Genomic DNA, 69,015 nt, shown 5'->3' on the forward strand with positions numbered 1-69,015 from the left:
TCACAATTCTCCTTTAATATTCAGATTCATTTCATATTCACTGAACAGAAATTAGAAATAGGTGTAACTTTTGGAAAGTTTGATAATCTTTGACAGAAATCACCTACTTTAATGTTACACTGACCTAATTTTACTGGGCATGATTATCTACCTTGAAGCCTGTGGGAGTTTTACTGGTGAAAGTATTGGGAGATATAAACTGTGTTGGAAAATTAAAAGCAAAACCAAAGAACAACATTCAAGCAAGGTGGGAAATGTTTTTCACATCAAAATATGAAATGCACACACACAAAATACAGTTACAATATTGAAATCTCAAATACTTCCAGTTGGAAAACTCCCTGTCAACTCTATAAATGTTGGAGCTGCCAGGCACCCTCCCTCTCTCACAGAGGAGACAATCTCTGCACACACCTCTGAGGAGGAAAGGAAGAGACATGATCAGGAAATCAGCTGGGAAACAAGTAATATCAGTCTAAATATCAGCAAATACAAAGTTCATTTTACAATCGTAGACAAGAATTTGTACCCTCCATGACAAGAGTCACAGAGACAGCAGCACCTCAGTCCTCAGTTGTGTTTCTTGGGTGCACATTCTTTCTTAGTCTTTTTCTTTCATGCCAGTTCAGCAGTAAAACAGCATCTTGTTTCAACTTTGATGCTCCATGGGCATTACCAGGTCCTTTATTCCTGCAGTACAATGAGACGTGCTTTTCCCCTAAAGCTTTTAGTGAATGCTGCAAAGCTTTCTATTATTGCTGAGTATTTTAGCAACACCAAAAAAAAACAATTAAGAGGAAAATAGGAATAATTAAATGTCTTCTGCCATCTTGGATTGATTTACAGTTATAATTTGGCTGAGCAGTGTTCACAGTAAAGTCTCTCACAGCCTACGTACAGTTGTGGAGAAAAGAAGGAGGGGCAGGAGGTCGGAAGGCTCGACCCTTCCTGAGCTCTGGCAGTGCTGTGGGATTGCCTGTGTTGCTGCAGTAACCGTGTCCTCCTTGGGAAAATGCTGCTGCTTGCATTGGAAGGAGGCTCCACTGCCTTGGCTCATGTCCCTGGAAAAGCAGTGAAACCAGTGACAGGGATGTCCCCAGTGCTGGCTCTGTCACACTGACACCTCGTCTTTTCTTTGCTTGGGGTGACCCCTGACACCGCTGGGCTTGGGAAGGGTTTCTGTGGGACAGAGGGAGCCTTATCCCCTGCATGCTAATTCTGGGACAGAGAATGCTCTGAGCAGAGCACGCTGCCTCTTCAGCTGCCTGTGAACAGGCCAGGGAAACAGGAGAGTTTCAGAAGAATGTAATTTACACTGCTACTCCCTAGCTGGCAGTCAATACCGATGGGACATGCAGTCAATTCCTCTGGGGATTAACCAGCAACTGGGCACTTCTCCTGGAGCCACTCCAGCCCTCCCCTCTCTGGGAGGCACAGAGGGGACAGATGTGCTGGGAATGGCCCTGGGGTGCCCAGAGGCAGCAGGGCCTGGGCTCCAGCCAGCAGCCAGGGTCACCTGCACAGCAGGACATGGCCAGGACCATCCTACAGGACACTGTGCTTGAGACGTGAAGCATTTGGGTCATAAACAAAGCCAGGTCTCACTGCTGGATTTGCTCTTTGATTGCACAGAGGCAAAGTGTGCTTTTGATGTGGATGTAGGGAGAAGAGGAAGAATCCTCCATTTTCCTCGGTAGATTTTCAGGCAATAAAAATGTTCCCCACTGAACATATCTGTGCACACCTGCCTCATGCTGGTTGTGATAAACAGGGGCTCTGGGTATCACGGAGTGTTTGCCTGCGGGCAGGTATGGACATGCTTCTGGTTTGGTGCTGATTCCTGCCACCAGCTTTCAGGTCCTGTGGCTGGGAAATGGGAGCTCTCCCTCACAGATGCTCAAGGTTCCACATGTGGGTTACCTGGAGTGCTGTGGAATGGGTGGGAGGCTGCCCTGCAGGTTCCTGCGCCCATGCCAAGGGTGCAGCACTGCAGGCTGTGTGCTGGGCAGGGAGCTGCCCCAGGGAAGGACTCGCTGGCCTGCCTGGGCCCTGAGTTTGGGATTTCAGTGAATCCCTGCCTTTGTCAGAAGGCTTAATAACCACGTGTACATTTCTTTCTTCTCTTAAATTACAGAGTTGATTTTACTTTTCTTATGATGGCAATCTTATTGTAAGGTTTTGTTTCTCTTTCACTGTGCATGAAAGCCACTGAGGTGGCTGTTCAGGAATCAAAATTATTCCTGTAATTGTAGCACAGTGAATAAGTATGTGCAAGAGAATAATCTTGTAAAAGCTGATTACCTCAGTCATTAATAATTAGGATTTATGAGTTAAGTAATATGCTGCAACTATATCCAATACCTTGGCAATTGCACGTGGAAAGTTGAGAGATAATTTTAGAAATAATTCATTGGGAAATCCCAAGTGACAACTAAACCAGCATCTTAGGTTCTGCCTGTGGCTTCTCCCTTCAGCTCTGACTGTTTGAAGATGGAGTGGCAATTTGCAGTCTTGTCTCATTTGTGGACATACACATTTGTTCATTTTAATTTCTTTCTGCATTGCTTAATTGGATTCTTAGCAAGATTTTTTTGTTTTACTGGGCTCTTCTGGCAGAAGAATTAATAATACATCTGAAGTTTAAGTGGATGTACACAGAGTTGTCTGATCCTTATATTTTACTCTATATTTTTTCTGATTGTTAACAGACTCAGTATAAATTAAATTTTCATATATTTAAAAAGACAAGAAAGCTCTTTCAATCTACTCCAATTTTGTATCTTATTCAGTGATATATGAAATCTGGCAAATTCAAGTCTTGCAAGTATGGAGAGGACAATTACCAATCTAACAATATTTTTCTGTCCCTTCTCCCTTCAAGTTCATCCAGGAGCCTAAGTGGGTGAGTGCAGAGCTGTCACTGTGCGGGCAGGGCCTGCCCTCCAGCACCTCCAAACATTCCAGCTATTTCTGCTCTGCCAATTACACAGGAGCAGAATCACACCTAGGTTTTGCCTTTCGTGCGTTTGAGACAGACAAATAGTCCAGCTTCATGATTCAGTACTAGGGAAGCATTCTATATTGTATTTTAGATTCCTAGCCAATGTGGCGTTTAATAGCGGAGCTAATTTCTCATGCGGATGCTCCCTGTGCTGTGACAAAATGGCTTTTAAAACACAGGACTCCTTATTTTTTTCCAGTGGAAGCAGAGACAGATTTTAACTGTAGAGGAGCAGAGAGCAAAATAAGGGCATGTTGTAATTATTACTGCATGTAACAGAGCAGAAAAATGCCCGTGTCTCTTTATTTCAGGACTCTGTGCGGAAGCTCTCCCCTCCTGGGAGTGCAGAGACCCTTGCCTGGGCTGCTAGAGTCGACAGAACTCCTGCCCTGGCACAGAAACGAGCATATATTTTGTTTTCCTTTTTAAAATCTACTTTGCTCTCCACTGATGTATGTTTAAGCTGTATGTTGTCCCAAAGTCACAGCCAAGTTTTACCATTTTTACAGACACAGGTTTTTCAGGGTGATGTAGTTTGTCAGAATTCCCAGCAGGTACTTTGTCGATGCCCCATTTTTTTACCACGAAGCTGTTCCTTTCCCAGCTTTCTCCCAGCTCGTTGCCGGCAGTAAGGCAGCGCCAGCCGGCCAGGTGCCGCTACAGAACGGGCAGGTGTGGGGGCACAGCCGGGGGGTCCCGATGGCGGCACCACCGCACGGCCGAGGCACGGCTGGGGGCACTGCCGTGTGCCAAGCGTGCAAGCCAGCACCTTTGCCGGCAGGACACCCGCGGGTCCCGCCGCGGGAAGCACCGGGCTGCCGCTGCCGCCAACCGGGGGCCGGGCAGCGCTGCCCTGCTGCCCGCGGCTCTCCTCGGCCAACCCCGGTAACGCGGCCGGCTCGTGCCCAGAGCTCACCCCGCTCACCCCGCGGGCCCGGGCGCAGCCGGGGCACAGCCGGACGCGCCGGTACCTGCGCGGGGCAGGGGAGGGCCCAAACGGGGCAGGGGAGGGCCCGGGCACAGCCGGGGCACAGCCGGACCCGCCGGTACCTGCGCGGGGCAGGGGAGGGCCCAGGCGGGGCAGCGGCCGTGCCGGCGGCGGAAGCGCCGCTCCGCCCGCCCCCAGCCGAGCCGCAGGTGGGGCGGGAGCGGCACGGCAGCGGGCGGTGCTCCTCTGCCCGGCCCTCCCCGGCCGGCCCGGCCCGCGCTGGCCCCGCGCCCGGCGGGGCTGTGGCGGCGGACGAGCCGCGCTCCGCGCCCGCCTCCCTGGCGAGCGGCGCCGGGCGGGCGGCGATGGACGGGCAGCCCCCGGCGGGCCCCGCCGCGCCGCGCTGGAGGCGGCGAGCGACCCCCCGCCCGCTGCCGCTCGCCTGGAGCAAGCCGCGGCCGCAGTCGTACCAGAGCCCCAGCGGAGTGCTCGTCACCGACTTCCCCGTGGAGGACAGGTGCGCCTTCCCCGCGACTCAGCCCGCCGGCACCGGCAGCCCCGCCATGGGATCGGTGTCCAACGGGACCGTGCGGCCGCCGGGCTCCCCCGCGCTGTCCCCGGAGCGGCGCTCCCGGCTGCTCGCCCTGCCACCGGACAGCCCCGTCGGTTCGACCGCCAACGGCACCGTCTCCCCGCCGGGCAGCGGGCAGGGCCGCCGGCCGCGGCCGCCCAGGACAGCGGGGCTGCCCGCGCTGGCCCCGCGGCAGGAGCGGATCGTGTTCGGAGCCAGCGCTCAGCCCCCACCGTGCCCCCGGGTTGGTGAGCCCCCGGAGGAGCCGAGAGGATCCCCTAGGAACGGCCGGGCTGCCGGGCCCCCGCAGGAGCCGGGAGGATCCCCTGGACGCGGCCCCCGGGCTGCCGGGCCCCCGGAGGAGCCGGTGGTGTCCCTGGGGAGCGGCCGGGCTGCCGGGCCCCCGGAGGAGCCGGGAGGATCCCCTGGACGCGGCCGGGCTGCCGGGCCCCCGCAGGAGCCGGTGGTGTCCCTGGGGAGCGGATCGGCCGTGGCGGGCGCGGAGCCCCCCGCGCTGCTGAGCACGCACAGCCCCGCGGCGCGCAGGGTGGGCTCGCAGCAGCTGATCCCCCGCAGCCTGGCCGAGAGCCGGCCCGCGGGCCGCGCCCAGGGCCACGAGCGGGGCCTCAAGGCGCGCAGCCTGGTGGAGACCCCCCGGCCGGCCCTGGGCAGCGACCCCGAGGACGAGCCCGAGGGCGGCCCGGGCGCGCTGCGGCGCGGGCTCCGCTCCACGTCGTACCGCCGGGCCGTGGTCAGCGGCGTGGACCTGGACGGCTCCGCCGACTGCAAGAAGAAGAACAGAATGTCCCAGCCCATCCTGAAAGCGGTGGTTGAAGATAAGGAGAAGTTCTCGAGCCTGGGGAGGATAAAGGTAAGGTGTGCTGATAGGTGAAGGTGTTGGCTCCGTGGGAGTGCGGCCCTGCTGATCCTGCATTTCTCATAAATGCTGGGAGTTTTCAGATTGCTTTTTTGATAACGCAAAACTTTTCATTTGACTGTGAGTTTTAAAAGTGCTGTTTTCCAAGTGAGGTCTTGGAGATGGAAGGCTCTGTTGAAACCCAGGAGAGCCTTTGCTAGCTGCCTCTTGCTCGCCTTTCCTGCTGGATTCTCCAGCTTTCACAACTGAACCATGGGCTTAAAACCTGTTCCCCAGAAAGGAGTAAACAGGAAAAAAAAGGGACATTGTCTTAATAAAGTCTGTGTGCTAGAATAGCGAGAGAAAAATGAACTTCCTCCCTCACTTCTCTGAGACATTACCTTTAAAGTATTTTTTAAAATCACTGAGTGATTTTTAAATTGATAGAAATCACTTCAGGTGTTTTAATGCCTGAAAGTAAAAGCAGCATGCCTGTTTTTAAATCTTGGTTGTAATCCCTAGGAATTCTGTAGTAGAGTTACATTGAATGTTAATGTATTAAATTGTAAAGACATACTGATAGTGTTCTTTCACTTATCATAATGTAATATTGTATTTCCTTATTTTAGATATAACTTGTTACTGTATGAAATGTATTCACAGATTTCTGTGTAATGAAGTACATCCAAGAGCTGATGCTGTAGCTTTTAAAATAATTATCAGCTTTATAGCAGTTTTCAGCCAGTTTGAAATTACGGTAGTGGATGCTTCTGTGAAAACACTGCAAACAGCGAAATAGAAATTGATGAATTTGTCAACAGCTGCAAAGTGTGGTTTGGTTTGGTAGTAGACTTAAAACAGTGAGTTAAGTTTAAGATAGGAGGACATGAAACTGTGTTGTCCTCACAGAGTTCTCTGCAAGTGGTGTTTTATGAAATAGACTCTTGGCCCTGGGACTTGTTGCACGAGAGCAGCTGTTTTATTTCAGGGGTTTGTTGTGCTCTCAGAAGGCTCCTTTACACAGTGCTCAGAGTGGTTTTGTTTGCAGAGGGGAAGGGCAGCCTCTCAGTGCTGCGCCTCTGCAGACAGCCCTGGGACAGAAGGATGAGCCGAGTTCACTGAACCCCTCTCCAGCCAGTGCAGTCTGTTTTTGAAACACAGGGAAAACACATCTAAACAAGGCATGAGAGAAATGAAACTAGTGTAGCTTTTCACTTTCTCTCGTGACACAATTGTTTTTACTGAACTCTTGTCCGACACATGAAGTTTACAGATTAGGCCCTGTTGATCTGGTGCCCAAGTCTTGAATAAAACAGACATTCTTGTTACTGTGATTATTTTGCATTCTCCTCCTTCTAACATATCTCTCTTTTCTCTTAAAATTACCTGCAGAAGATGCTGAAAGGACAAGGGACGTTTGATGGGGAAGGTGAGTCCTGTTCTGTCCAGACTTGCTAATAACTCCCAAGGGAAATGAACTTCAGGATCGTTTTGCTCACATCCTTTGTACGGAGTCAAAGACTCAGTACCTTCTTTTTCAGTAATGCAGCTGAGATTTGGGACTATAATTTTGGCACTAGACCTACCTTAGGGCTATTTTAAAGACTGTGAAGTGACAGACTAAAAGGTGTGTCAAGGGCTTCTTCTCCGCATAAGCTCCTGCCCTCCCCAAAACGGAGCTGTTGGCTGTGTTTGCCTCAGCCCTGATAGCTCTGTGCAGTTGCACAGTTAGCTCCTCCAGGTGGGACTGCCCTCCTGCCTGTTCTGGGGCTGTGCCCAGGTGCAGGACATCTGATCCATCAGGGGTTTGGGCCCTCCCTGCAGCACACACCTGAGTCATTACCCTGGGCTGGGGGTCACACAGCTGTTTGTGCCTTCTCATCAGCTCGGGGTGCTGGGCTCAGCCCTTGGGCTCTGTAAGCATTTTCATTTCTTGCTGCTTAGGCTTCAGATATAAGTGTCAGGAGAACACTGTCTGTGGAGCTGTATTTTTGTGGTACTTGTTAATTCTGGGTTTGCCAAGTTTGCTGCTTTTCCTGATACTTCAACAAGAAAACATCTATGATAAGTCCACAGAAGTTCTGTTATAATAACTGCTAGTCTCGTGGCTTTTCCCTGTTTAATGCCTCTTTGAGGTCATCTCAGCTGTGTTACCTTCCTCTTGTTTCGGTTTTCAGAGCTTCCCACTGTGTTCTCTTTGCATCATCCCCTTTCCTACTCTTTATTTTTATCTCTTCTCACGCTATCTCCTGATGATGTTTTCTGGATTCTCTTCAATGGTCCCGTCTGTCTGGGGTGATACCAGCTATTAACTTTCTCTGGAATGCCTCCCACAATTCAGTTGCTGTGACAGTTTCCTCAGTTAAAAGTGTATAAACTCGACAGGCCCTTCCCCAAAGTTGCTCCAAGGGCCACACCTGGTCTGAGCAGGTGGGACAGACCCACCCAGCCAGGTGAGGGGCTGCAGGAGTTGGGGCCCTGCCTGGAGCAGCCAAACTTCCACTTCAGTTCCCCCTTCTCTTGTAGGGGAAGATTGGATGTTATCCAAAGCCTGGCCCATCTAAAAGTACCTTTCAGAGCCTGCCTGCTTAATGGCTGAGTTGGCCTGTGGGTTTTTGTGGTGTAGAATTTCTGTCCTTGCTCACTGCTGTTGCCAGGGGTGTGTGGCCAGGGAGGCTGGGAAGCAATGGGAGTGCTCCATGCCTGTGTTCCTTTGCCTCTGATAGTTCTCCATTAATGATGGCACAACTCAAATACACCAGGAGGGTATTTGGTCTGAAGGTTCATAGGTCTCCTGCTTACTCAGACAGGCTTTGTCTTTTAACTTTCTATTTGGAATAGTTCTGACCTCAGATCTCTGAAACTGGGAAACAGTGAAATGTGAAGACAGTATTTAGAGTTGACAGAAGAAGGGTTGGCCTGGGCAGTGTGCTTTTCCTGGACATGAAAATAGTGAGACCTGCACTCAGTGGCTGCTCCACTGACACACAATCCTGTTTTCTAATTGCTGGTTAATTACAGAACTGGGTACAGCAAACCAAGGAAGAAAAAATTGTTTGCTATTTTTTTTCTTGACAAAGGCCACATCTGTTCTTTAATTCGGTCTGGGAGGATCTTTGGGTACAGTGATCCATTGTCACTGTACTGCACCATTGTCCAGCCCAAATCAGTTGCGATCTTTGTCTCGTGGAGTGTGAGCAGCACAGTGACACTTTGGTTTCTTCCATTGTTTAAATGTTAGTTTAAATTTTTATGAGACCAACTAAACTAACTTTCTAGCAATGACTGACATACTGTTGTTATTTGACAGAAAATGCTGTATTATATCAGAACTATAAGGAAAAAGCTCTGGACATAGATTCTGATGAAGAGTCTGAGCCCCAAGAGCAGAAGTTGGATGACAAGGTTGTTTTTCACTATAAGCCCCTGAGGTCGACGTGGAGCCAGCTCTCTGTGGTGAGTTGTATGGCCAGAGACAGCATCTCAGGGTGGGTTGAAGCAAAGTCTTCTCTTACTCGCTGCTGGAGTTTTTGGCTGAAATTTGTCATCATCTTTGTCACTTTATAACAACGACATGGAGGTCCCAGTCAGTTACTGGTCTTTGTTTCACATAAAAAACAATGAAACCAAGTTCATTTTAGAGTCCTGTACTTGGCAAAGACACAACTTTACTGATTCATTAAAAAAAGAGTTGTGTGAGTTCACTAAAAGGGTGAATTATACTAAAGAAAGGCTTCAGTTAGTTTCAAACAAGTTGCTGCTGAATTGTTCTGTATCACTGCACAGCAGCTCTTAGGCTGGCTCGAGTGCAGATGTTTAATGGAAAGCGTTTTGAGAAGTGCAGAGCAGAGCTGGTGGTGCTGTGCTGTCCCTTGCACAGGCTGGGAAGTGTCTGCAGGGCCTTGGCAGAGCAGCATCGTTAAACAAAGTGAATTCAGCTCTTCTGCTCAGGGCTGCAGTCTCACTGCCTTCCCTGCTCACAGCCTGACAGATCACTGATAGCAGCTGCTACTGCCACAGCTCTTTCCTGTACATGGGATTTTGGGACTGAAGGAACCATAAAAATTCTGGACCATTTCTGTGCCTTCTGGAGGGATATCCCTATAATGAAGGGTTTGGGGTTGTTTTTTGTTAATGTAACTTGTAGGATGTTGTAGATGCTCATCTCAGGCATTAGAGAGATTATGCCATGACAAGATCGCCTGGAGTATTTGACCATCAGCTCTGTATATCCCAATAAATGAGGGATTAAGCCTCAGGGAGCGCCCCAAAGGCTGGTTAGATGGTCTGATTAGCAGAGCTTCTTACAGATGCTGATGATCCTTTGCACTTTAAAGTATTGAAAGATGAACATCTCTGATTCGGTAATTATAATGAAGGCAAGACAATGTGGTTTTGTAAATATGTGCATTAATTTTCTTTTTCCAACAATCAGATACTTAAAATACAGTTCATTGGCTTCATGTTGCAAAAAAAAAAGTGTTTATAATGAAGTCAAATTGTTTTTTCTGCCTTCTGGGCAAACTAGCAGTTAAATGTTCAACAGCTGAGGTATTTTGGAAGGAACGCTATTTAGTAATAATAATGATAATTTCAAAACACTAATTTGCTTTGAGACAGAAATAGCATGAGGACCATCTCAGGAGGAGAACTATGCTGTGCTTCACTTAGAGAAACCGGCTTGTTCTTTACTGCTCCTCACACACAAACTTGTGCACTGTCTGTATTTGATTTGCAAAATTGGAAGTGGGGATTATATGGGAGAAGGTGGTGCATGGAGAAAACAAAATCTGGGAATGTGAGACTCATAGTGACTGTGTTTATAACTCTGGAAAAATTACATGCTGTCAATGTGTATTAAGAAGTTGAAAAGTGAGTCTGGAGTTGTTGCAGGAAGTCAGCTGGAAAATGTCAGTCCTGGGTTTCAGCACATGCTAGGAAAGGAGGAGGAGAATGCCTGTGGTGTTCGTGAGCAGTGCCTGTGCTGGGAAAGTGAGGGCAGGGGCAGAGGATCCCCTCTGTCTGCGGGAGGCTGCCCTGGCAGTGCTGCAGCTCCCTCCACGCTGTGCCTGAGGGTAGTGCCCTTCAGGTATGGAGTGCTCAGATTCTTCATGAGAACAGTGATAAAAAGGGTGTTTCTGTCTTCCTGAAGTGAATTCACACATGCTGATCTCAGATGTGACTGGTTTCTCATTCATGTAAAATTCAGGTGCTGTGAGTGGCTTTAGGGAGCCACTCACAGGTCACTGTCCAGGGCCACCCACAGGTCACTGTCCAGGGCTGCCCCCTTCCAGGGCCACTGTGCAGGGTCACCGTGCAGGGTCACTGTCCAGGGCCACCCACAGGTCACTGTCCAGGGCTGCCCCCTTCCAGGGCGGCCACTCCCAGGGTCACTGTGCAGGGTCACTGTGCAGGGCTGCCCCCTTCCAGGGTCACTGTGCAGGGTCACTGTGCAGGGTCACTCCCAGGGTCACTGTGCAGGGCTGCCCCCTTCCAGGGCCACTCCCAGGGTCACTGTGCAGGGCCACCCACAGGTCACTGCCCAGGGCTGCCTCCCCTCCGTGGTACCAGCCCAGACCCCTGGTGTGACTCTCTGGGGCCTTCAGGGCTGATGTCTGCACCTTTCTCTCCCTGTACAAAAGGGCTTGTGGTCACTTTGGCTGTGGTGCAGCCACTTTGTAGATTCCTGTTGAGTTCCCCCTTTCAGCACCTCCTCATTTTGAAGGCACTTTTTGTCCCTGAATGGAGTTCACCTGTCCTCCTCTCATCCTTTGCTTCTCACCTCCATGGTTGAATCAGTCATTGCTGAGGAGAAGCCAGTTCAGTGTTGGTAGCAGTGATGTTGGGCTTCTTCCATTCCTTCTGATCATATTCTTAGCTTAAATGAAGTTTTTGTTTGCTTAGTATCACACATGTGATGTTTTTTTAGATTACTTCAGCTTAAACATTTTTGACACATCAAAATTAGGTATTGAATTTTCTTTGGCAGAAATGGCCAGAGCAGTCTCCATATCTGGGTCTCTGTCTTTTGGAAGTGTTGCTGCTGGTGGGGAGTGTCAGGCTGGGCCCTTGGCTGTGAGTTCATGTGCCCTGAATTGCTGTGTACTTAGTGGGACACACCTGTGTGTGCCAGCTGCAGTTTGGAGCAGGAATTCAGCAGGTGCCCCGTGGAGCTCCCTGCACTCTGGCACTGTCTGTGTTAACAGGGAGCACTGAAATCTGGGGGATGTGTTCCTAGCTATTTCCTGTGCTGTGTATTTTTAGAAAACTCTTCCACGGCATCCAGAAGAAAGTTACATTGCACCTTTCAGTGCCATTGCACTTCCTCAGGAATGCTCTGAAGCTTTCAGGCTCCTGATTAAGATGTACTTTAATTGTTAAATAAAAAGCCATCTAATTAGCTCTTGCTCAGCATCCAGAAGTGTCTGCTCGTGGTGCTGTGGGGGTCTGGGAGTTGTGTTCCATAGGCTGGTGGCTCCCACACTGGAATGTTGCTGTAACTTCCACAGGCATTTACCTGTGACTGTGCTTTGGTGTGCAGACCAGAGTGTGGCACCTCCTTATTCCTGCTGCCCAGCATTGTGGGGCCTGCTGTGCAGGAGTAAAATGAGGAATAATATATCCTTTAAAATGCCAGGGAGCAGGTGGAGCAAGAAGAGAAAGCTGTTGGTGATAGCATATTAGGAGAAGACTGACAGAAATGGGTGTGGGTCTGGTGTCTGTGATGTGCCTCTGCTCCACAAAGAGAGCAGGGCTTTCCACATGTGTGGTGCTGTGCCCTTTCCTTTCCCTTGCCCTGGTGTCCCTCCTGATCTGGGTCCTGTGTTTAGAACTCCTGTAGAGCCAGGCCCTCCTTGGTGCTTTGCTTTCTAGGTTTTGATAGTCCTGTCTCTCTTTTTAATCCCATTTTCCCACAAAAGGTATTAAAACATCGATTGATTTGTCTTTTCAGGTGAAGAAGAACGGCCTGTCAGAAGCCATCAGCCAGGAGGAAAGGAAGAGACAGGAGGTACTCTGTGTTTTGGGGCTGCTGCTCAGGGCTGCACTGCATGCCTGCCTCAGAGCTCTGGTTGTTGATAAGAGTTCATTGCTTGCCTTCCTGCTCTCCAGTGAAGTCTCCTCTCTCCCCAGGGAGAAAAAATGATCCCAGAGTGTGCTGAGGTGCCTGTGTCCATGCCAGGGGCTCCTGGGCTGCTCCAGCCTGGCAGCACCAGGGTCGCTGCTGTGCCAGGGAAGGGGTGACAGGGACTCCCAGAGGGGAAGGAAATGTGGCACAGGAGTTTCCATAGCAGTGGGGAGCAAAGAGCAGCTTTTACAGAGCCTCTGGGCTGTACCTACCCCTGTGGGCAGTGCTGGGCACGGGGTGTGCCTGCTGGAGCCCAGCTGGTCCCTGAGCCCTGCAGCAGGGCAGGGGCTCCCTGATGGCAACAGCAGCATCAGGGTGCTTGTCTGTTCTCTCTCTGCCCTTTGCTCCTGTGTCCTCTCCATCCGTTTTCCCTGTCCCCTTTGCTCCTGTGTCCTCTCCATCCACTTTCCTTGTCCCCTTTGCTCCTGTGTCCTCTCCACCCACTTTCCTTGTCCCCTTTGCTCCTGTGTCCTCTCCACCCACTTTCCTTGTCCCTTTCTCCTTGTGTCCTCTCCATCCATTTTCCTTGTCCCCTTTGCTCCTGTGTCCTCTCCATCCACTTTCCTTGTCCCTTTCTCCTTGTGTCCTCTCCATCCATTTTCCTTCTCCCCTTTGCTCCTGTGTCCTCTCCATCCACTTTCCTTGTCCCCTTTGCCCCTGTGTCCTGTCCCTGTGCTGTGCCCCCGTTCCTCCCTGCAGGGCTGTGTCCCAGGGAAGGGGAGCTTGCCAAGCCTGGCCAGGGCAGCTGTGTCCCTGCAGCTCCTCCCCAGGTGTGTCCTTCCCCAGCAAGCAGGGCTTGGCTAGGAGCCCTGCAGCATTGCCTGCCATGGCAATCTGCCCCAGTGCCTTCTTTCCTCTTCAGGACATGGCTCAGCCTCCTCCTGCTGGGAAGCTTTTGAGACAAGGCATGTATTTCAGTGATATCCTTTAGGAGCCCTTAGTCAGTGTTTCCTGGAGCCATACTTGCATCCTTTCAAAAAGAACAAGTTCTTTGGATTCCTTTTAAATGTAAAGTCTTCAATGTTACCAAAAAACTTTTTCATGCCTGAGGGTTTTTAATTTGAATTTTAGAGGCCAGTTCTTTCAGTGGGAGCCTAAAAAAATATTTTTAAGCTGTAGGTACATTACCAATTCATGCTTTTGCTGTATTTCTTTTAAACTGCCTTTTATCATGTATTCTTTATCCGTCCTTTGAATTGCTTTTTAGAGCCTATTAGATTATTTTATAGTTATATACATTATCACTGCAGAAAAATATATTTGTTTGTCTTCTGCCTTGATTAATGTCCATGTCCTGTCTTCATACACATCCCATCTTTCAGAATCTGTTAGTGAGATGGGTATCCGTGCATTTTTCGGCTAAAGAAAATGTGTCTCAGACTGGTTTGACCTATTTTCAGTAGGTGTTCCCTTGCAAGCCTAAGGTGCTGTGTGTGTGTAGCAGCTGCAGGGTGCCCACTGCCCCCTGAGAGCGTAACTGTCCTTGGGGTTCACACGTGCCCTGACCCCGCTCTGTGCAGAGGAACCCCAGTGTGGCTCCAGGTGCCCCCCAGCAGTGCCCAGCAGGCACCAGGGAGCTGCCCCAGCCCCTGGCCGTGTGTCAGGCGCCCTGCTCTGGATTTTGTTCTCCACAATGTGCTGGGCTCAGGGTCAGGTGATTCTCTCTGCCTTCCTTGCACACCAGGAGCAGAGTGTCTGCCCCGTTCCTGCTGTGCTGGTGACTTGTTCCCAGCCTGGGAAGAGCTCCACCAGGGACCTCAGCCTGCTCCCTCCAGCCTCACTGCTCTGCTCTTGGGGTCACACCTGTGTTGAATTCTCTTCTGTCTCCTGTTTGCAGTTGCATTGAAAACTCTGAATATAGACTTGTTAACAAAGACTTTTTTCCTAGTATTAAATAACTTATTTATAATTAATGATGCAACTATTAGAGAGATGAATATTTAAGTCATAATCTCTAGCTTACATCCAAAACTTTGCTTTGCACTCCTGCTCAACATTTTCTTTTTGTTTTTAAGGAAAAAAGCCCAGTCACTAGCAAGTATCTTCTTTCCCCCCTTCACTTTGCAGGCAATATTTGAGGTGATATCTTCTGAGCACTCCTATTTGCTGAGCCTGGAGATTCTGATCCGGATGTTTAAAAATTCCAGGGAACTGAGCCTCACAATGACCAAAACAGAGAGCCACCACCTCTTCTCCAACATCACGGATGTTTATGAAGCAAGCAAAAAGTGAGTGTGGCATTTCTGTACTTACCAGAGCTGTGCATCCTTAAGCACAGCAGCAGGTTTCTCTTTGGATGCTGAGTTATCCATTTTAGTGGTGGGCATTTCTTCCCAAACTCCTGCTGGTTTGCAGGTGGGAAGTACAAGTGGCAGAGATCTGCACAGCAGTGCGAGCAGGGCTGGCCTGGGACTGGTGTGTCTGAAAATGCGAGGGAAGGGAACCACAGAGTGAATCATAGTGGGAATCAGCATCCTTCAGATGTGAGCAGTTGTGGGCTAAATGCTGCTCAGGCATTCAGACCTGCTCCTTGCAGGGCATCAGATAAAGCTCAGTGTGCCCTGCTGAGCTGTTGAGCTGGAGCTGGAGTTCCATGCTTGCCCTGCAGAGCTGGCTGGTGCCAGGTGGTGCAGAGGTGCTGTCCTGAGGTGTGCTGTGCTCTGGGACTGTCACTCACGCCTGTGTGAGCACCAGGGCCTGGCTCTGCTGCCAGGGGCATCTCTGGGACTCTCACCCACCCCTGTGAGCACCAGGGCCTGGCTCTGCTGCCACGGGCATCTCTGGGACCCTCACCCACCCCTGTGAGCACCAGGGCCTGGCTCTGCTGCCACGGGCATCACTGCTCTGCTGCTTTGGGGCACATTCCTTCAGTCTGCAGCCAGGCAAACAGACACTGCAGATAGTGCCTAGAGAGGAGGAAATGGCAGATCTTACAAGATACAAGTGCAGAGGAGTCTTGTTGCTGGCTGGTAATTACTGCCAGTGTTATTTAATCCAGGACATGCATATGTATGTGCTCTCAGAGTACTTCACACTCTCTTTCACAAAGTTACTGGAAGTGGCTTGGCTTCCTTGCAATTTGTTCTGTTCACAGCAGCAGGTGGATTATGTATTCCACATAACTAAAGCATCAGACTGTCTGTGTTGCTTTTCCTGTCCCTGATTTGCAGTCTGCAGTGAGCACAGCGGCTGCAGTGGCTGGTGAAGGTACTGAGTGCTCACAGCTGTGGCTCTGTACAGCTTTACATGGATCTCTTTACCTGTGGAACAGAGAAATATTGGGCTCCTTTCAGAAGAGGGCTGAGGGTTGAACAAGGATTCTGTATGGTTTTTTATTTTGCTCCCCCTTCTTTTGTCCCCTTTGTGAATTCTTTAGCATTAAACCCTCATTTACCTTGGTGAAACTTGTGAAGGTCCATGTCCCCAGTCACAGTAAAGTCATTTCTTGGCTTTTTTTCTCTGAGACACCACAAAGTCTGTGGAATTTAACATCTGTTGTGCAGCAGTTTGACTTTTGTCTTCTGAAGTTCATGCAGCAGCAAGATCTTGTTTTTTGGAGGCTGATGTGCTGTGTCAAGTGCAAACCCAGTTCAGGAGCTACAGAGCAGGAGAATGTTTGGGTTTGGCTGGGGACCCTTCCTTTCTCCCTCCCTGCCCCCCTTCTTTGTCTCGTGCAGTTGAGCTCTTTTGTCAGAGGCTGGGGTTGTGTGGCCCCAGAGCCACCCCAGTCTGGTGGCACTGGTGTCAGGGAGTGCAGCTCATCAAAGGCTTCATTTTCCAGGAAAAGTTCCTTTTACAGGTGCTCCTTACACAGTGTGAGTTGTGAAAGTAAAGGACCATGGGGATGGGGAGAGCAATGCTCTTAGGGGAACTCTAACATCCCTTTTGATTAATAGTCTTCAAAGGAAGTGGGAGGGAGAGGAAAAAAAGGGATGGAAAAATACCACATTAGCCTAGAGTTATCTTATTCTTTCTTGTGTGTGAAGTCTCATGGTTTTAGAACTTGGATTTTTATGACTTGGGGTAAAATCAGAAGTCATAACTCCTTTTTAAACCTAAAGGAAAACATAATTTATCTCCCAAGTTTTGCAATACTGTTAAACTAAAACAAAACTGTGCTGGCTTTGAGCAACGTCATTTCTGTAAACAATGGAAGTGATTTTAAACCAGATACCAGCCTGGTATCTCCAAACTGCTGCTTTCTGTTTTCAAGGGGTTTCAAAGTAACAAAATCCACCTTTTCACTTTAAAATGGAGTCTCTCCCATTCTGCTGGTTTTTAAGCAGCCTTTGCCTAGTACAAAACCTGAGTATTAGTGTAGTTACCAGTGGTTTTGGTTGCTGGGACAAAAGATTGGTGAGCTGAAGAACCTGTGCTGATGAAAATACTTCATAAAAACCTTTATTTGAAACTGCTTAAAGCCTCTGTCTAGGAACTTTGACCTGGAACACGTTTAATGGAAACTCTCCGGTAACACCAGGATGGGCCTGTAGTGCCTGACAGGGCATTCCTGGGGGAACAAAGCTGCCTTTGTTGGGAGCAGAATGCAGAGAGCAGAGACTGTCTGTGCCTCTGGGAGCTCCCTGGAATGTCTGTGGCAGAGGAGTGGGGATGGATAACCTGTGCAGCACCTGCTGTGTGTGTTTGTGGGAGCTCCTGGAAGGTGGCTTCAGAGAGCTGGAGCTCATTGACCCTTGTGTGATGTGCTGGAACTCTCACTGGTCAGGGGCTGTTGGGCTGGGCTGTGGGGATGCCAGGGAGCAGCTGAGCCAGGAGTGAGCCAGGAATGCAGCCTGAGAAATCTCTGTCAGGTCAGACAGCTCCCCAGGAGCCTCTCTGGGGAAAGAGGAGTCCCAGGGAAATTAGGGAATTTTCTAATTTTTTTTCCAATTTTCTAGTCTTCAGGAGCAGTTGGTCTGCAGGGTCACATCCCCAGTTTATAGGAAGAAGGAAAGCTTTAGCATTTGTGCCTTCTCTGCCATTAGACCAGCAAAAGGCAGATGATTCTGTGATACCAGAGCAGCATTGGCAGGAAAAGATCCTGACAAAACCATTTTAACAGATTCTGTCAGGTTTTAAACTCTGTTTTCGTCGCAGAGTGACAGGATTGAGCACTGTGGTTGTGCTGGGTTCATGACTTGCAGACATTCCCATTTCATGTTCCCACAGCCTGGGGCTGGGCACGGGGGGCACACAGGGGGCACACAGGGGGCACACAGGCTGTAGGGCCAGCTGCCCCTGCCTGGCCCTTGCCCAGTGAAAGGAGCTTTGTGGGCTCTCAGTCTGCAGGCCCAGGTGTTACATTTGTGTGTGTACATTTGTGTGTGCAGCAGTAATGTGTGTTGGCTTCCATTACTGAGATTGTGGGAACTCAAACTGATTTCACTTCTGCACTTTAATAACCCTCTCTCCAGCCCTTTTTTATTTCGATTCAGCATGAAGATTCTATGGAAATAAGACTATTTTTCCTATTTTCACTATTTTAAATCCCCCTCCCCTTCCCTAAATGACAGTCATGTTGCAGATGTTCAGCTTCTGTCCCTGATGAGAAGGTTCAGATTTGGAGAGGTTAATCAGAAATCTCTGTTGCCTCTGGCTGAAGTTATCTCAAGGTGGCAGTTGTTACTCTGGTAACAGCTGCACATATCACAGCCCCTGTCTCCAGGGGAAGAGGCTGAGTTCTGCTTGCTGCCCCTCCCCTGGTTTCTGTCCCTGCTGGTGCCAGCAGCACCCTGGAGCTAAACCTGCATTTTGAATTTGGCCCTCGGCCTTCAGGAGTGCTGCAGAGTGGATGGTTCTTTAAACAGTGTAAGGACAAGATGAGGGAAATGAAATTCTGTCCTACAGTGCTGTTTGACTTTCTCTGAATTGGATCTAACTTTAACCAGAAAAGTCCTGGATTTAACAAAGAGATGTTTGAAGTAAATCCTTCTGACATTCAGCAAAAATAGCTGCACACATCACAGCAAATTCCTTGTTGGTTAAATTGAATGGAATCATTCCATCCCTCAGTCTTGAGCTCTATGGCAGAATCTATCCTAAAATTGTAAGTGAAAGGGTTTATGATGTGTCTGGTTCACTGATTGTATCCAATAATTAGCAGATTGGATATGGAAAACTACAGCTTTTGATTCAAACTTGGATGCAGGATTTCCTTATGGGACGTATTGGGAGATGGGACTTTGACTTTGACTGCTCCTGTTTGTCTCTCTTTTCCCTTTTTTCTTTTCTTTTTTTTTTTTCTGTCTTCTCCTCTCCCATGTCTTTACTGTTCTTACAGGGACTGTGTGTGCTGATGTCACTGATGAAGCGCCAGATAAATTCTAAAGGTGGAAGCTGTGGCCCAGCAGGGTCCAACACCTTGTCAGTGTGCCATAGCACAGCAGGAAATGTTGGATTTCCTCGTTTCCTGAGCAAAGTGAATTGGCAGCAGTGGGAGGTTCTCCCAGCCATAAACATGTCTGAGCAGAGAGAAACAAATCCCAGTGTGGGATGGGGCTCTGCTGTGCCTCCTGAGACACTGCAGGCTCCATACTTACAGGCTCTTTTTTCTGTAATTTTATTATTTGTGTGCCCCTTGGGGCTGGCCCTGGCACTGAACCCAAGCCCCCGGCACAGGACGGGTCTGTGGCAGCTCGGGATGTGCCGTGCCCTGCAGGGGCTGTGTGGGGCACAGGAGGTGCTCAGGGCTCTGCTGCTGCAGTGACAGGGCCGGAACAAACCCTGAGCCCTGTTAGTCAGCCAGTCCATCTGCACTTCCTGCGTCAGAACATCACAAAACCCAAAACCAGACCAAAATCCACTCGATTGTGGTGGCTCTGCTGACCCACCGAGAGCCTGGCAGCCACTCCGTGCAGCAGCTGCTTCTGAGCACACCTGGAGAGTGCCTTAATTTAGTAAAGCTCTGTTGCTGCACACACTCAGCTGCTGCTCAGCCTGTTCTGCTCCTCTGGCATGTTTGAGGTGTGTTTGTAAAGCAAACTGTGGAGGGCATCACTTGAAAAAGATGCCAGATTTGAAGAGCCAGTGTTAGCGATAAAAAAATTGAATAAAGGGCTGAAATTAAATAAAGCAGATTTCAAAATATTGGAGCTTAATGTGAGCTCATGCGTTCTGAGTATTTCCTTGATATTTTCTGTGCTGTATGAGGATTTTTGTATGAACTTGTTGACTGCAGGAAGTTGAGGGTTCTTGCAGTGAATGCTGGTGTACAAAGGCTTCAGCCAGGGCAGCGTTTCATGTGTGAGGGGTGACCTGCAGAGCTGCTCTGAGCTGTTCCACCCCAGCCGTGGGGCATTTCCAGTGGGCACCATGGAAATCAGGGCTGCTGCTTTGGGAGCGTTGGGAGTGCAGAAAGCAGTGGGAGGCATCCAGTGGCCAGACTCACATGTGGGACAGACACAGCAGGGAAGCTGTCAGAGCAGCATGGTCAGGGGAAGGGCCAGCTCAGGATTTTGGGTTCTGTGCCCAATTTCAGTGCTTCCAGTCCCTGTTCGGTTCCGGTGGAGGGCTGCAGGATCTGGAGCACTGTGTCCTGCTCCACCACCACATGGCTCAGAGCCCCACATACCTGTACTCCATCGAGCACTTCTGGTGCTGTGCTGCCTTTAATTGCAAGAGGAAATGTGTTTATGTGTGTATGAAGTCGTTTCATTTATTTTCCAACCCTGTTTCTGGAAATTCTGGTCTGACCAGCTCAGTGATGCTGTTTGGTTGTGGCATGGGGGAGTGGGAAGTGGCTGTGCCAGCGCTGCTGCTGAGCTGCCAGGGGCCGTGTCCTGTGCCCTGGGGCCGTGTCCTGTGCCCTGCCAGCCCTGCCCTCGCTGCCCTGCCAAAGGAGGGATGGCCTCGCCCTGTCAAGGCCAGCCCAGCTGGCATGGGTTGGTAACAGGGCTGTGTCAGGGGAACGCTGTGAGAGGAAGATGCTGTTTGCATGTAAAAGCGAGCAGTGGATGTTAACCCCCCAGGTTCTTTGAAGAGCTGGAGGCCAGGCACCAGAACAACATTTTCATCGAGGACATCAGCGACATCGTGGCGAGGCACGCGGGCTCCACCTTCGACCCCTACGTCAAGTACTGCACCAACGAGGTGTACCAGCAGCGCACCCTGCAGAGACTGCTGTGAGCATGGAGAGCCCCCTGCAGGGCTCCCGGGCTGGGGGGCTCTGGGTGCCCCTTTTGGGTACCCCAGTTTGGGGTAGCTCCCAGCCGGGCTGGGCTGGCCCTGCTGGGCACCTCCTCCTGCCAGGTCATGGCTCACACTCCCCTTCCTCTGGCAGTTCAGTGTCACGCAGTGGGACAGTGGCACTCCTGGGTCTGCCCTCACAGTCAGGGGTGGCAGCTCCTGAGCTTTAATGTCAGTGCTGGGGCTGGTGGGTCTGAGAGTATAAAGCTGAAGGCTGGGGTGGCTGACTCCTGAAAATAACATTCCTTTTTATAAAATCATTTTATTTAAAATGTAGCAACTCACAAAATCGTTTGGGAGAACATCCCATTGAATTGTTCCATCCTCTTTCCCCCAGAGCCACAAACCCAGCGTTTAAGGAGGTGCTGTCCCGGATCGAGTCCCACGAGGATTGCAGGAACCTGCCCATGATCTCCTTCCTCATCCTCCCCATGCAGAGAGTCACTCGGCTCCCCTTGCTGATGGATGTGAGAGCACCTGCTTCCCTCTTTCCTGCTGCTTGTTCTCACACTGTTAACATTATCTCAGTTCTGGGTCTCTCCAGTCTCTTCCTGCCTTCTCCCTTACAGCATTCCTGGGCTGTGGATTATGGATTCCTGCTGCATTTTTTGCTGAGTGGGACTGGGCCCTCCTGCTCCCCCATTCACAAGTCAAATACTTGGATGTTCTAGTGGGGAAATTGTACAGTAAAGGGTCAGAATGGTTCTGAAACTCAGGAGGAACCAGCCCAGGAATTGCATGTAGTGCTAGGATTGAAATGAACCCTGCAGCTCAAAAACAAGACCTGCTGTCCTGTGGGATGGTGAGGGCCCTTAGGCAGGGAATACTCTGGCAAGCTGAAGGATGGACTCCATCCCAAGGGAGCTGTGTGTGAGTGGCACTGAGCTGTCCCTCCCTGTGCAGGGACTCAGAGTGATGGGGGTGCCATCGTGGTGTTTGTCAGGCAGAATTCACACCAGGAGCTGGGGTATTTCACTTAAGGTGCCAGGACTAAGTGAGGAGCTGGATCGCCAGCAGGAGTGCAGATTGTGATCAGGCTCAGATTCCAGCACTGGTGGGAGCCAAAAACAGAACTTATAATTTTGTTTGTATATTTTTAAATTGAGCAATTAGTAATTTGATCACCTGGACAGTTAGTTCATTCATGGATATTGAATTCTCTCTTCTCTGCAGTATGTTTCTAGGTAAAAAATGGAATAATAATCTAGTATTCCTGCAGAGTGTCACTGGGGGTGCCTTCCCCTTCTTGGGTTTTTTTTTTCCTATACCTCCTTCCCCTCTTTGGCTGAAATAATCTAAACAATCAAATCTAGCATTTTATTTCCCACTCTTTCAGTTTTGTTTTTTGTATAAACCTCATCTTGAGAGGTTTTTCATCACTTCGTTCCCAAACATTTGCAGGGAGGCTTTCCTTAGTGTGACTGAGTGACCGGAGTTCCCTCTTTATCTCAGTCCACAGCTGTGATTCAGCTCCTGGATTTCAGTTAAGATGTGAAATCTCTGTGGGTTGCAGTCTGTGCTGCTTGGTCCTCTGAAGTAACTGATGTTTTGTTCCAGACGATTTGCCAGAAAACTCCCAAGGATTCAGCGAAATATGAGAACTGCAAGCAGGCTCTGAAGGAAGTCAGCAAGGTATGCTCTCAAGTAATTCCTGAGTACTTCCGGGGAAAAATTGATGTTTTCCATGCATAAATACTGCAGGCAGGAGGAGCACTGAAGGTTCTGCATTGTTGTATTTAAGGAAGGGCACTGGGGATTGGGTTTGTGCAGAATTACTGCCTCCTACTTGGGAAGGGATCCCAAAGTGGATGATACTGTGGTGATTCTGGGTTTGTGGGGGAGCAGTGTGGCAAGTGAATCCAGCTGGGAGGAAGGTGTGTGTGTGGAGCTGATCATCAGCCTGGGTCAGAGCAGTGCTCTGCTCAGCCAGAATGGGGCTGAGCCCTCTGGAGAATCACAAATGATGGGGTTCCTGTGGGATCACTGGGGTCAGGGGGAGCTGGGAGCGGTGCAGCCACGGGGCCAGGCCTGGTCACTGTGGCCCTGGAAACACCATGGTGAGGTGGATGTGCCCCTGCTGGGGTCTGTGCCCCTGTTGGGATGTGTGCCCCTGAAGTGCCTCTGTGCCCTGCTGCCTCCGTGCCCCAGCAGTGCCACTGCCCCTGCTGCCTCCGTGCCCCAGCAGTGCCACTGTGCCCCTGCTGCCTCCGTGCCCCAGCAGTGCCCCTGTTGGGGTGTGTGCCCCAGCAGTGCCACTGCCCCTGCTGCCTCCGTGCCCCAGCAGTGCCAATGTGCCCCTGCTGCCTCCGTGCCCCAGCGGTGCCACTGTTGGGGTGTGTGCCCCAGCAGTGTCTCTGTGCCCCTGTTGGGGTGTGTGCCCCTGCTGGCTCCGTGCCCCAGCAGTGCCACTGTTGGGCTCTGTGCCCCTGCTGGGCTCTGTGCCCCTGCTGGGCTCTGTGCCCTGCTGCCTCCGTGCCCCAGCAGTGCCACTGTGCCCCTGCTGCCTCTGTGCCCCAGCAGTGTCTCTGTGCCCTGCTGGGCTCTGTGCCCTGCTGCCTCCGTGCCCCAGCAGTGCCCCTGTTGGGGTGGGTGCCCCAGCAGTGCCTCTGTGCCCTGCTGCCTCCGTGCCCCAGCAGTGCCTCCCCAGCAGCAGCAGGCTCCTGGGCTGCAGGCCCTGCTCAGCCCTGTCCCGTTTGCAGCTCGTGCGTCTGTGCAATGAGGGCGCCCGCAAGATGGAGAGGACGGAGATGATGTACACCATTAACTCCCAGCTGGAATTCAAAATCAAGGTAGGATGAGGAGCGTGGACAGTGAACAGGGGAGCATCACCAGCATGGTCATATCCCACAGTGATTCTGGAAAAGTGAACTGTTGTGGCACGACAGAAATTAAAACTTTTGGTCAAGTATTTTAATTTTATTAGAAGGTGATGCTACAGCACAAGGGATTTTGAATAAATACTGAGTGTAGAGTATTCTTTGCTGTAAAGATAAAACTGCTGTGAAAATTTTGGCATTAGGAGAGAGGCCAAAGGCTGCTGCTCACTGCTCAGATTTGCTTATGTACCTGATGGGAAAGGTGTGCTGGGAAAACACTTCCAGGCAAGGGAGGGACCCAGGGGTGTTTGTCCTTCCCCTCAAGGGTGGGATATCACAGGTTTCTATTAAAAACTTCCTGTACTATCAGTCTTTTGTAGGAAACACCAGCAGACCCAGCCATAGGTAGGGGAGGTTTATTAGACTTTGTTCAAGTACATTTATTGTTTCTATTCAATGTTCGCTAAAATCCCATTTCTGTCTTTGATTGCTATAATTCATGTCTGATACCATTACACAGTGGGGATTCTTTTGACAGAAGATTGTTTCATTATCAGGCATGTAGTGAGTGGAGGTTGGTTCATGGTTTTAAAAGCATAGCTCTTGAAAGGCCCTGGGTCAGGCTTGGGGCAAATGCTGCCTCCAAAAAGACGTTTTCAACTTGCCCAAAGTATTTTTATTCTCAAATATTGTCTAAAAATTGATAGCAATAATATTTGCTTATAGCAACAGCAGCAACAAACAGAGCACTTCTGGGCAAGTGACACCAGAGCATTTCCTGATGGGGTTACCAGACTCCAATCTTGATGAGTCCAGCCCAGAGTGGGGGCTGAGCTGCTCCGAGGTTCCCTCAGATCCCAGGAGTCCCTCGGGCTCTGGGGTCCCTCTGTCCCTTATTTATCCCTCTCTGTCTCTTATTTATCCCTCTCTGTCCCTCGGGCTCTGTGGCTCCTGGGTGACCCCACCTGCCCTGGGGCTTTGTCTTTCCTTCCTTTTGTGTGAGATTTCCCATTTTGCATCCAAGCCCCAGCCCTGCAGCCCCTCAGGCCCCAGGGCAGGGGAGCCCAGCTCTGGTTCAAGGCATTTTTCACTTCTGAGAGCCTCTTTTCTGCAGCAGGGACATGGTGCATGTGATTTGCTCCTTTGGCAATTCAGGAAAAAACCAAGCTGTCTCTGGAAGAGAGTCAATTAGGAAAATGGGATGAACTCATTTGGAGTACAGATTAGAGGAATTTTTTGTTCATCCTCAAATAGAACTTTTAAAAGTATTTTTTGCTTGTAAACCAATCATCATGGGACTGTAATTCTGTTTTATGGCCATTATAAATTAAAGTATTTCTGTTCTTGCCCAGTCTCACAGAGTTTTGGAGATTTGTTTATTATTTAGTTGGATGTAACTGTGGAGAGCTTCATGGGAACCAAGGGAAGTGACTCAAACCTCCTGGTGCTTGTGTACATGGCTGAACTGTGGAATTCAATTTTTAATTAAGGTTCAGCAGTTTTTGTTCTTAAATTTTGCATCTTTTGCACAAGAGAAGCTGTGGGGTTTGTTTAGGGAGTCAGTGTTTGTTCTTCCAGCAGTGAGGTCTCAGTCCCAGCACGGGGTTTGGGTTTGGCTCAGCAGGTACAGGCAGGCTGCAGTTGGCTTGGCCAGGGATTAACAGAGACAAAAAGCCAACTCATGCAGAATGGGGGAGGCAGCTAACAAACTGCATGAAGGGATGTTGTTTAAAGCGTGTGAAAGGTGCTTAAATGGAGGGAAAACAGGCAGTTGTGCTCATCACCTTGGTCTGCCTGGAGTGTCTGTCTGGGGGCAGCCTCACAGGGTCTGTGTGACCAGCACAGTCCCACATCTCCCTCCTTCCACCTTCCTGGCCCAGAGGGACAAAAGGGCCTCATGCAGGCTCTGTCTCCTGCAGCTGGGAATAATTTGGGTTCATGAAGGCAAGGCTTCACAGCAGGCAGCTCAGGTCCTCTGCTGCAGCTGCTGCAGGTGTTGGCCCTCAGCTGGGGCAAAGGAGCCTTCCCTTGGTGCTGCCAAGGAGAGCACACAGAGCTGGGGAAGGAAGGAGGCTGCACTCCCAGGTGAGGAGGGTTTGTTTGTACACCCTGCCCACCTGTCCTGGTGGCACTGGCACAGAAGGTGTCAGCTCTGCCCCAAGGAGAACCCTGAGGTGCCGAGGACACTCCCATGTCCCCTCTTTCCCATTGGCACTGGCACAGAGGGTGCCAGCTCTGCTCCAAGGAGTGCACTGGCACGGGGAGCGTCTCCTCTGCTCCAAGGGGAGCCCTGAGGTACCAGGGACACTCCCATGTCCCCTGTGCTTCAGGAGCTGCTCTCACCCTGCAGACACACTCCTGAGGTCAGGCTTTGCTCGGTGCCCTCAGGAGCTCTCACAGCCTGTTCCAGCCCCATGGGAGCAGATCAGTCAGGTCTGTTCATTTCTCTTTTCCATGAGCAGCAATGACAGGTGCCCCAGTGATTCCCAGGTATTTGCAGCTGCAACCTGTGTGTTGTAGCAACGATGCAGTCCCTTGAACTTTGGTAACCTCTTTGTGTTTGTAATCTCTGAGCTTTGAGTTTATTCAAGCGTTTTCCCCAAATAGATTGTACTCTGTTGTCTGTTTTTTAAATTTTTTTTAATTGGGAAGGATTACAATGTGATTTTCTTGCCTTGCAGCCGTTTCCATTGGTTTCCTCTTCTCGGTGGTTGGTGAAAAGGGGTGAATTAACAGCATATGTAGAGGACACTGGACTTTTTTCCAAAAGAACCTCTAAGCAGCAGGTGTACTTCTTCCTCTTCAATGATGTCCTCATCATCACCAAGAAGAAGAGGTAAGAGCTTCCCCAGTATAAAACTGTTTTTGTGTTCAGTTCTCAAATCACAGTGACTTTTAACGTGATCCTGGCTGTGGAATGAGTTCAGGAGTTATTTGAGTCTCTGCCATGGGTTACCAATAACAAGTAACTGCTTGTTAAACAGGATTTACTTCTGGCAAACACAGTTAAGATTCCAAATTGTCAGAAGAATTAAAAAGATGGTTCTTTATGCCCTAGCAAAGACAAGTTTGGGAAGGATGAAGTGTTGGGGCTGTCCTTTCCCTGCACACTTGCCAGGACTGCAGGAGCATGAGGCTCCCCCTGATTTCGTTAGCAGTGCTGGAGCTCGGGGTGAGCCCTGCTCCCACCCACAGCGTTTCCATGGATCCACAGCATGGACAGAAATGTTTGTTGGACTTGGGGCTGAATGTTTGTGGTTTTCCTTCAGCAGCTGAATCGCAGAAGATTCTTAACATTGCACCAAGACACCTCTCCTCACTTGGAGCTAAAAATGGGCATTTCTGAGGCTGCACTCGGGGCTTTACCAGAGTTCATCTCCAGCCCTGCCTCTGCCCTGGCTCCATTGCTGAGCTGTGCCTCTGACCTGCTGGAGATGCTGCAGAGGAGGGAGCCCAAGGGCTCTCCAGTCACAGGGCTGCTCCCCAAGGCTGGGCAGGAGGGGACGCAGGGATTTGGCATGTGTGCAAGGCTTTGAAGAGGGATAAAAATCTGCTTTTCCCCACTGCCCAGATTTTAATTTATTGGGAATGTTTCTTCTGCCAGTTGTCCTTGTAGCCCCTGCTGTGTGTAGATGCAATCTGATTTTTTTTTTAATCATTAAAATGCCATAATACTTGCCAAGCACTAATGCAGTGTCCTGAGAGGAGCAGTCAGTGGCAGCAGGTGTGGGGATGCTGGATCCTGAGGACAGGCTCAGCCGAGGGGCTCAGGGAGGGTCAGCCCAGTCCTGCTCACACAGACCTGGCTGTGGGCTGGGGCAGGGCCTGAGCTGAAATCAGTGCAATGTTCACCCTGAGGGCTCGTGGGAAATGCACTCACTGCTTCTACTTGTGCTTGGGTCCCTGCAGCAGCAGTCTGATCCAGCGGGTTTGTGGGATGGAAGTGAGGAGTGGGAAGGATTTGTAGAGGTTTATCTGCTGATTAATTAGTAAGAGGTTCTGTTATGATTAGCTGTGCACATGTACAGACTAGTTGATTAATTCGTAAGAAATGCATTTATTATTCATTGCATAAATGCATAGACACATCTCTTTTTCAGACACAAGATTCCCATGTAGTGATGGCAGCACTCCCAGCTGGGATTGCCTGTTCTTCCTTTGGCTAAGGAGTTATTTAGACTAAAATACTGAACTGACTTCTTTAAAAAAAAAAATACACCTCCAAAAATCCCCAAACTTACCCTAAAAAACCAAACCCCAGTCAACCCATGCCCTGCTTCAGGGCATCTGAGCAGAATTGGTTCCATTAGAAGCATGCTGTGTGTCCGTCATTTGGGAGCGCACAAAGTCATTCTGCAGAAAGAGCCCAAAGCCCTGTCAGTGTTTATTTCCCAGAACCCCGGTGAAAATGTCTGAAAACGTGCCCTGGGAGCTCAGCTGGGGCTTTGCGTTACACAGAGCGCTGACAGCAGCTGCTCACCCCTGTGTGGGGCTGGGAGGCGCTGGAAGAGCCGTCCCCGCCGCGGTGCTGCGGCCGTGGCTGCTGGCGGCCAAAGGGAGCGGGGATCCGAGCCCTGACCCGGCTTTGTTCCCTGCCTGCCCCGCAGTGAGGAGAGCTACAACGTGACCGGGTACTCGCTGCGGGAGCAGCTGCTGGTGCTGCCCTGCGACGGGGACGAGCCCGGGCCCGGCTCCTCTCCGGGCAGGGGCGCCCCGGGGATGCTGCACCCGGGCAGGAGCGCGGCCTCCCACCTCTTCAGGCTCCTGCTGCTCAGCAACCACGCCGGCGACAGGGTGGAGATGCTCCTGGGAGCAGACACGCAGTGAGTACCGCTGCCGAGGGGTTTCTGCACCTGGCTGTGTCCGCAGGCAGCTCCTCCCGCCCTGCCCACAGTAGCACATGTTTATTTATTTATTTCTTTCTATTACTTCTTCTGGGTTATTAATTTAAACTGCTGGGTAAGGCCTCGATTAGGGAGGAACTCTGCCTGCAGAGATGAGTGTAGCTGTGCCTCGGGCAGGTCCCTGTGGGGGCCAGCCCTGTGCTGGGAGCCTCACCCGAGGGTCAGTGCTGCCAGGGGCTGTCACGGTGGGGCTGTCACGGTGGGGCTGTCACGGTGGGGCTGTCACGGTGGGGCTGTCACCGTGGGGCTGTCACCGTGGGGCTGTTACCGTGGGGCTGTCACCGTGGGGCTGTCACCGTGAGGCTGTCACTGTGGGGCTGTCACTGTGGGGCTGTCACGGTGGGGCTGTCACCGTGGAGCTGTCACCGTGGGGCTGTCACCGTGGGGCTGTCACCGTGGGGCTGTCACCGTGGGGCTGTTACCGTGGGGCTGTTACCGTGGTGCTGTCACCGTGGGGCTGTCACCGTGGGGCTGTCACCGTGGGGCTGTCACCGTGGTGCTGTCACCGTGGGGCTGTCACCGTGGGGCTGTAACTGTGGGGCTGTCACTGTGGGGCTGTTACCGTGGGGCTGTTACCGTGGGGCTGTTACCGTGGGGCTGTTACCGTGGGGCTGTTACCGTGGGGCTGTAACTGTGGGGCTGTCACTGTGGGGCTGTCACCGTGGAGCTGTCACCGTGGGGCTGTTACCGTGGGGCCGTTACCGTGGTGCTGTCACCGTGGAGCTGTCACCGTGGAGCTGTCACTGTGGGGCTGTCACCGTGGGGCTGTCACCGTGGGGCTGTCACTGCAGGCACAGCACCAGGGTGTGGCACAGGAGTGTCCCAGGCACAGCCAGAGCGCTCTGGGCCCTGAGCAGGCGCTGGGATGTGCTGATGGTGGATGGAGCAGCAGGGTTAGGGCAGGAGCAGCTCTGCTCCTCTCTCTGGGGCGCCCTGAGGAGTGCCCTGCCTTAGAAACCTGTGCCTGCTCTGGGATGTGCACGTGCCATAGGAGTGCCCTGCCTTAGAAAGCAGCAGCACCCAGTGTCTGCTCTGGGATGTGCATGTGCCATCAGCTTCCTCACGGCCTCCCAGCGCTGAAAGAGTTCACTTGTTCTGGGGGAAGCTGGAGGCAGGACAGAGACATGAAAGGGAGTGCTCCAGACGCGTCCCTGCCTGGAAAAATCGATAGTTTTAGGTTGGCTTTCAAAGTTTAGAATAACCATGAAAGGAACTGAAGATCATCAGTGCTTTCTATTAAAGATCTCATTATGAAAGCAGGAGATGATTCAGACTTGTTTGGAAATGCAATTTTATTGGGGAAAAAATGCAGGACATTTTTAGTTGTCTGGGCTTTGTATGAAAAGACATTTTGTTCTGCAGACTTATTATTGATTTGTTCTGTGCTGTTTGCAGTATAAATAGCAGTCCAGCTGATCATCGCTCAGAGCAAGAGTCTGAAAAGAATTCCTGTACTTTAAGTTACCTATTTTTATAGTCTTATCTTTTGAGAAGATGGGAGGGGGATTTCCAAGGCCAAACAGTTCAGAATAATTTTGTGCAGGTAAAACTGAAATGTTTTCTCTGAACCAAAGACTCTCAGCACAGTTTTATCATGTTTCACCCCCTCCTGTGGCATTGGGTCCTAAGGAGAAAAGCACCAGTGTTAGGTGAGAACTTTCTATGGCCCTGGGAAGAAGGCAGAGCATACACAGAGGTGCTGGGTTACTCACAGGGGCTGAAGGGAGAGATGGAGGCACTGGAAGCAGCAGGGGCAGCCTCAGAGCTGAGCATTCTCCAGGACATGAGCTGGGACACGGTTGTGCTTTGCAGGAGTGACAGAGCCCGCTGGATCACGGCGCTGGGCCAGGACAGCGACAGGCAGCACACGGACAGGACCAGTAAGTGACAATGCTGGGGCTGCTGGGTGCTCTGCAGGGCACTGCCCTCACTGGGGCTGGGCTGCAGCCGCCCCGAGGCATGGGGGAAGGTGTAGAGTGGAAGTGTTTTAAATGAATGGTGCTTGTTGTAGTAAAAGCCCGTGACTGGTGTAACTGAGCCTGGCTCTCTCCTTCCCCAGGCCTGGCTCAGGTGGAGACCATCAGGACGTACACAGCCAAGCAGGCCGATGAGCTCTCTCTCCAAGTCGCTGATGTGGTTTTGGTTTATCAAAAAGTGAATGACGGTGAGTGAGGATTTTGTGTCAGTAACCATTTGTCACCTTTGCAGGGAGATCCAGCTACAGAAATGTGTTTCCTATTAGCACAGGGCTGCAGTGAGTAACAGTTCAACTTCCAAGGAAAACGTGAGCATTTGGGTTCAGGTTTCTAAAGGAAGCAGCAGCTGTAACCAGCTGTAGAACATGGCTGCTGGCCAGTATTGGCATGGGAGGTGTCCACAAATAGGAAATTGAATTAGTCTAAAACCACAGAGCTCAGACATTCTAGCGAGTGCCAGGGTTGTCCAAGAGAAACAGCCCCAGTCTGTCGTGCCATGGCCTGGGCTCTCCTGCTGCAGCTCTGGCACAGGGTGCTTGAGCTGAGGTTTGACACAGGATCCTGTGTCCCAAGATCACTGTGGCTCTTGCCCAGACCTGCCCACAATGGCACCGATAGCACCAAGTGCTGCCCAAGTCAGTACTTGAGGGACTAAATTCTAACTTGCTGTTGCTCAGTTACCTGTGAAATCAGAGATTCTGTCACTGTACTATAGCATTACTTCAAACTATATTTGAATGACAAAAAAGACAGTGAAATTGTGCAATGCTTTGCACATACTATTTTTTACCTGGTCTGGCTGGATTGCAAACACCTGCCAAAGCTCTCCTGACCTGGTGCACGATCCCCAGTGAAGGCAGATGCAGAATGCCCCTCAGTGCCCCCAGGGCAGGGCAGGGTCGGTGCAGAGGTGTCACTGCTGTCCCTCCCCGCAGGCTGGTACGAGGGGGAGCGGCTGCGGGACGGCCAGAGGGGCTGGTTCCCCTCGGAGTGTGCCAAGGAGATCACCTGCAGGGCCACCCTGGACAAGAACATGGAGCGCATGGGGCGCCTGCTGGGGCTGGAAACCAACGTGTAGCCGTGCCTCACCCCACTGGGGCTGCTCTGGGACAGGGGACAGCAGGGCCACAGCCCAGCAGCACCCGGACACTGGCATCCCTGCTCCGACAGCTCCGGGCTGAGCCCCGGCCCCAGCAGCAGCAGCGCTTGCAGCAGTGGCTGGGCACTCCTGCAGCTCCTGCCTCGCTGCCTCCTTGTGCTCCCGCTCCTTCTGCTTTGGAGCACCTGAAGTTGTTTTCAGCAGTGCTGGCTGTCCTGCAGCCCCAGGCCCTGTGTCACACTTGTCTTTGTGTCAGCAGCCGTGTGTTCCCTGAGCTCCAGTGCCCAGCTCTGGCCTCTCTAAAGGCTGCCTACCTCTCCAGGGCAAGTCCAGGGCTGGCCCTGGCCTGGCACGGGCACAGCTGGCAGCACCTCACGAGGACTCTGCAGCTCCATGAGGCTGCTCAGACTGCTCCAGGTTCTGCTGTGGGCAAAGGATTTCTGCAAGCTGGATAAAGGCACCGCCCTGTGCAGAGCAGGTGCTGCTGCTCCCTCCTAGCACAGGTGTTTTGCTGCAGAGTCACAGGTATTTAGTGCTGGCAGTGGGGGCAGTTGTTTATGGCTTCCTCAGCTGTCGACTGAGGTCTCGCCTCACTCAGTGCTTCAGAACAGGGGCGATGAGAACGTGAACTGCACTCACTGCTCTGGGAACAAATGCACTCGTGGCTGAGCAGAGTTCAGGGCAGGTGGCTGCAGAGGGGTGGGAGAGTGTGGATGTGGATGAGAAAAACCCTCTGTGTTAAGGGCCAGCTGCTGACTCAGCAGTGTGGAAACGAGGGGACAACTTGTACTACCAAGGCTTCATTCTGTTGCCTTCCCCAGCCTCTGCTGGTTTTTATGTAAGATGCTGATTTCAGTGGTGAGTGAACTGTTTGTAAAGATGTGTAGATCTAATAACTTAAGCTACATTAGGAAGGCAGTAATTTTGTACAAAAATACTTATCTGGACAGTGTGACAGTGGTTATACAGCCTTGCAAATTAATTTATAAGTGGACTGATAGAATAGTAATGAGAGAAACTGTAAATTGAACAAAGACTTATTTAACATAGTAAAAACACTGCTACTGTTTTAACAAATTTTACTGTATACATGTGGATGTTTAACACATAACTGAATGTATAAATCCAGGCATTAATTTTATTCAGATTTTTTTAATGCACTGTATATATTTTTCATACCTAGTTTTTCAAAAAATGCTGTAATGTTTTGTAAAGACATTTTTCATTTTTCCTATTGTTGGACACAGTTCTTCAGGAATTAAAAGACTTCTATGATTTTATAGGACAACAATCAATAAAGTGCTTTTAAATCCTTACTAAAAAAAGTTTTGATTTTGTATTAAATGCCATAAAGCCACCAGTTGACAATGTCATTTTTGTCAGAGAAGGTAAATCTCTTCAGTAAACACTGGCATTTTACATTTTCCTGTTCTGTAAAGATAAATAGCACGATCTTGTGTCCTACCTCATGTCATAGATCCCATTTACCTGTTGGACTTGGAGCAGTGCCTGGGACAGCATCTCATTGCTGAGGCACCATTAAGGGGGAGATGGGAAAAGTCTTCAGTTCCCTCTGCTGCTTGGGGGTCCAACCTGATGTGGTGATCCCCCAGAGAATGCACCAGGCCTGCCTCCTCCCTCCCCTTCCTCAGCCTCCCTCTGGCATCCCCAGCCCCAGGGCAGGGTGATTCTCCTCCTCTGTCTCCTCATTTAGAACACCTGAGGGTGGATGGTCACTTGGTGCTGGGGAAGGAGGTTAAACCAGTGGCAATGAGGAGCTTGGCACCCTCCATCCCTTGTTAACCCAACAGAAAGCACAGCCTAGCCACTAACTTCAACTTGTTTCACTTGAGCTGCTCTGCTTTCCTCAGAATGAAGCATAAATCCCCCTGAACTTGATGATTAGAGTCATGTCTGCAAAGAAAGAAAACCAAAAAAACACCAAAGAAGGGAGAAAAATTATATTTCCAGGTTTTTCTTCTCAAGGATAAACCTCAAAATCCTTAACAAACTTTGTTATTCAAATAATCTTCCATATCTGGAGACCATTCAAAACAGTGAGAACAGTTGAAATAAGACTTGCAAAAAAAGACTCATAATGGAATACTATAACCCATACATGAACTTCTTTAAAAAAATACAAAACAATAAAAAGCCTCCAATGCAATGAACCCTTAACACATAACCCAACATGACTTTCATCTAACCATGCTTTCCGCAATCTGCTATTTCAGTCAGTAGTGATGATGGATGGGGACAGAAAACAAAGGAAGATTAATTAAATGGGATGAAATGCAGAAAAGGAGAATTTCTGAAGATTGTTTCCTCCCACCATACAAATTCAACAAGTGTTTTCAAGTTTAGTTAAATTAAGCTGTAATTACCTTCTGTGGAATACTGGTGAGCAGACTGCTGCACAGCTGGAATAACACAGCAAGTGTAATTACTCACCACACCCCATTAAAGGAAAAAAAAAAACCAAAACAGTTTAGGTATTACTAAGCAGTATTTTAGCAGGGTTTTTAAATATCTGTCACCTGATGGGTAAAAATCCCAAAGAAAACAGCTACAGCAGGACAAGAACCTTACACCATCCACCAGCTGCCTCTCCGTCCCTCGCGAAGCCCCACGGAGCACGGAACACATGCACATACACACACTGCCAGCTAGCCCAGGTAACTCACTGCTCCTCAGGACGAGGAAAGCTCCAGCTCCCCCACAGCAGTGGCTGTCCAGCCTCAGAGCTGCTGTGCCAGGGAGGCGCAGGCCGGCGGCGTCAGCTGTAGCGCTCGCCCTGGAAGCGCGGCGCGAAGTTCCGCACGCCCTCGTTCTCCTGCGTGGTGATCAGGTCTATGATCGCTGTCAGCACTGCTGTGTCCCTGCTTTTGATGTCATCCCAGTCCACGGGATGGGGGCTCTCTATTTTCTCTTGTAGAAGGTCATCCAGTTCTTTTCTCAGTTTCTGGGAAGTGTTGTAAGAAAGGAAAAGAAGGAAAAAGGCAAGAGATGGGTGTTACTGCTACACACAGCACCAACAGAGAGGTTCCAGTGCCTCGGGCCCCTGTTCTCCCAACCTTTATACCTGCTCTTCTCCCCTCAGTTCATCTCCACACTGCTATTTTCACAATCAAACACTCTCAAAACCCAGTCACTTTGATGAGAGGTGACCATCTCTGGAAGTGATGCCTCTTACAGCCCACCCAGCACTTAGCTAACTACCTCAGGATTAAAAAGACTGGTTTAAAATAGAAATAAAATTTTAAAAAAGAGTCCGGTATGATTTTTGGGATCTAATATTAAACAGTGCTATGGAACCCATTCCTATTAACTGAGGAGCCCCACTCTCCTGTTTCCACATCTGTGTGGATGTCGCCTGTACTGACCAAGTCATCCCACACTATCTGTGCAAAATTAAATCTCTTTTGCTTACTTTGTGTGCTAGAACTGTTTGCTGGGAGTGCATTTCAAACATCATCTCCCTGAGTGATAAATCAATAGGCCCACAGGAATATCGAATCCAGAGATCCCTAAGCAGAACCAGTGTTACACTGAGCCTCCCAGGTACATGATTTTGAAACAGTTACCTTGACCAAGTTTGCTATTTTTTCTGGAGACTGGAAAACAATCCACTCATCCACAGCGATGGTGTCCTGGTCCTTATCCTTCTGAATGGATATATCCCCTCCAAAGAACAAGAGGCAGTATGGAGACACCTCTGTACAATCATACAGGTAAATCTGCACAACAACAGAATTCTCTGATCACCCTCTAAATATCTCCAGTGCCATCAGTAATCCTTAATGAGACTCCTACAGATTTCCAGAAGATCCTTACTCAGTTACTCAGAAATTCTAAAGAATGCATGAAGCAACTCAGTTAAAAAAAAGTTACACGAAATTAGATTGCACAAGGGCAAAAATGGTCCCAAGTCTTTCAGTCTTTCACACAGTGGTGAAATGAAACCAGATGCTCCAAACAATGAGAGGAAAAAACATCAGCATATTGAGAAGTGTTAGGACTGTATTTAAATTAAACAAAAAAAAAAAAAACACACTAAAAGAATTTACACCTGTTACTGCCAGACCTTAAAAAACCCAAATCCTCAACAAAACCCCAAGAACTAAACTACAGAAGTTGATTATTTGTGGTACAATACCCCAGTATCACAAAGGAAATAATCTGATGGTGTGTACAAGGAATGGCCTAGGACAGGAAGGCCCCAGAACAAAGGCTGAACCCTGACCCAGTCTCATTAAGAGGGGATAATAAAACAAATGAACCCCACAAGCACAGCTCTGACTCACACTGCTGGTCCTCATCTTCAAATGGTACACCAACCAGTTGTAATGGAACTCTGTCTCCTCCACATTCACTGATTTGGGATGGATATTCACTGATCCATCTGTCTTGGTGCAAACTTTCACCCTTCAAAGAAAAAACAACAACAAAAAAAAAAAGTCTGATAATACAAGAAGTGATAAATCAACAGAGCAGGATCCCTGGGGTCTTTTCCCAAAGAACCAGGAGTGACAGTGTTTGAACTGCTGCTGTAGAACCCCTTTAGAGCAGTGCTACTGAGAGGCTGTAACATCATGCATGGCTTGAGAGGTCACACAAGTTAGTTCAGGTGCTACCAGGAATCCAGATGTTAAGAAATCAACAATCCCACCCTTCTCAGAGGAAGGAATGCACAACCATGACTCCAACTCTAAAGTGAGATTCATTCATGCCATTCACTCAAGCCACTGCTTCACCTTGCCAAATTATGCCATGTAGAAAACACCCTGAATACAAACCAGCTTTAAAGCAAACCCTCACATTTTTCTCTTTTTGCTGAAGCTGGGCCGGATCTTTGCCACCTTGGGATACAGGCCAGCACAGATGACTGCTTTGAGCAGCTTCTCATTACCTGCAGGAGACAGCAAAGAGAGTGAGGCACTTCTGCAAGCTGAGATTTCAGCTGGGATAAGTGCTCCCTTTCCCTCCATGGTTACCTGAGTTGGTGTTAGATTTGGGATCCTTGGGGTTTCTACTATTCACAAACCCAGCTGCAAGGAGATGCTCAGCAAACTGCCCTTTCATGTTATGCAGCATCTAGGAAACAACAAACATTGCACAGAATGATGCTGTGCCAAAGGCTCCTGCTCTTCCCCACACACAGGATCCCGTGTGGCCCTGGCAGGTGCTGTTACCTGCATGGTATTTGAGGACAGGAAATATTCCCAGCAATAGTCCTTCTCATTCCTGAAACCACAACTCCGAGCCTCTTCCCAGCCCTGGGAATGGAAACCAGAGGTGTAAGGGGTTTGTGTAAGTGAACACTACAGACTTAAGGACAGCCAAAACTGGAGGTCATCAAACATGTTCCCTACCAGGGAGAAAGCAAGTCCTTTGATCTCTCTGTATATGTGCACACACCACAGTGCAGAGAAACACAACTGCACAACATGCTGAATCACAGCCTTCCTTTTGCCCTGGTGGGCAGTGATACCTGGCTGTGTTTGCCACAGCACCCACCCTTTGATGGAATTAACAAAGTTAAAGTTCTGGGCAGTAACTTGTGTTTTCCAGGCCGTTTATTTCCTCCTCTCCTCACCACAACACAGTACAGCACAACATCCCACACTCTGAAGCTGGCTTCAGCCTCTTGTAGAGGCCAAAAGTGAACAATTTCAGCAAGGTAACTACAGTACTGTGTTTCCTTTGTCATTTTCAGACTTGTCCTCCAGAAATCAGGTTACTGAGCCTGGAGACAAGATTATGCAACACTAGAAGGGTGAAAATCGGTTGGGTTTCATGTTTCTGTAGAAGCCAAACAAGAAAGCCTACAGAGCATAAGCTGATCAGCTTTTTCCTTAGGATCATCAATATTATTAAAATTAAAATTCTAGGAGAAAAAACCACATGAAAACATGCTTACAGTGAAGGCATTCACCACAGTCAGATGGTCGCTTTTCGAGTTCTTTGACAGCTCCTTTCTTCTTGCATCTGCGATTTTCTCTTTGCCCTAAAAATCAGAACCTACATAATACCTAGACTGACATGACAGTTCTCTTCTCCAAACTCAGGTACATCTGTACAGCAGTACTTTGTATGTAACACATGAAAATTATAGTTATTTCAAATATTCCACAGGAAAAATGATAATTCATAGTATGCAAAGGCAACTCACTAGTAAAAATGTAATTACCATGACACTAATGAAAGTGCTCTTAAACTATAACACCTCACTGAGTCCCAGCGTCCTCCTGAGATTCTTAAATTCCCACAGGTAACTGTGGTCTGTGAGACTTTACCAGAGGGATGACAAAAGGGTCCTTGAAGCTGAGGCTGGCTGCAATGGTCAGCACGGGGTCCAGGCAGCAGAACAAGGCTCCAAACAGGATCATCTTCCCAATGTGTGGCTCCACGGGCAGCCGTGCCAGGTGCACACCCAGGGGAGTCAGCTCCTCCTGCCTGTCCAGAGCATTCTGCCAGCACAAGGGCAGAGAGGGAAGAAACACACACCATATGAAATGGGGAGCATTTCCTTGGTACACAGGTATCCCCCACTAATACCCAAACCAGCTGTTCCTATCTATGGCTACAACGCATCTGTACAAATGCCACCAGAGCAAGGAGTCAGCAGAACAAATGTGCCATGAACCTCTCCTGCCCCAGCAGCCAAGGGAACGATGACACAAGGTGCTCCTCCCACGTGCTCGTTTGTCTCCAGCTCCTCACTGACCCACCGGCAGCAGGGAGGCAGCAGGGTACAGAGGAGGGAGTCACCGAAGTGCAGGGCCACGTGTGTGTTTGGAGTCCTTTACAAAGTCCCTCTGCAGCACTCTGCAGGGCCCCAAGCACCACGGATTGTGTGGAATGTCCCCTCTGTGCAGTGAGGGTCCACCGAGGCTCTGCGCAAGGGGAAGGGGCTGCAATGCCCAGAGCTGTGCAGGCACCCCTGCCTGGTGACACCCACAGTACCACGGCTCTGAACAGATGAACAACACTTTACCAGCTCCATGAGGTGATTTATGGCCAACATCACAGCATCACGAGAGGGGGGGTCCATCAGTTTGCTCAGAAAATAGGCAATTCCACCAAGCCTCAGGATCTGAAAGAAAAATCGCAACAAAAGCCTACAGCAGCTGGAGAAAGATGGTTGTCTAAAACTGGTTAGCAGTAACCACACTCATTGAAGCAGTGTGAGTAATTCACAGCCCCAGTAAGAACTTCTTGGGTTAAGAACTAAGGACAAAAAAATGTACTAGTGATGGAATTTGCAGCAGAAGAATCTATTCTTCATTCAGTTCACTTACACATGGCAATCCTTCTGCTTTTGTAAGGAATTCAATGCAAACTGCCAAAAAGGAAATTCACACCAGTTCTAAAACGACTTTGTAGTAAAATTCTTTTAAGAGATCATATAAATTGACTCACTGGCATTCTCACTGTTTTGGATGAACAACTCTAGGCCCACAGTTGGATTAACTTATTCTCTCAACATTTATCCCAATGGAAAAATAGGTAATAAATATTTCTGAAGATTCCTGCCTTTACCTTGATTTGTAAGCAAAGTTCTTCCAAGGGTGTCCTCAGGATCTCTGGTAACTGATAATCATCCAGCAGGCTGGCACGCAGCCCGTTGTACAGATGGTAACAGTGGCCTGGCTGAACCCTGCAATGATTTAAAGAAACTATTCTTATGGGTTTGGGCATTTGTTGGGTTTTTTTAACCAACGAAACTGATACATTATGGGTCTATTTCTTACAAAGAGCTTCCCAAAACTCCTCCAGGAATTAGAACTGAAATGCATTCAATTGTAAAACCCACTTCAGTCTTCTGAAGACCCATCAGCAGGAAAGAAGCATAGAGAACACAGAAATTAATTTTTACACCATTTCCACTTTACTGTATCAGCCTCATAAATCAGGTGTGAGGGCAATGACAAAAATTACAAAATGCAGGACACTCTTCTATAGGAGGGAAACTGTGGAGTTAAACACAGCACAAGTCAATTCAGCTTCCTAGGAAGGCAAGGAAATCATTCCCTGCCCAGGAACAGGAGCCAGCTGTGCCAGCACATGCAAATAATAAAGAACCTTCAGCACTGTGGGAAACTCAACATCCCCAAACTTCCCTAAGCACCCCCTGTTCCTACCTTCCTGCTCGACCCTTCCTCTGCTTGGCATTGGCTTTGCTGACCCACTCTGCAGCCATGGTGCTGATGTTGTTCTGGGTGTCAAAGTGAGTCTCCTTTATTTTCCCCCCATCTATAACGAACACCACGTCATCAATCGTGATGCTGTTGGAAAAAAAGAGGAAAAAAAAGCAACTTTTCACCTTTGCAAGTGTGACCTAGGATTGGCTTTGGCCTCTCTTTATTCCCTCCCAAACAGAGTCAGCAATTAAAAAAATCTGCCTTTGGAATTTCATTAAGAACTATGTTACTGATTTATTCTCCTTGGTCTGGCAGAAGTTCCCACTTGGACTCTGAACAGAGGACAGGCAGCTCAGATTATCCTGTACAAATCATTCTAGCAATTGTTTAGTATTCCTGTAGTTTAACTGTTCAAAACAACAGAGCTGGCTGGATTGTTTAAAACAATTATAGGAAAACTCTGTTTAGTCTATAAATATTTCTAAATTAACGGCACAAACGCAAACATATTTTCAGGAACACCAAAGAGGCTTATACTTTAAATCATCACTTCCATTTATTTTGTTAAACACATAGCTTTCCTGGCTCTGGGCAGCCAGGCACTTACCTGGTTTCTGCAATGTTGGTTGCAATCACAATTTTCCTGACTCCTGGCGGGGTCTTCTTGAACACCTGTAATTATGCAGGGCCCATTTATGTCTTTGCCAAAAGCAAACATGTGCTTCATTCTTTTTTTTTTTTTCTTGTAGTTGTGAAAAATTGCAATAAAAGAGAAGCATACCTGAGTCTGGTTAACAGTAGGCATCAGTGAATGCAAAGGGATGATAATAAACCTATCTGAAAGTTAAAAATCAGTAGAAGATATGGTGTAAGCACAGAAACTTCCAATTTTACAGGAAAATCTATTAAATCAACCATGCAGAACAGAGAAAATAGGCCGCAAGTCAGGCTACTGCTTCTTGCTCTGAGATCACAGGTATTTGTATCATAACAGCAAATTCTAAAGTAAAAAGGTATAAAGGCCTTTTTTACGATGCTACAACATGAAGAGTTAAGACAATATGTGAAGTTATGTATAGTAATTCAGACTTCCTTTTTAAATTCTGAAGTTATTAAATAATTGGTCAAGTTTAATACACAAACTGACACTCAATCTTCCAATGAACTGGAATTCTGCATCTATGGAATGTACACAACCACACTGCAAGTCACCATCTGAACAGCCAAGAGCCCAGCTAAGACAGGTGAGATGGAAATATGAGAGATGCAAAAGGACAAGTTAAATGTGTCAGACAGGCACAGAGTACTTGAGGGATTGTAAGAAATTCTCAAATCAACAGGATTTAAGGGAACGATCAGCAAAGCAGGGGAAGCTGCTCAAGGATGAAGCACAGAGGAAGCACACACAGAATGGAGTTTAGTTTTGGATGGGAGCTCTCCCAGCTGCAGGAAAGGACAAGAGGAAGAAGACGCAGGTCAGGTTGTTTTTCAGATTGTCACTCCCACACTGAGGAAAATGAGTTGTTAGCAGAGGAAAGGACACCAGACACACAAAACCTGCTGAACACTCTGGAGAGGAGACAAGGGAAAAAATGAATCCAGCCCAACTGCAGCAACCCCATGCAAAAGGAGTCTGCCCCCAGTGCCACTGCCAGAAGTCCCACAGAGAGTTTGGGTTTTACCTGACTTAAACATGACTTGAGACATCAAGAGCTCATGCAAAGTGCTGATGTTATCCCAGCCTGGCAGAAACACCAGAATTGCACCATCCTACGGGGAAAAGAGGCAGTGAAGGGAAGAGAGGTCAGAACACATCACACACTGCACAGAGAGCCAGCTCCTTGCACACTGACATATGGTGGGCATGTGAGATGTGAAACCTCACTGACCCAGCCTGGTACAGTCTGTCAAGGGTTTTTTTTTTTTTTTTCTAGAAAAGAGCTACCTCCATGTATTTATCTGAACATAAAAGTAGTTCAAAACTGTTCAATTACTTAGAAGAGCAAACAAAAACTTCTCTTCTTTCTGTGTAACCAGCCAAAGCCATTGCCAGCTCTGGCACTGCCCCCAGCTCAGTCCCACTGTACCTCCTCTTCCAGCACAATGTGTCTGATCAGTGCTGCTATAAGGTCCAGGTCCACCTTGTCATCATCCATCATTTCCAAGGCACTGATTGTGCTTGCTGAATACCTGCAGCAGGGAAAGCACAGACATGTAAAGCTCTGAGTGAGCCACCCAGCCATGAACCCACCTGCAATCAGCTCAGTTCTCTGAGCAATTCCTGCACCTCCAAAGGGCTCTCCACATTTAGTTCAGTGTGATTATTGTCAGTTCAGAACTGCTGAGGAATTACCATGTCATGACTGAACTGTTTTGAAGCACTTGCATGACCTCCCTCCTTCTCATTGATGAGCCAGGGACTGACAATTTGTATTTAGGTAATGAACTGAAATTTAACTTGAACAACTCAGAGGCAAAGGGAGCTAATCCTGCTGTCTCTAAAGCACTTCACTAGCTGCCAGCCAACTGTACAGATAATTCCATCACCATTTTCCACAGCAGCCACTATCCCACTGTTACTAAAGCCCAGCAACACAACACAGCACTAATTTATGGTTGTCACTTCAGAGCTGCCTGTAAAATGGAAGCAGAAGAGAAACTTGGGCCCAACCTGCCCTGCAGCTGCCTTAGGTAGCCTGGCCACTGCTGCCTGTAGATCTCCTCCTTCTCCTCCTTCTCTGGCCTGCTCATGTGGCCCTGCATGAAGCCCTTCCTCCAGTGCAGCCGGCGGTCCGTCTTCTCCGGGGTGTACCTGTGCACAGCAGGAGCAGACACAATTTCATTTGAAACTGAGGGCATTTACAGCAGCTGCACAGTTTTCAAACCATGGACAATATGCTGTGCTTTAGCTAAATCATGTGTAAGAATCTTCAGTTTCTCTTCTGACAGAAATCTTACAAAAGCAGGGACCAGCCCTACTAAGTATGAGAACACGTAGGGGAAAAAAGTGAACAGCAAGAAAGACTAGCTTAATTTAGAGACCTGAAAATTCACCACAGCAACAGAGAAACTGTTCTCCCCCTCAAGCCAATATTCCCAGGTAACTGTGGAATTATGGGTAACCTGTAATTACTGTACAAGGCCCCCCTTAGGAGGTTTACTGTTGAAAAATACAGGCAACTCTTCTTTATGCCAAGTTAATCTTTGAACATACACACACTAGGCTAAGCCCCCGCCCAAATACTCTCTGAAACGATGTTCAGAAAAAACACTTGCCTCAACTTCTCAATGACATCTTCAAGCAGATATTCCACCACTGGGAAAGTGAACCCAGGGATGTGAATCATCGGGCAATGGTCTGTGGAGGGAGGCAGAACTCAGTTTTAAAACCACTGATGAAATACTGCACTGCAAGAACAGAAGCAATAAACATTCCTCACTAGTTCTGCAATATAGCTGTCATGTCTACGGGACATTTCCAGTTGTCAGGGAAGATGTCACATTCACCCCCAAGTAAGGCTGCTGAATAAAAGAAGGATGGGCAGCAGGCAGTATTCTGCACACCACGATGTTCAACTGGTTCCAGCTACTGGAAAAAGCTGTGAGACTGAACAACACAAAGTTCAATCTGCTTGCCCCCTCAGAGCAAGAATGCTAAACGTGGTAAATATTTACTAGGAAAATATTCTGTGGATTCTGTTTCCATAATGTGTCTGAAAAGCAAAACCAGAAGCAATGAGATAAAACTGAGAGAAACTGCATCTCCAGCAGCTGGCAGGTATTTGTAAAACTGAAGTAATTTCTTCCTTTGATACAAATCAATGCTATCATTCAAGAACTGCACTATACTTTTAGAAGCCTAAATTACTTAAGAAGAACATTTCTAGGAAGCATTTCACCTACCAAAGTACTCGGAAAACTTCTCTGCATTTAAAGTAGCACTCATCAGTATGACTTTCAGATCCTGCCGAACATTCAGAAGATCTTTAATAATGCTCATTAAAACATCTGATTGAAGATTTCTTTCATGGATTTCATCAAGAACTACATGACTGATGCTGGACAAGTGCCTAAAAAGAGAAGGGGAAGAAGTTAAACTTTTGCTTTTAGAAAAAATAAAAAGCAGAGCCATGACTGTTTGGAACAGCTCAGGACTCATTCCATAATTGCATTCAGTGTCTCATTAAACAGGAGCTCTTACTTATCTGACTGGAGCCACTGCAGGACAATTCCCGTGGTACAGTACAAAATGGAACCTTGTTTCCTTGGCAAGCGGCTGAAAGAGACACAATAAAATAAGAACTCCTCAGTTTTCCTCTGTATTTAACAAAATGCTGTAAAACTTTAAACCCCAGCTGCAGGTGCCATTGCAGACATGATGCAATGTGCCTCACTGCCTCCCTCACTCACAGCACAAGGAATTGGGCCACTGCTGCATCACCTCTGTGGCTGGGGAATGGAGCAGGGAGAGGCCCTGGCTTCCAGGCACCCTGTGCCATCCCCTGCACACTGAGGTGCTGATCCCCACCTCCTGCAGCTCAGAGGGCACTCACATGCACAGCACTGGGAGCAAAGAGGAATAGCAGAGATTCTATGAACCCCAGGTAAAATGCTGGGAGGGCTCAGCTCTCCTCTCTCACCAGCAGTTTTGCTTCAACAAACGGGTTCCCTTACGTGCTGGTACCACTTCAGATTTTTCAATTATAGCCAACTACAAACGTAAAAGCTTTTGCTCTGCAAGCTTCTGTCACTGCACCTATTACATGGTCCCAGGGAATTGGTCCATAAATATGTGTAGCAAATGCACAGCTTTCCACAGAAATATGGTTTGGAGCATTTTCATTTTTTCTTGAAATTCATTGATTAGGGACATCAGTTTTACTTCTGCCCACAGCAGAACCGTTTACAAGAGCTGAAAACAGGACTTATTAGACAAAGCCTAACTTAGAATAGTCACTGTCACATAAAAGATAGCAAATGCACTCAAACCTCTTCCTAAAATTCAAAAAGCTCATCCCTTCCTCGCAGGAATTCCTTCAGGGGAAAACACCAGCAGGAAAGCAGTTCTTTCTTTTTAGAAGTACTTTTCAAATTGTCTCCTTTGGATAACAAGAGACCCTTGCCATGGAGCCGCTCACCTCTGCAGGCGGATCTGGTACCCCGTGCTCCTGCCATTGCCACAGCTCTCTGCCCTCTCAGCAGCCACTCTCTCAGCCACCTGAGGGGGACAAAGAAAATCAGGCTGATCTCTGACTGAGCTGCTCACCAGTAGGAACGCCTGGTTCTGAGAGGTTTGTAAATTAAGAAATGCCCTGAAGAACACCTTTTCTCCTCCCATGAGAGCAACAACCCAGGAACAAGACTCTCTAGGAACACAGAGCATTACCAGCCCATTCCCGTTTCAGAGCTTGGCCATCTGACACTGAACTACCAAGGAGAGTAACTACAGAGCATTTGAAAGCCAGATTCTTTCCTGCTCATTAACACACCTCTAGAGGGCCTGACACTGCATTAGTTTTTATCTTAGTGGGCATTTGCACTGCCCAAATCCATTAAACCCACAGATGTACCCCATGACTAAAGCCAGGGAAGAAGGAGGCTGCAGTGCCAGTGCTCCACGGACACTGAACCTTGTGAACAGCCAGTGAGTGCAGGTTACCAGCACCGTTACTTGCGGCAGCCTGGGCAGGGGCACTCACAGAGATGGCGCTGATCCTGCGGGGCTGTGTGCACACGATCCTGCAGGTGGAGCCCAGGCCACGCTCGATGTGGTCGTCCAGGATGAACTGTGTCACCTGCGTGGTCTTGCCGCAGCCCGTCTCGCCGCTGATCACCGTCACGCGGTTGCTGTTGATCAGCTTCACCAGCTCCTGGCCACACAGAGACACAGCTGTTACTGCTCTGCTGCTGCAAACACGCTGTGGAGGATTCTGACAATTCCCTGCTCCTGTGGGGTGAACTCTGAGCAAAGTATCAACGTGCTCAGCTGCCTCCTGTAATGCTACCAAAAACGTTAAATCTCACAGAAGCCATTTCTGCACATTTGCACTTCACATGTGTAGGGTTTAAGGCATGCTCAACCTCAACACTAGCTTTAAATGCTTTAGATCCTGAATGAAAGCAACATAGAAGAACTAAAATGAAAGCCTGAAATACATTTTTAACCTTTCTGCTTCCTGCTTTGCTCCTGTAGATCTCTGGAGGCTGAACACAAGAGTTTGCCCCGTTGGACTCCAAGCCTGCACAAACTAAAGGTTTTCAGCACAATATTTTAACATTTCTTGTACCAAGAGGAACACTTTCCCAGCCTCGTCCTCCCCACCTCAAGGACTGTTAAGGGCAGTATGACTATTTAAAGAAACCAATCCTAACAGCAAGGACATTATGACAAATAGAGGGACTGTAGGAAGGAGCTCACTGATCACCCACTGAGCCTGCAAAAGCAAACAGAATATCAGAATATTCCATTTCTACTGCATACAGGGGATACCAGCCTAAGAATTAACATCAATTAATAACAGCCCCTCTTTGGAGCACTGCACCACAGAGACTCTCTCAACGCACACTCACCTCTCTCATCCCGTATGAGGGCAGCTTCTCTCGGAATCTCTGGGGGAAAAAGAAAAAATGTTTCTCTTTAAACATCTTTTCAACACTGAAGCAATAGAACAGATTTCACCTCTATTAGATTTCACCCTTTAGTTTGGGCTAAACTACAAAATAATGACAAACTGCTCAGCCACACTTGTATAAACACAGGCCCGTGGGAAATAACTTTAATTCCTGTGTTGTTTCAGTTTCATTCAATTTAGAAAAATTATTTCAGCCCAACACTTAAGTACACAACAAGGCAGGTATATACAGGTGCAAGAGTAGGGCCTGGTATGGAAGAGAGAACTGGTGTCCAGGGAAAGACCATTTTCTGTACATGGCTGTTCAAAACAAAACCCCCTCTGTTTTCAGGAGGCCATTCCTTCACAGCCCAGTGCTGTGCTTCTAGTTTCAGACATAACTGCAGGGACACAATCCATAAAAAAGAAAGAGACACCCACCCAAAAGAACAACACGTCAGCTTCAAATTTCAGATTCTAACTGTTTCTGAAATTTGTAATTTCCAATTTTTAACCACTGTTCTATCAATAGGTATAAATTTTATGAATTCTAAAGATAATTTTTAGCAAAAGTAACATCATGACGACTTTCTAGTAAATTATGAGGGATTACATTTTGAGGTTAGCTTAATTTTAAAAAATCCAGTTAAAAGTTTTCAACTTAACACAGGGAAAAGTACCTGCATTTCAATATATCTGGGATCAGATCTCTTCTTCATTAAGTCTTCTTTAAGTTGTTCATCTAAATCAGCATCCTGCTCGGTTTTTTCACAGAGGAATTCCACATCCAAATCCAGGGATGTTTTCTCCCAGGTTGGTATCTGTCTTACAGGAGCTTTCTCAGCATCTGGTTTCACTTTGGCAGGCTGCTCTGGAGCAGGGCTGGAATGACAGAACAAGAACTTCAGATTCCCCCAGCTGTGCCTGGCCACACGCAGAGTGCAGGTAATTACATCCAGCAGTTAATGAACCAACAGTCCATGGGAACAGAGAACCACGGAATGGTTTGGGTTGGAAGGACTTCAAAGGCCACCCAGAGCCACCTTGCCATGGTAGGAACACCTCCCACTGCCCCAGGTGCTCCAAACCCCAGTGTCCAACCCAGTCCTGGGCACTGCCAGGGATCCAGGGGCAGCGCCAGCCGCTCTGGGTCTGTCACTGCAGCGAAAATCATTAAACCAAAATAAAGTCTCAAACTACCAACCACCAAAAACCTGACATCAGGATCTAAGAAAAAACACACTTTGTTCTTTCGTACCAAACAAAGCCCCAAAGCAACAAAAACAAAGCATCATCAGAAAAGGACAGCTTGACCCACTGCCCCATAACTGGATCCCACACCAAAGGGAGCCCCAATCCCCTCATTCAGCACACGGGCCCATTCCAGCTATTCCTGCAAATCCTTAATGACTCCAGAACAGACCCTGCGAAAATGTTCCAAGACTGCACAATAACTCAAAACAGAAGCCATAATCCACTTCAGGAAGAGTTGTTCCAGAGGCCAAGAGAGCTGAAAAGTCCCATGCATCCACTGTAGTAAGCCTTGAGATGAGTTAGAAGTTTTATGAGTTTAAGTGGAAATTCAACACCCTAAACTCAGCAGTAATGAAAGAGTTTTACAGCAATGACTACAACCATTTCAGTGTGACAATGTGACATGTGGAGAAACTGGAGGGTATTTGTTGAGCCAGTACACTCAATAAAGGCAAATCACTTCTGACACATCTTCCTGACAGCTTGTGGAAAGTTTGTGCAATTCAAAGTAAATAAATGAACTGGTAATTATATCTCTTTACCCTTCTTCATCCCCAGACCACCAGGACATGCCTTCTTGCTCTTTGTCGTTTTTAGTCTGGACAGAATTCAGCAGCTGCACGATTTGCTCTTCCCGGCGCTCGTCCATGCGCACCACAGCTCTCTAGGGCAGAAAGCACAGGGTCCATCATCAGCGGGGAGCCCGAGCAGCCCAACAACGGCCGCGGCAGCCCTCACACACCGGCCCGCCGCTGTGCCCAGGGCTCCGGGCACCGCAAACAACGGCCACAGCAGCGCTCACACACCGGCCCGCCGCTGTGCCCAGGGCTCCGGGCACCGCAAACAACGGCCGCGGCAGCCCTCACACACCGGCCCGCCGCTGTGCCCAGGGCTCCGGGCACCGCAAACAACGGCCACAGCAGCGCTCACACACCGGCCCGCCGCTGTGCCCAGGGCTCCGGGCACCGCAAACAACGGCCACAGCAGCGCTCACACACCGGCCCGCCGCTGTGCCCAGGGCTCCGGGCACCGCAAACAACGGCCACAGCAGCGCTCACACACCGGCCCGCCGCTGTGCCCAGGGCTCCGGGCACCGCAAACAACGGCCACAGCAGCGCTCACACACCGGCCCGCCGCTGTGCCCAGGGCTCCGGGCACGACCGGACACCTCCGGCTCTGCCTGCGCGGAGAGGGACAGGCCCCCGCCCCAGCACGCGTCCCCGCGTCCCTCACCTGCTGCCGGTCGGCGTCCCGGTTCTTCTGGCCCTGCCTGCGGGCGTACCACAGCCCGATCTCGCGGCCCTTCAGGTGGCTGGGGTGCCGTCCCCGCCCGCCTCCGCCGCCCGCCGCGGAGGAGGCGGCGGCGGCGCCGCCATCGCTGCCGTGGCCCCGGCCCCGGCCGCGACCGCGGCCCCAGTCACGGCGCTGCTCGTAGCTCATGGCCGCGGGTGCCGGCGCGGCTCAGCCCGGCCCGGCCCGGCCCGGCGCGGCCCCGCCTCATCCGCCGGCACGGCCCGCCTCATCCGCCGCCGTGCTTCCGCCCGCTGCCTCGCAGAGCACGGAGCCCGGATTCGAGTCCGACCCTACCGGACCCATCCGCGGGCCCAGGGTTCGAGTCCCGGCCCCACCTAACCCAGCCCCCGGGTCTCGTGTTCGGGTCCCGAGCCGACCGAACCCACCCGCGGGGTCCGGGTTCGAGTCCTCACCCTGACCCGCTCTGCTGGACCCGGCTTCGGGTCCCCCAACCGGCCGCTGTGTTGCAGAATTGGGAATTTGTATCGTTTTCTTAGTGTTTGAATTCGTATACTTTCAGGCCTAATCAACAAGAAAACAGATTTAATCCGTGAAACAAAGAGCAGCCAGTGCTGTCCAGGTGTTAGAAAAGTATTTCTAGTACTATATCGATTTAGATACTGACAAGGACTGCAAGTGAATCAAAACTGCTGTAACCTCCCACATGTAGAGCTGCTCCCTCGTTTCCACAGGTTCCTGCAGACACGCCACCCAGTGCCAACAAACACCAAAGCTGGGGTTTGAGATTTTATTTAGGATTCCATTTAGACACACGTGTGCCTCAAATAAATAGATATATAAATAAATAACTTAAAATCCACTGTGGAAAGCTGTAAAGCACTTGAGTATTTGTTATCCCCTTGATACAGCATTAAGAGTTCGAATTGATTCAACAGTGCACCTAAACAAAATTTGCACGATAGGACAAAACCAGCAGATGCTGTATTTGCGGGGGTAGGTGACGGACAGCAGCACTGCCTGTCAGAGCAGCCGGGGCGTGTAGATTAAACACAGTTTTAGCTGCTGCCCTCCCGCTCTCGGTAGGCTCTGTTCAGCAGCTGTATCTCCTCCTGGTACCCCGCCCGGGCCGAGCCCTGCTGCTGGCTGCTGCGGCGGTGCGCCTCCACGGTGTCGGGGATGGAGATGCTGAAGTCGCTGTTGGACGGCACCAGCAGCGAGTAGGAGGCGCTTTCGCCCAGCTCGCAGCTCACGAACCGGTTCTCCTTGCGGGAGTAGCGCAGCGAGGGCGAGCGGGCGTGCGCCGAGGACTGGCTGATGCTGCTGACGATGGACACGGTGTCCAGCGCCTCGGGGGCGTCGCAGATCTCCAGCACCTCCAGGTGAATCTTCACGCTCGTGTCCGCGAAGCCGGGCTCGCCCGGGCTGGGCTCGTGCCCGACGCTCTTGGAGCGGTACACCTCGATCCTCTTGGCCGCGGGCGCGATCTTCTGCCCCTCCGAGCTCACCTCGTACGTGGACAGCGAGAGCGTTTTGCCGCCGGGAGCCTGCAGGGACACGGTGCCCTGGAAGGCACAGAGGGGCACGGCCAGGGCTCCGCCCGTGCGCTGCGGGGAAACAACATGGTTAGTGATGAGATTGCCCAAAATCGGCACAAAATCACTGTGCTGAGATTGCCCAAAATCCGGCAAAAACAGTTATTGTGCTGATTGCCCAAAATCTGGCAAAATCAGTTACTGTGCTGACACTGCCCAAATTCCGGCAAAATCAGTTACTGTGCTGAGATTGCTCAAAATCCGGCAAAATCAGTTACTGTGCTGAGACTGCCCAAAATCCAGCACCGATCGGCCACTGTGCTGAGACTGCCCAAAACCCAGCAAAATCAGTTACTGTGCTGAGATTGCCCAAAATCCAGCAAAATCAGTTACTGCGCTGAGATTGCCCAAAATCCAGCACAAAGCCACTGTGCTGATTTCCCCAAATCCAGCACCAATCAGCCACTGTGCTGATTTCCCCAAATCCAGCACCAATCAGCCACTGTGCTGAGATTACCCAAAACCCAGCAAAATCAGCCACTGTGCTGAGATTGCCCAAAATCCAGCACCAATCGGCCACTCTGCTCCCTTGTTAACTCCTCTCACTGCCTGCTCCTTGCAGAATTTTACACACTTGGTATTATGACTTGAAAGAGCAGTGAAAAGTTTTTTTGTGGTATTGTACACCTTAGTGTATGAAGTCCCAAGTGCCTGTGACTGACTGTGAAATCTACAGAATATGACAACCAGAGTTTAAATAAAAGCTGATTCCTTCAGTGCATGGTTATGTCTGGTTTAATCAAACTCTTGGATTTGCCAGACTGAGCGTGAGGCACCTGGAGGGAGAATGAGCAATCTCCACTTGCTGGAATGAGCACTCCAGGTCTGGAGAATGAGACATTGCCAATCACTTTCTGAAAGTGCCTCTTTCTGAAAGTCTTCTCAAGCTTTCTCAGTATTTGCTGTTAAAGTGAAAAAGATCCATCAAGGCTCCTCTGTCACTGCCCAGTCAGTAACCAGGGAGACACTCACTGAATGCTGTCATTTCCCACTTGAACAGCTCCGTGGAAATGTTCAATTCCAGACACCTTTACCTATTTCTAAAGTACAGAATCCATTTATCAGTGCAAACCACAATGCTGTGCCCTGGGGAGCACTGTGGATAAAGTGCTGGGTCTAAACCCGTGGTTATGGGGCCCAAGGGAGGGATAAATGCATTTATCCTGGGTTTAGGTACAGCCAAGGAGCACTGATTATTACTGGAATTACTTTCAGTATAAATTATTATTAATGAGAACAGAAAGTGACCTTTATCTTGTCCTTGATCCCATTATTACTTACCCATTTTTGCTTCTCATGACACATCCATGGCAGTAAATAGGAATCCACAGCAAACCAGACTCTGCTGGTACACCCTGTGAAGCAGTGTGCCAGTGAAGCACAGGTGCAGCACAGGTGTGTCAGCAGTGTCCCAGTGAGGCACAGGTGAAGCACAGGTGAGGCACAGGTGCAGCACAGGTGTGTCAGCAGTGTCCCAGTGAGGCACAGGTGCAGCACAGGTGAGGAACAGGTGCAGCACAGGTGTGTCAGCAGTGTCCCAGTGAGGCACAGGTGCAGCACAGGTGAGGCACAGGTGCAGCACAGGTGTGTCAGCAGTGTCCCAGTGAGGCACAGGTCACAGGACTCTGTTCCTCCTCCCTGGGACAGGGCTCTGCACCAAGGGCACCCTCAGCTTGTGCCGTGTGCCTGTTGCTCCCCTGGGCCCTGCTGCCCTCCCAAACAGAAATGCAGCAATCTGAAACAGCTCTGAGCAGTTTGCATTCCTAATTACTTTGGTCAAACACAGCTTGAGATGAAAAGGTCTATTTTTAGAATGTTTCCAGTAAGGATCCTGTCTTTTCCTTTCCAGAGAAAATGAGTTTTCTGTTTGTTTTAAAATAGAGGCTTAGCCTTCCACTTCCCTAAGAGTGCAAATTAGCTGCAGTGAAACTAATTGCTGCAATGATTTGCCTTTTCTGAGGCTGGCTGCAGCACATGCAGAGCCAGGGGGCATGGCAGGAGGAGAGAAGCTCACCTGAGATGGGCTGAGCCCAGCACTTGCCATGGCCTGCCTGGTGCAGACAGAGCTGGATTTGTGTCTGTCAGCACCAGGAGGTGCAGCAGAGCCCCAGGGTGAGGACGCCTTGGAGGGAAGGGCTGTGGGAGCTCGATCCAGTCTTGCCCTCCTGGGCACATGTCCCTGCCATCAGCACTCCTCTGCAGCCCCAGAGAGAGCCAGGGGCACCGGAGCTGCAGCAGGAGCACCACACAGGGGGCACATGCCTTGGAGCAGGGTGAGGAGGCGGAGGTGAATGTGACATTGATTTCCCACCACAGAACCTCTGTGGAAATCAGGAACACGTTCCAAGCAGTGGAGCAGGAAGAGCCCCGTTGGGCAGAGCTCAGCACACCAGCAGGGCTGAGGTGGTGCAGATTCCCACCAGCAATGGGAACCTCCAAGGCCATCCCCAACTCAGCTTCTGTGCTGTGCCTGGCATTCCAGGGAATGCTCACAACCCTCCTGCAGCCAGGGAGAAGCTGTGTACTTCTCATGTTAAACACTCCTGCCTGCACTGCTCCTCCTCAGTGAGGTCACCTGCACAGCCTCCCCCTCTCTTTCCTTGCAGGGCACATAAATGGGTCCTGTGCAGCCTCTCCAAAGAGTTTCCTCGAGGCAATCCACAGATGAGGTAGAGAAAAATAATCAGCAAGCCTGGAAAAAGCTGCCAGCCTGGGAAATTTTTGTTGCCTGAGGGCACTGAAGCACAGACAAAATAAGACAAGACATATTTACACTCAATCTCTTTAGGAAGGGAGATACACGGGTATTTTATGAGATGTTAAAGGTATTTTTCAAAACTGCAGCCAAGCAGGAGCTGGAAATGACAAGTACAATTTTCTCTCTCCCTCTCCATTACAGCCATCCTATCATATATTCAATTTAGACCCCGCTGCCTCATTCTCTCATGCCACTTTTATTCCAGAGAAAACACTTTGATGGAGCAACTCTTTACCCACAGAACAGACAAAGAAGAGCCAACCAGCTCCACAGTCATTGCTGCCACCTCAAGGAGGTGCCACTCTCCAGGCCCACAGCTTCCAGAGGGAGCCAAAGCCACCCTGGGTCCTGTCTGGCACCTGCTCTTCAAACATCAAACCCCATCAGACTGGCTGGTCCCACACCTGTGGGGATGGCTGATCCCCTCCCGCTGCCAGCTCTTACAGCTCCTCCTCCTGATGAGAAAATCAGCAGCCCTCCACCAAGAACCCCTGTATTTATGGGCTCTCAGAAGAGCCCCTCTATTTATGGACTCTCAGCCCCTGTATTTATGGGCTCTCAGAGGAGCCCCTGTATTTCCTGCAGAAGGATGAGGCCAATCAATGCTGGGGGAGTCTCCTTCTTTAACACATGTAGGAAATGCAAAGTGATGAGAGCAGAGTGACTTCACTTAGACTTTGGGACTTCCAGACATGATGAATAAAGGAGATGGTTTTCAGCTTATCAATGTGTGGCCCAAATTGATCTTTCATCCAGCATAAACCTGAACAATCATTAAAGTTATTTTTACAGAGCTCGCAGGGGTTTCAGGCCCTGCCCTTTCCCAGCTGCAAAGCAAATGTCAGCTGTGAAGTTCTGGCAGCTCCTGCTGAATGTCAGAACCAGGCAGAGCTGTGACTGCAAACCTGGAGCTCTCACCCCACGGGAGCTCCAGGGCCTGGCAGTGGGCTGTACCTGGGAAGGTGTCAGAAGTGCATGAGCTGTGACTCTTTGTAATGCAGGAAGGGAAGAGTATGTCCCAAAGTGCTGTACAAGGCCCCAGGGCACGTAAAGCACCCCAGGCAGTCACCGAGCAGCTCACAAAGAGCTGCTCACTCACACCTGCTGCAGTGCCACGGCTGCAGCTGAACTGGCACCAGGGCACACGGGGAAAGGAATTTTATAATTTTTGTTTCAAATCATCTGGAAACTCCTACAAGGAGCTATGAACCTGACACAGTGATTTCATTAACCAAGCTGAACATGGCACATGAGGCCTTGGCAAGGACTGGTAGATTAAAACCAGGCTGAGTCACCACTCCCTTTTGCCCCCAAATGTAGGAATTCTTCTCTGCACACTGTAACAGAGTGAGCAGTGGTGGTTTTATGAAAGGGATGATCAGTCCCATTTGAAATATCAGCCAAATTCCTACTGTGACTCAGATGATAAACTTGTGTTTATCAGATGGAGAGAGAAGCCCATATTTGAATACAAAACACACCTTATGCATCTCCTGTGTATGTGCAGAGGTTGAGCATGAGCTGATCCGGCTCTGAAATCACCCTGCTTGGATTAGGTGACTTCTAGAGAGCCCTTCCTAATGAAGCCTTCCAGAGCTCCTGTCTGACAGACTTCACCTGGGCTCTTACCCCACTCCCACCTGCAGCAATGCCCAATGGCCACTGAATTCCACAGTGGAATTCTCTGGAAAATGCCATCTTTTGGAGAGAAACTTCCTATTCACTTAGATAAAGTAACATAATTCATGCTTACTTCTTACCATACACAAATCATGCAGGTGCACACAAAATAAGAAAACTCCATGATTAAGAAGACAAGTGAGAAATTATTGCAGGATCAACACCCGCAAATAGGTCTGTGGTGACTAAACATTATTCAGTGCCATGTATGAGTTTTACTAAAAAATGGGATTAATAGAAGTATCACTGTCAGTAAAAATCATTCCTATTTCATAAGGAAACCCTTATTATCAGCAAAGAACAAAATTGCACCTTTACCTGCCGAGGGTTCCTCTCGGATCTGCTCCGGCACCACTCCCAGTCCGAGAGCTCGGGCGTGGGGCTCTCCTGGTGGCACAGCCTCCACTCTGGTCCTTCAGGGAACGGGCCAGGGCTGGTGTCCTGCTGGTCCTGGTCCTGGCAGGGCCCTGTGCCAGCCCCGGTGCCCTGGCAGGGCTCTGTGCCAGCCCTGGTGCCCCGGGGGCCGTGTCCCAGCGCCCCTGTCCCTGTGTGTCCCAGGCTGTCCCTGCCTCTGCCCGGCTCCCCGCAGGCAGAGCCCACCAGGCTGGGGTAGGACGAGGGTTTGCCATTCCTGCTGGCATGGGGAGGGCTCTCCAGGGATATCCTGTAGATGCCACAGCCCTGCTGGAACGACAGGTTGAGCTCAAAACCGCCGTGCTTGCCTAGGCAGGAAGGAAAGGAAGTGTGTTAGGAGTTGGGACCAAAAAGAAAAATGAAATTGCAAACGTAATGCAAATGACATGTTAAAACATGGAATAAACAGGCAATTTTCCCTCCATTACAAAAATGAATTGTTGAGAAGAAAGACTTGTGAGAAGGAGCTGCCTTCTAAATGAACTGCAGTCGTTCTCTCTGGGAAAGTGTCCAGAAGGGCAGCAGGGGCAGCACAAGCCATTCTGCACCTTGGTGGTGTGTTTAAAGCCATGCACTGGGGATGGCTTTTCTCTAAGATTCAGGAGTTCTTTCTCCCTGAACAAGCAGGGAAAGTCAGGAATTTGTCCACTGATGGTAGAGGATTTTCACTCCAGAGAATGGAAAGCAACTCCCACATCCTCAGAAATATTTAGCCCTTAACATTTGCAGTTGAGACCAGATGATCCCTGTGAGCCTCTTCCACCTGACCCCCTCTGATCCTCCAGCTATTTTTGCACAAAGCCCAAGGAAAAACAGGGCTCTAGAAGATGCCAGGAAGGTTATCAGGGCAGGTGTGCAAGCTCTGTCACACCAACAACCCTTGCACACTTACTTTTGGCCCCTGGTGAGGGCACTGCATGGGAGCTGCTCCTGCAGTTGATGATGCAGCCGCAGGGCAGGTGGAGCCAGTGCTGGGACAGCACAAACACCGGGGTGACTGCAGCAGCCAGCACCGTCAGCAGGAAGCTCAGGGCCTCAAAAGAGAGGCTCTGCAGCCCAGTGATGTACTGGACAGCCATGTGTATCTGAAAGGCAGAGCATTTTGAAATGCAAATCACTTTGGGCACAGGAGATGCTTCCAGGAACAAGGAGAGCATTTCGCTGTGGATATGACACCACTGTAGGACACAGATTGTCATTGGTGTTGGCTGAGGACACTTGTGGCTCCAACAGACAGTGGAGGAAACACACTGACTGCTCTCCTCTGATGCTGTATTTCTCAGAAAAACCCTCGCTGAAGCTAAATATATCTGCTGAGCACCATTGAGCAGCTGCCAGTGCCAGCCAGTCCCATGTGGCACCGAGGAGCCCCAGCCTCACACAGCCAGGGGCAGGGGTAAGTGTCCCACGTTCCCCGTTCCCAGCAGATCCCTTTCCCCACGTTCCCAGCAGATCTCTTTCCCCACATTCCCTGTTCCCAGCAGATCCCTTTCCCCACGTTCCCCGTTCCCAGCAGATCCCTTTCCCCACGTTCCCTGTTCCCAGCAGATCCCTTTCTCAGGTTCCCGTTCCCAAACTCACACAATGCCCACAGCAGCACTCCCTCCTGTCCCAGCACTACAGGGTTTGCAAAGGTGCCACCAAACTACATTTTAATACCAAACTCCTCTTTTTAACCCAAAGGATGTGTCTCAGAGGACAGGACAGAGGGGCTCTTAGCTCAATTCCCAGCCCCAGAATGCTGAGCAAGCCCTGTCCCACAGCTGGCAGTACCCAAGGGGGACCTTACTGCCCTGGTGTTCCTGTGACATGAATGATGTGATGGGAGAGTGTCAGAGCCATGAACCAGGCTCTGTCAAACCCTCTGGCACCAGTGGAACTCATGCAGTGACACAGACCTGCTGGAAAGCACCTCTGCTGGCTCAGCTACCCTACGAGGAACACTGCACTGGCCCCTGTTCATGTTTCAATCCATGGCCCACAGGTGACGTCCCACTGAAATGTAAGTGAGCATTGCAAAGTGAAGCCATCGGAGAATTTACCATCATTGGCAGCCAGAGAAGGACTTTGGTCAGCGCCAGGATCAGCGAGAATCGTTTCTGGGCCAAGCCCACGGTGGAGCTCCTGCTCTGGGTGCCGCTCTCAGCCAGACCCTTCCCAAACACCACCTCCGAGGCTTGGGAGGGCTCCGGGGCTCTGTCCCCAGGGTCCAGCAGCGGCAGCCGCGGGGCCCCGCAGCCCCAGGGAGTCCCGGGGCAGCTGCAGCCTGCAGAGCCCTGCGGGTGCCCCGTGTGCAGCACCTGGGGCTCACCTGAGCACAGCAGCTGCAGCGAGAGGGGAACGGCCAGCCCTGCCAGCAGGGAGAGGCACAACGAGTACACAGCCAACACCAGCACGGTGTGGGAGCTGCCGCAGTCCCCGAAGCAGCCCCAGGACGTGGGGATGTACCCGCCCCAGCCGCAGAGAGGCAAAGTGCACAGCAGCAGGCTGACGGTCCAGATGGCGAGGATGGCCCACGCCACACTCACACGGCGCCTGGAGGACCTGCAGCTCAGTGTCCCCGGCGTGCTGAGGGTGTAGAAGTTGTAGGAAACTATAAGAGACCCTTTCAGGTTGCTAGAAATGCCCTGGAATAAATACAAAAACGCGGAGGTGGTGCACAGAGGCTGGGGGAGGACTTCACTTGACCACTGCATGAGCATGAAAATAATCACTGGCACGATGCTGATCAGATCATCTGCTGCCACAGAGGTCACAATCCACGAAACCGTGCTTTTGGTCTGCAGCTTCAGCAGGGAAACCAGTGAATAAATGCTGCCCAGAAGGGCTGGGAGTGCAATGGCAAGAGTCAAGCAGAACAGAAAGACATTCCAAGTTCTCTGCTCACTGGGCTTGTCCAGAATGCTGTGATGCTCCGTCAAGAAGCTCGTCCCATTGAGTGACAAATTACCAGGAGTCACCGACATTGTCCTAGGCGTGTTTTCCTTTGCCTTCTCACTGATTCTGCAAGTTTTCACCGGCTGAAACCAGAACTGTCAGCTCCACATCGCAAGTTTCTTTGTTTTCCTAGACTCTCTTCTGTGGCATCTGAAGAAGAAATATTCGGGAGGCAGCACCCCAAATGAGCAGAACTCATGCTGTCAAAAAGCCAGGCAACAATGAAGCAGCAAAGGTGCTGAAAAGAAATGGAATTCTTCAAGATCGTTCCGGTGCTGTCAGATGAACTGGGGCTGCTCGGGTGTCCGCATGCCGCTCCCCGTGCCGGATGCAGGGGCAGCCGTACCCGGGCTGGGGCAGCCGGAGCAGCATCGGGAGAGGCTGCGGGAGCAGCGGGAGCTGCGGCGGGAGGAGCGGTGCCCGCAGGATGGAGCGGTGCCGGAGGATGGAGCGGCAGCAGGGACGCTGCCAGCCCGGCAGGATGGAGCGGGAGGAGCCCGCAGGATGGAGCGGGAGGAGCCCGCAGGATGGAGCGGCAGCAGGGACGCTGCCAGCCCGGCAGGATGGAGCGGGAGGAGCCCGCAGGATGGAGCGGTGCCGGAGGATGGAGCGGCAGCAGGGACGCTGCCAGCCCGGCAGGATGGAGCGGGAGGAGCCGGCAGGATGGAGCGGGAGGAGCCGGCAGGATGGAGCGGCAGCAGGGACGCTGCCAGCCCGGCCCCTCCCGGCTGAGCGGCAGCATCAGTGTCCTCGCCAAGCCACACCTCCGCCGAGCGCTGCCGGCTGATGGCAGCCCGGGATGGCAGCCCAGGGTGTCAGCCCAGGGTGTCAGCCCGGGATATCAGCTCGGGATATCAGCTCGGGATGGCGGCCCGGGATATCAGCCCGGGATATCAGCCCGGGATATCGGCCCAGGGTGTCAGCCCAGGATGGCAGCCCAGGGTGTCAGCCCGGGATATCAGCTCAGGGTGTCAGCCCGGGATATCAGCCCGGGATATCAGCCCGGGATATCGGCCCAGGGTGTCAGCCCAGGATGGCAGCCCAGGGTGTCAGCCCAGGATATCAGCTCAGGGTGTCAGCCCGGGATATCAGCCCGGGATATCAGCCCAGGATGGCAGCCCAGGATGTCACTGCCAAGGTTATCAGCCCAGGATGGCAGTGAGGTCACACCTGGCACTGAGCAAACCCAGCCATGCCACACTTCTCAGGAACCACTCCTGCAGTGGAGGCTCCAAAATGTCTGTGGCATGCTGGAGAAAAAGCCAATGCTGTGCAGTCTGTAACAGCACACCACGGAGGGAAACTGCACAGGGAGGGTTAAAGGTAGCATCCAAACTGCTGAGGAAACAGCTCTCCCTTTCTGAAGGGAGGGAATAAAATAGAAGAGGGCATATGCTTGGAGTGACCCAGCTGTGACCCCATCTGGAAGCAGCAGAAAATCAGCTGTGTACATGGGACCTTCTCCAATAATGATAAAATTAATGGCTGCAAGAGCCATGTGTAAAGCTGCAATTTCCATGCCTGCTGTGCATTCCCAGGAGCTCTGCTGTGGGTTGTCTCTGCCCCTCATTGCTCCATCTTTACTTCCCCATCACCTTCTCTCCCGCCCAGCTCCAAGGAAGGCAGAGGGAGCAGATTGGGAAACTCAGCCCCAGGAGTGTGATCAAATTGAGTTTTGATGACAGACTGAAAGCTCTGGAACCAAATTCTGCCTCTGGAGAACCAGGAACATGCGTAAGAACACTGCTGGTTAGCACTGCTCTTACCTACACCCTGCATTTGATAGGGAACCTTCAGCCCAGGCTCCAGGGCTGCCCCCAGCTGTAATTCCTGGGAATCTGTGCCTTGGGAAGTGCCCTGGCAGGGTCAGAGTCCCACGTGTGTCTGAGGAAGGGATGCCCAGGGCAGGAACACCTGACAAGGCAGAGCTCTGCACCCTGATCAGGAGGTATCAGATTCGGAACATGTGGAATATTATGTATAATATAATATATACAATACAGAGCTCTGCACCCTGATTAGGAGGTGTCAGACTGGGAACATGTGGAATACAGAAAGATCCATCCAGAAAGGAAGTGCAGAGCTATGCCTCTGACATCAACTATTTATTAATGATTCCAGTCAAGAGAAAGAACTCATGAATACTTTAATGAGATTGTGAGGGGAAACGTCCCAAAGACGATAAAATCACACTCAGCAAACAGCCTTTCAGCTGCAGGGACGGTTCCAGCCTCTCTGATGTGTGGTTTCTGACTCAGATAGTGACAGACTGCAGGAGCCAGGCTGGGTGCCAGCCCAGGCTGGACAGAGTGTGTCAGCATGGAAAGCCCTGCCACAAACACCTTCCTTCACCAGCCTAGATGGAAACCGTGGCTCACTGCCCCAGACACGAAGGTTTCAGAGAAAGATTAAAGAAATCATGCTTGGAAAGGAGGCAGAGTGTTTTCAAACACTGAATCTTTTCAATTCATGTGTTTATCTTATTCCCTGGGGCTGATGACAAGCTGGGCTCTGTGCTCACAGCGGAGTGGAGTGTCCATCAGTGTCACTATTGGCAAAGCAGTGTCCCCATCCCTGGGACAGCCAGTCCCCATCGTGGGGACACCCAGCCCCTCCAGGGGACACCCAGCCCCTCCTGGGAGCATCACCTGGGGACAGGGAGGGACCTGAGAGCTCTGTCCTGCCCAGGCACAGGCAGGGAGCAGCTCTGGCAGCACAGAGCTCTGTGCTGCTCTGTCAGAGTGTCAGGGGGTGGCATGGTCAGGACGGACAGAGATGAGAGATCTCTGAGGCCAGGTCGTGGAATTTGGGGTTTATTGCAGAGGGCCTGGGTGCAGGGCCCTGCTGGGATTTGGGGTTTATTGCACAGGGCCTGGGTGCAGGGCCCTGCTGGGAGCTGCAGCCACAGCTCGGAGCAGGCCTGAGAGAAGAGAGGGGCAGAGAGGATGAGAGGGAGAGAGAGCAAAAAAGGCAAGAGAGCCAAAGCATAAGAGAGTAAAAAAGGTAAAAGAGTAAGAGGGGCAAGAGCTAAGAGAGCGAGGTTCCCGTTCCAATACAATAAATCATTGGCTGTGTTGAATATTCTAATTCTCACTAACCAATCTAGTACAATACACAAATCCTATGGCATTTACGTACAGTCTATAAGAATCACTACATTCCCATCCTCTGTTACATTTTAAACCCTAAAAACTCCTCTTTGGGCCCCTTCTGCCAAGCTGGCAGGGTCTGCTCTGAGCCTTGGGCCTGTCTGCAAGCAGAGGGTGTTGTTCCATCAAAAGGGGATCACCTTCAGCTGGCCATGCCATTGTTTTCCAGTTGTTCAGTAACTGAGGGATCTCAAAGCTTGCTTTCATTTCAATTTCACTTATAGTCTCCATATTCTCACAATCTTTTGCCAGGCAATCATATTTATAAGGCTTCCCTGTTCCATTTTCCCAGCATCGCTCCCCACACCACGGCTGCTGCTCTGGTTGATTTTATTTTATCAAACATTTCCCACAGCCATGAGCAGGCAGGGCTCCCATCAGGCTGGGTTTGTGCAGAGCCAGCCTGCTAGGGCTCAGAGGGCTGAGAGACGAGAGCTGAGCATCAGCAGCCCCTTCCTTACACAGCCTTTGCTCTGCAGAACATGTACTTATGAAATATGCATGTGCTCAGGGGTGATTAGGATGCAATTCCTCATTTTGATTAAAATGCTGCTTCCTTTATGTTTACTGAGCCTCACAAAACAGCCTGATTTGTATGCTCACATTGTATTTTCGTGAGGTTTTTTTACAAACTAAATTTAACTTCACTGCTATGCGTGCAAAAATGAATGCAAATATACAACTTTCTTTAGCTTACAGTTGCTAACCTGAGAGATGAAGTGTTAAGTCCAAGCCCAAAATGATGGCTTTACTTCTGGGGTGAGGTGCTGGGGTGCTGGCATTATTTTTAATCATTAATTTTAATCAGGAACCCTTTTTTCCCAGAATGACATGCCCAGATGCTTCCAGATGCATTGGGCCTGGAAAAACAGGTTACTGTTAGACCCTGAGCCTAAATTAGAGAATCCCATCAAAACCTTTTACTGCTAGAATTCCTGAAGTTGTTAGGATCTGCAAAAAATGTCCTCATCTAGAGAAAATCGAAACTCATTTGGAGCAAGCTGCATGAGATGGCAAAATGGGCCTTTCTTTCTCACAAATGGCAGAAAACAAGCCCTAGAGGACAGAAAAGAGATTTATTTCATAGGGAAAGGTGCAGTAATTTTGTTTTCCTGTCCATTTTACCAGTGCTTGTATTACAGATTTTGTATTACTCACTCCTGTGCCAGCACTCCACCAGGGCCTGACATCCATAGCACAGTTCTGGAATTGAGCTGGCTCCTGAATCAGATTCTGTTATTATTTTAATGTCTCATATACCAGTGCCTCTGAAAGACCTGCCAGAAGCCTTTCCACAGTGAAGATATCACTGGTCCTTGAGCCCCTAGCAGTGTCCTCTCTGCTCTCCTGTTTTGAGACAGTAAATTTCCCATTTCCTTGCCAATGCCCAGCCTCCCTTCAGTCCTCAATTTCAATTAAACCGAACAAAGATCTTAAGGCAGTGTTCTGGTATCACTCACTGGGTATCTCTAACCTTCAGCAACAGGGAAAACTGGGAGCTGGTCAAGTCTGGCAGAGCTCCCTGTTCAATGAGAACACGTCTCATTGAAAACCCCCAAATCTGTTCAAATGGAATTATTCCTACAAGAAAACGTCTGCCAGTGCCAGGATCCCTCCACTCCATCTTGTCTGCTGCTAAGGAAATTCATGGCAGTGACTGTGTGATTTCATTCACCACTCTTCAGTGAAATATTAATGAGCTTTTTCCACTCTCCTCTGCTTCTCAGAACTGTTCCAGCCTTTATCTCCTGCCAGATTTGAATGAGGACAACAGCAAAGGTCACCATGACAATGGCAACTGTGAACTGCTTGAGCACAAGTTGCATTTATCCCTGAGCATTGCCAAGGCCACTTACAGATGTAGTAGCGATCCTAAACGCCTGCTTATCCTCCACTGAAAACATTTCAATCAGACAGCAAATGATGAGCAGGGCAGCAACTCCCTGTGGGGTTCCTTGGGCACTTGGTGCAAGTGCAGCACTACAGCCACGAGCAGACACTAGTCTGTATAAATGTATAAATTGGGCTGTACAAATGTATAAATTGGTCTATATAAATGTATAAGTTTGTCTGTGTAAATGTATAAATTGGTCTGTGTAAATGTCTGCCACGAGCAGACAATGAACACTGGTCTGTATAAATGTATAAATTGGGCTGTATAAATGTATAAATTGGTCTGTATAAATGTCACAAGTACACAATGAACATTGGTCTGTATAAAGGTGTAAATTGGGCTGTATAAATATCTGCTATGAGCAGACATGAACATTGGTTTGTATAAATGCATAAATTCGTCAGTATAAATGTATAAATTGGTCTGTATGTCTGCCACAAGCAGGCAACGAACACTGGTCTGTATAAATGTTAGGAAGACATGTAAGAGAAAAGACATTGAAGTAGAAAAGGAAAACAAATTTACTAAGCCAAATTCCAGTGGAAATTATACCAGATCCCAAAAAGCCTGGGGTCAGTGGCTTCCCAAAGGCACAGAGAATGGCACAGGCTGTCCCAGCACGACTGCAAGCTGCAGAAGAAGCTGCAGGTGAACGAGCAGCAGGAACACAAGCAGTGCAATGAGCAGACCTCCAGGCTGAGGGCTGACAGCAGAGCTTTGCTCTGGAGGAGCAGGGACCCCTCCTGTGGGGTTATGGCCAGCAGCTGTGTCTGCCTGACCTCAGTGGGACATTGACATCCCCGGAGCTGCCCTCCAAGGGTCTGCACACAGGGAGGAGCTGCTGCCCAGCCCTGCTCCCCTGCACCCCCCTGCCCAGCAAAACCTATGGCAGGAAAATTCCAATTTCCACAATGTGCTAAGAAAAACTGAAAGAAAGATCCTTCACTCCTTTACTGTGCTCCCAGGAGAAAACCCACCCTGCCTTTATAAACTGCATTCTCCAAGCTCAACAATAAAATGACTGTCCTTACATCAAGGATAGGAAACAATGAAGCCATTTCCATGGAAATTTCCTTCTTTCCTTGCTGTTCAAGGATGCTGGATGGCAGCAGGCAAGGGAGTCTCTCTACATCACCACAATGCCAAGGAGGGCTTGGATTAGGGTAGGAACAATAGAGGGGGAGATTTTTACTCCTTCTTAACCTCTTCCACATTCAATTTCCCATAATGGATGGTTTTTTGTGATCTGTTTCCAGATCAGATGCACTCAGGGTGAGCACAGCCAGAGGCAGAGCTGCCATGGGCACAGGAGGGCACTGCCACGAGGGGACAGACAGACACTGATGGCAGGGACAGGGGACAGACAGACACTGATGCCAGGGACAGGGGCTGCCTGAAGCCACAGCTTCTGCATGGGAATGGGATCCCCCTGGACCAGGACTGTGCCATCAGAAATCAGCATTTCCAGCCCAGGCCGCTGGAGGAGAAGTGTTACAGATCTCTCACCTCTGGCAGCCACAGCCCCTGCTGAATGCAGAGACCCCAGAGCACCTTCCCAGGCAGGAATCCCTTCCCTGGCCATCACAAGCAGCAAAGGAAGGAGTGCCCGTGGCTGTCTCCTGAACCACAGCCCGTTCAGACAGCCCCAGAGCCCACTGCAGCTCACACCAGCGCTCAGAACAAGCTGGCTGCTCTAAATGGGACATTGTAGAACATAATGAACTTTCATTATTCATTCTCACTCTGAAATCTGCCTGAACATCTGTGCTTGTTGGGATTTCAAGTGGGATTGTTCAGACAAAATTAAAGAAGAATTTGCAGCGTGTGAGAGGAGGTTCTGGTATGATCAAAGGAAGAAAATCAAAGCTTTACAGGGTCTCACATGACAACAATGAAGAATCTGAACTTTCATTCTGCTCATATGCACCTCATTTGCTGCTCAGGAGTGCCCAGTTCATGGCTCCTCATTTTCACCTATGCAGAACTTCCCTGAGTTCAGAAAGTGAGGCTGACATCACAGGTTAAACCAGAACAATTACAGAAACATTGATCTCATCACACACAGCCCCCTCTGCCAAAAGCTGGGCTGGGCAGGCAGCACTGTGCTGCACTTCTGCCTTGTGCAGCCCTGATGGATGCAGTTCAGTCCTTCCTCACAATCCTGAGCAGCTTTTGTTCTATTTTTACCTCCTCAAACACAGGATAATGTCCCTGAAAGCAGAGTGAGAACATCAAAACAAATTCTGGAGCCAAAGTTCAGCCCCTGGAGTCAAGGCACCCAATCTCTGACACAGCTCCCAGAGCAGGCAGCAGTGCCAGAAGTGGCTCCCAGACCCAAATCTTGCTCTGCTAAAGCCTGGAGCAATCACTCCAAAGCCTGCATCCTGTCAGGAGATATCACACTGCTGAAGGATTCCAGGGAAGTGGAGCCAGCATTCCTGCAGCCAAGGAAAGGTTTCCTCTCAGGAAAACAGTTGGAGATAGTCTTGAACTAATTATAACAGAATTTGGAAGAGGCCCTGAGACTTTCCAAAGTAGGGAAATCCTTACTACTTAACTGAATTTATTTAGAAAATAATAAATAAACCCCCCCAAAATGAAGGACAAAGCAAGTTGTAATTGGGACTACTGAAGGATTTTCCCCTCTGAACCTGGAAACTCCTGAGGAGTTGCTCTCAGTGCATGAGCTGGTCCCAGGCTCTGGCACTGCTCAGCTCTCTCTTCCAGCAGAGGGAGAAGGGACACAGGAGCATGGACACCCAGGAAAGTGGGGAATGGACACCCAGGAAAGGGGAGAATGGACACCCAGGAAAGGGGAGAATGGACACTCAGGAAAGGGGAGAATGGACACCCAGGAAAGGGGAGAATGGACACCCAGGAAAGGGGAGAATGGACACTCAGGAAAGGGGAGAATGGACACTCAGGAAAGGGGAGAATGGACACCCAGGAAAGTGGGGAATGGACACCCAGGAAAGGGGAGAATGGACACCCAGGAAAGGGGAGAATGGACACCCAGGAAAGTGGGGAATGAACACTCAGGAAAGTGGGGAATGGACACCCAGGAAAGTGGGGAATGGACACCCAGGAAAGTGGGGAATGGACACCCAGGAAAGGGGAGAATGGACACCCAGGAAAGGGGAGAATGGACACCCATGAAAGTGGGGAATGGACACCCATGAAAGTGGGGAATGGACACCCAGGAAAGCGGAGAATGGACACCCAGGAAAGCGGAGAATGGACACCGTGGAAAGTGGCTCAGGTGTGACAAGGATCACCACAAACCATTTTCCCGATTGTTTGGATTCCTGTCCCAGTTTGGTGCTGATGAGCATCAGGTTATTGCAACATCTCTCCTTGTCCTTATGCATTGCCAGGAGTCCTGGCACAGAATAGGGACCCATTTGCCAGCTTGCATTTCTGGTTTGTTTTTCCATCTTGCTTAATTATCTGTAAATCTATACTGGTGATACAACTTATCCACTCTAAATATCTCTGTTCCTGCTCAGCTGGCTGGAGCAGAAAGCCTGGCACCAGAAATATGCAAGATAACTGCATGTACAAATGAAAATAAATAGATACGAGTCACAAAAAGCACAGCTCTTGCTCACATGCCTGCACTAACAAAACCAAGTTCTGCCTTCAGTCACCCTCCAAAGGGGTGAGGAAGTGACAGCTGAAGTTCAGACACAGCACCACTGGAGATGATGGAGTTCACACCCATTTTCATGGCAAAGTGGTAAAATATGGATGTTCCATGAAGAAGCTTCACTGCACAGGCCTGGAGTGCAGGAATGACTGAAAAATGACAAGGGGGAATTGAGCTAAAGGAGCTGCTCCCATCAGCTGGATGGGCCAAGCAGGATGCTGCTCACACACACACAAACCCAGGGGCATGGAAACAGGGAGTGCCCCCTGGAACTGGGGCAGCTGTGGGTGGGAAAGCACAGGAAACCAGGGAGTGCCACCTGGAAACCAAGGAGTGCCACCTGGAACTGGGGCGGCTGTTGGGGGGAAAGCACGGGAAAACAGGGAGTGTTACCTGGAACTGGTGGGAAAGCACAGGAAACCAGGGAGTGACACCTGGAACTACAGCAGCTCTTGGGGGGAAAGCACAGGAAAACTGGGAGTGACACCTGGAACTGGTGGGAAAGCACAGAAAAACAGGGAGTGACACCTGGAATTGTGGCAGCTGATGGTGGGAATGCCCAGAACCCCATCTCCCAGCCGTGAGCAGGGCTGGGACATGCAGGAGGGAGGCAGGGTGGCAGCAGAGCCCCAGGCTGCACTCACTCACTCACTGCCACACTGTGCCCACGCTGACAGCACGGCCGTGCTCCCTCCTGTTGGATCTCATTACAGAGCAAATCAGGCACTGTCCCTTCCATACTGAGCTGCAATCACTGCTGATTACCAGCCCATTGAACTCCATGGAATTACTGAAGTGCTGCCTCTGGAATTAGTGCAGTTAGCAGCATGCATAGTGGAGAGTGCTTTCAGTCACTGCACCACACACTTCTCGTGTTCAGCTTTATAGAATGAAATAAAAATGGCATTTTGACACGGTATGGAGTGGAATACCTTCTTTCTCAGTGTCTGCTCAGTTGAATATTTCCTCTGTGTATTTTCTGGAGGGGGTGTTTGATCATGATTTTCCTGCACATTTTCCTGCTCTTCAGCAGTGAATCAGCAGCTGGAATGCCACAGAAGGGGAGCAGCAATCACAGCAAACACTAATGGTGCTTTAAAGGACTGCTGATAAACACACACAGTGTGAGCAACCTCCTTTGAACCAAAGGAACTGCACTAAGGACAGACCATCTCCTGTGGGTTTCAGGCACCATTTTTCCAGATATGCCACCAGTGGCCACGACAGGACCCAGAGAAAGGGCCTGGAAGCATTTGAGTGTTTCTCATAAAATCATTTTCATCTGTACATGTAAATTTAAAATTTCATGTAGTGAATATGCTTTCTATAACAATTAAGTTCATGCTGTGGCTGAGAGCAGAAAAACACAAGCAAATAGAAAAAATAAGGTATGATAACACCAAAGCAAAAAGCTACATATTCCTTACAAGTGCATTGATGTGAACTTGAAATATAAAGGGGGAAATTTACTATGCAAATTGCTTTTGAAGCCTTAGAGACATTAAACTAATGCCCCTAAATGTCAACATTAAAGGGAACTTTATGAAGAACCAGGTTCTTTCCCTGTGCATAAGGAGAAACTTATTTTGGAGGTAAGAACTCTGCTCTGTCCATTATTATTTTAAAAATATAATTGTTATTATTAATCGCATCTCCATTTTTTATAGACTTCAAAGTCATAGAATCACAGAATGGTTTGGGTTGGGAGGAACCCTGGGGACGTTCCTGCAGCAGAGGGAGCTGCAGCCCCGCATCTGCACCGCATCCCCAACCGCATCTGCACCGCATCTGTACTGCACCTGCACCCTGGGGATGTTCCTGCAGCAGAGGGAGCTGCAAACCCGCATCTGCACCGCGTCTGTTCTGCACCTGCACCCTGGGGACGTTCCTGCAGCAGAGGGAGCTGCAGCCCCGCATCTGCCTCGCATCCCCACCATGCAGGGAGCCCGGCGCAGAGCAGTCCCCGCTGCTCGCAGCGCAGCGCAGCGCAGCGCAGCCCGGGGATGTCCCGCAGCAGAGGGAGCTGCAGCCCCGCGTTCCCGCCCCGTTCCCACCGCATCCGCGCCCCGCGGGCAGCAGGACCCGGCACAGCCCGGCACGGCCCGCAGGTGCTGTGGGTGGGCCGGGCCCAGGACGGCCCGGTGCCTCTGACCCGGCCCGGAGGAGGCTCTGGGCAGGTGAAACCCGCGGGTTTTCCATCCCTCGGGGCGTTCCTGGCCAG

General features: G+C 49.9%; 3 protein-coding genes across 4 annotated transcripts; 1 reads left to right on the forward strand and 2 right to left on the reverse strand.

Annotated features, from left to right (window-relative positions):
- The first annotated feature begins 4,294 nt into the window (after positions 1-4,294).
- Positions 4,295-32,806, forward strand: ARHGEF26 (Rho guanine nucleotide exchange factor 26). 2 transcript variants are annotated; one of them, XM_059479111.1, is made up of 14 exons: positions 4,295-5,371; positions 6,749-6,785; positions 8,667-8,812; positions 12,309-12,365; positions 14,550-14,710; positions 20,450-20,602; positions 21,004-21,133; positions 22,224-22,298; positions 23,366-23,455; positions 26,164-26,318; positions 28,090-28,305; positions 30,199-30,266; positions 30,446-30,550; positions 31,298-32,806. In XM_059479111.1, the coding sequence occupies exons 1-14, from the start codon at positions 4,295-4,297 to the stop codon at positions 31,438-31,440; spliced, it is 2,613 nt and encodes an 870-aa protein (XP_059335094.1). In that variant the 3' UTR covers positions 31,441-32,806. The 2 variants fall into 2 exon arrangements, with proteins under 2 accessions (XP_059335094.1, XP_059335095.1); XM_059479112.1 differs by lacking the exon at positions 23,366-23,455.
- A 601-nt stretch (positions 32,807-33,407) lies between these two features.
- On the reverse strand, positions 33,408-48,917 carry DHX36 (DEAH-box helicase 36). The gene is made up of 25 exons (XM_059479109.1): positions 48,704-48,917; positions 48,013-48,134; positions 46,897-47,098; positions 46,176-46,214; positions 45,305-45,475; positions 44,744-44,823; positions 43,807-43,881; positions 43,509-43,675; positions 42,882-42,963; positions 42,277-42,417; positions 41,693-41,795; positions 41,288-41,375; positions 40,387-40,442; positions 40,213-40,277; positions 39,606-39,749; positions 39,004-39,121; positions 38,459-38,557; positions 37,758-37,931; positions 37,382-37,468; positions 36,654-36,737; positions 36,456-36,555; positions 36,280-36,370; positions 35,766-35,886; positions 35,046-35,198; positions 33,408-34,423 (listed from the first exon to the last, which is right to left on the reverse strand). The coding sequence occupies exons 1-25, from the start codon at positions 48,908-48,910 to the stop codon at positions 34,238-34,240; spliced, it is 2,955 nt and encodes a 984-aa protein (XP_059335092.1). The 5' UTR covers positions 48,911-48,917; the 3' UTR covers positions 33,408-34,237.
- Positions 48,918-49,779: 862 nt separating this feature from the next.
- On the reverse strand, positions 49,780-58,137 carry GPR149 (G protein-coupled receptor 149). The gene is made up of 4 exons (XM_059479734.1): positions 57,211-58,137; positions 56,061-56,253; positions 55,073-55,476; positions 49,780-50,328 (listed from the first exon to the last, which is right to left on the reverse strand). Exons 1-4 carry the CDS (start codon positions 58,132-58,134, stop codon positions 49,780-49,782), a joined length of 2,070 nt encoding a protein of 689 aa, XP_059335717.1. The 5' UTR covers positions 58,135-58,137.
- Positions 58,138-69,015: the final 10,878 nt, after the last annotated feature.

The sequence above is a fragment of the Ammospiza nelsoni genome, chromosome 10 (genome assembly GCF_027579445.1).
Source record: "Ammospiza nelsoni isolate bAmmNel1 chromosome 10, bAmmNel1.pri, whole genome shotgun sequence".
NCBI classification, from domain to species: Eukaryota; Metazoa; Chordata; class Aves; order Passeriformes; family Passerellidae; genus Ammospiza; species Ammospiza nelsoni.

What these genes read in the sequence shown, in the direction of transcription:
- DHX36 (XM_059479109.1), bottom strand. Translation starts at nt 48,910, where the DNA reads ATGAGCTACGAGCAGCGCCGTGACTGGGGCCGCGGTCGCGGCCGGGGC. An exon ending in CAGTGGCTCCAGTCAGATAA is followed by an intron (nt 43,676 to 43,806) that starts GTAAGAGCTCCT and finishes TTCTCTTTTTAG; the next exon opens with GCACTTGTCCAGCATCAGTC. An exon ending in TGTCCTCAAATACCATGCAG is followed by an intron (nt 36,556 to 36,653) that starts GTAACAGCACCT and finishes GTTGTTTCCTAG; the next exon opens with ATGCTGCATAACATGAAAGG.
- ARHGEF26 (XM_059479111.1), top strand. Translation starts at nt 4,295, where the DNA reads ATGGACGGGCAGCCCCCGGCGGGCCCCGCCGCGCCGCGCTGGAGGCGG. An exon ending in AGGGACGTTTGATGGGGAAG is followed by an intron (nt 6,786 to 8,666) that starts GTGAGTCCTGTT and finishes GTTATTTGACAG; the next exon opens with AAAATGCTGTATTATATCAG. An exon ending in CGTGGAGCCAGCTCTCTGTG is followed by an intron (nt 8,813 to 12,308) that starts GTGAGTTGTATG and finishes TTGTCTTTTCAG; the next exon opens with GTGAAGAAGAACGGCCTGTC.
- GPR149 (XM_059479734.1), bottom strand. Translation starts at nt 58,134, where the DNA reads ATGTCGGTGACTCCTGGTAATTTGTCACTCAATGGGACGAGCTTCTTG. An exon ending in TTCTCTGGCTGCCAATGATG is followed by an intron (nt 56,254 to 57,210) that starts GTAAATTCTCCG and finishes TCTGCCTTTCAG; the next exon opens with ATACACATGGCTGTCCAGTA. An exon ending in GCCCTCACCAGGGGCCAAAA is followed by an intron (nt 55,477 to 56,060) that starts GTAAGTGTGCAA and finishes CTTCCTGCCTAG; the next exon opens with GCAAGCACGGCGGTTTTGAG.